This window comes from Passer montanus, unplaced genomic scaffold, assembly GCF_014805655.1.
Source record: "Passer montanus isolate IOZ18808 unplaced genomic scaffold, ASM1480565v1 scaffold46, whole genome shotgun sequence".
In the NCBI taxonomy this organism is placed as follows: Eukaryota; Metazoa; Chordata; class Aves; order Passeriformes; family Passeridae; genus Passer; species Passer montanus.
The window spans coordinates 6,996,599-7,067,648 of record NW_024369485.1 but is presented as its reverse complement, the minus strand read 5'-3'; the positions used below and the strand labels follow the sequence as shown (position 1 = coordinate 7,067,648).

At 49.4% G+C, this 71,050-nt stretch overlaps 1 protein-coding gene and 1 long non-coding RNA gene across 6 annotated transcripts; one reads left to right on the top strand and one right to left on the bottom strand.

The window, feature by feature from the left end:
- Positions 1-2,819: 2,819 nt before the first annotated feature.
- Positions 2,820-6,234, top strand: LOC120508243. The gene is made up of 2 exons (XR_005628957.1): positions 2,820-3,068; positions 6,082-6,234. It is a non-coding gene; the product is annotated as an uncharacterized LOC120508243 (long non-coding RNA).
- Positions 6,235-17,238: 11,004 nt separating this feature from the next.
- TNFRSF21 (TNF receptor superfamily member 21) lies at positions 17,239-53,101 on the bottom strand. Of its 5 annotated transcripts, none has more exons than XM_039721680.1 (8): positions 53,030-53,101; positions 46,764-47,418; positions 44,568-45,065; positions 29,953-30,041; positions 29,491-29,667; positions 22,315-22,368; positions 19,556-19,775; positions 17,239-18,684 (listed from the first exon to the last, which is right to left on the bottom strand). In XM_039721680.1, the coding sequence occupies exons 1-8, from the start codon at positions 53,081-53,083 to the stop codon at positions 18,455-18,457; spliced, it is 1,977 nt and encodes a 658-aa protein (XP_039577614.1). In that variant the 5' UTR covers positions 53,084-53,101; the 3' UTR covers positions 17,239-18,454. The 5 variants fall into 5 exon arrangements, with proteins under 5 accessions (XP_039577614.1, XP_039577615.1, XP_039577617.1 ...); XM_039721681.1 differs by having other exon boundaries at positions 29,491-29,682; positions 29,968-30,041; XM_039721683.1 differs by lacking the exon at positions 53,030-53,101 and adding an exon at positions 52,077-52,267.
- Between the last annotated feature and the right edge of the window lie 17,949 nt (positions 53,102-71,050).

Here is a 71,050-nt window from a genome sequence, read left to right as displayed (position 1 = left end):
GATTCTCTGTTATTGCTCCTGTCTTTCACAGCTTCTTTCTTATTTCTCCTTTCTCCACCATCACCCTTCCTGCCCTTGGTATGGCATTTTCCTCCTGTCCCTGTCCCTTCTCAAGTATTGGGATGTGCCATATGTGCCCCACTCATGGGGCAGGCAAACAGCACAGCTGTGATGTACAGAGATTCTGCAGGGTAAAATGTTCAAAAAAATCACATTTTCCCAGCTGTGTTGACTCTTGAAGCTCCCAGCCGTGGCAGCTGGGGTAGCTTTCCCTGCCCTTGGCAGGGGAGTTGGAAGTAGATGATCTTTAAGGTCCCTTGCAATTCAAACCATTCTGTGATTCCATGATCCCAGGAAAGCAGCAGTCTTCACTCAGCTTTCACAGTGGACACGTGGGGACAGCAGTAAAAGAGTGATAGGTCAGAGACAGCTTAGAAACGGGGGAAAATATTTTTTTGTCCTCCTGGTTTTGGGTTTAATTTCTCACGTAGGCCTGATTCCTCCTCTTCTTCCACAGGCAAAGAACTTCACAGCTGAGAACTTTCCACCTGTTTGATAACAGTTATCATCCACACTTACACACACGACTACCCAGCGGGTGATGACTCGACCAGGCACCACACAGTGCATGACCGTGCCAAAAGGCAGTTTCTGGGGCTAAGTGGAGGCACCAGCTGCTTCCTGAAATGTGCTGGACATCACGTGGCACATCTGTGTCTGGTGCAACCCGCAGATGTCACGCTGAGATGGTGCAATTCTGCCTCGTGAGTCACCACGGGCTGAGCAAGGCAGGGTTGTGCTGCTGAGCCTGAAGTGAGCTTCCCTTTCCTTCTCCTGTGAATGGGCCAGCTGGGAATTAGCCTGCAGGATCAGCTGTCTGTGTGTGCTGAGAGGAGCCAAAGGAGAGCTCGACGGCGATGATTTTTCCCCATTAGCGGCGGGCTGCAGACACAGTCTGGCAGAGTGGCACCCATTGAATTCTGCCTGGGTATTGAAGAGCCTCTTGGCAGCCCGGCTGGAGGATGACTTATGGGTTTGTTTACTTGCTGGGCCTCCAACTCATGTTCAGTGCAGGCCAGGCTGAGTCAAATGTTCACATTTTGCTAATATGGCATGTGCACATCAGGCATGAGGAGACATGCTAGAGCTGCAGAGACCCAGCCATGTGTGTGCACTCCGTGGGCTCCCTGCTCCTGCATACCAGTGCTGCTCGAGGCAGGAGGTAAGGCCACGGCAGACCCTGTTGTTGGCTCGAGCCTTGGCTGCTGACCTGCTTATCCAAGTGCAAAATGCTGTGTAAGATGATTAAATCATCTTCCAAAGAAGGCCTGGAATCCTGGCTTTTCCAGTAAACAACCAGGTAACTGTTTACTGGAACAATGTGAACCCTGGCCAAGAAACTGTGCAGAGCACTAAAAACATTGGAAATGACCCCATATGTCCTCATAGCAGCAAGTCCTTTAACAAGATGAAGAACAAGCACAAGGCAAATTTCCAGTTACTTTAACATGCATAAAAAATCAGGTTGTGCCTCGTCATGGCTCTGTGATCGTACAGTGGAATTGCTATTTGGTACTGACTTGCTCTTGCATCTTTATTGCTTATTTAAAATCTGCCACTGCTTGGACTGGAATTTCATAATAGCGGCACTTTAGGCTTCCACGTCTCCTGCCTCAGAAAACATCACATTAAAACTTGCTCAGCTGTACAAATCCCAGCCCTGCAGACAGAATACAAAACATCACTGGCGCCTTCCTGGGCTCCCTGCAAAGCACTGGCAGAGCTGAACCCAAATCTGCAGCAGTGATCACACCCCTGTGACTGTCCCCTCTCACCAAACTGTGACAGTGCCCTGCTGGCTCCTGCTGCAATGTGACAACCTCAGCACACACCAGATGTGCCCCAGCACTGGAATGCACCTCCACTCCTCCACCAAAGTGTGTTTACCTCTGTTCTAGAGCACAGCTTTAAATTATTAAGCAATTTCCTGCCTCCAGGAGCTGGGAATGGTGTTCCTGGCATGAGGAGATGTTGGGCTACACAGATAATACAACAAACTGATGTTGCCCTGCTCTTGATGATGTCTGTGGTACCCAGAACTGCTGGGGGGTTTGTGACAAGTGTCCCCTGTCCCAGCTTTGTCCCACTGCTGTGGGGTGACATGTCCTCCTCTTTTGCTAAAATCTAACTTGGTTCATGCACACAATATAATAGCCTTGAAAATAGGGGGGAATCTTCTCTCAGCTCTCTCCTACAACCAGTGGCACACCCAGGGAGCCAGCCTTGCAAAATTGCCCTCAAACCCCCTAAGATGGGAATCAGGACAGAACAACACCAGTAATGCACGGTAGGATACTGTCTTGCTTTTTTATTGAGACAGAGGGAGATGCAAGTGATTTTTTTTTCTCTTGTTTTGCCTTGTAGAATGTTTTTTTTCCCAAGCTCAGGCCTATCCAAACATAGGAAGAATCTCACTTGGACACTGAAGAAGATCTCCTCAAGTCCTGTAGGAAGACCCAGAGTGCTGAACTCTCAGCTGTGTGGGTTCAGGTGCTGAGGGGCCAAGAAAAAAATAAAGCCTGTTGAGCTGAGCCCTGCAGAGGCTCGCTGGTGCTGGCCCCAGGGAGCCGTGGTGGCTGGTGTGGCCCTGACAGTGATGAGCTCTTGGCCCTGAGCAGCCTGAGGGTGACTGAGTGACCTGTGGACCTTGTACTGGCAGCAGGGCAGAACCTCAGCCAGCTCAGAAATGGGAAGTCAAATTAATCTCATAGAGAAGTTAATTGCCAACCCAAGCCTGGTCTGTAGGACTGGACAGTTACCACTGGAGAAACCTTTGTGACTTCTGTGGATCAAGGACCAAGAATGTGGAAAATCCCATCTAGGTTTTCCTTATGATCCCCTCCCATCTGGACCTTGTTTTCCCACAATCTTTGGTTTTCCCTTTGGAAAAGACATGTGCCTTTCCCTTCAGCAACCTTGTGGGATGGAGCTGACCCCGTGCAGAAGTGTTGGATGTTGCTGAGGTGCAGGTGGGCACCTTGTCAAGACTGGGAATGAAGATGAGCAGGGTAAGAGGGTGCTGCTTCATGGTGTTGCACACCTTCTCTCCCAGCCATGGGTGGTGGTGTAGAACTGTGACATTTTGGTGGAATATGGGAACTTGATGTGTACAGATCACAGGTGGGCATTTCCTTCTGACAGGTAAATGGACAGAAGGTGTCGGGAGCAAAGGGCAAAGGCTTCTGAGGCTGTGGAATCCTTGGTACCCCTCACATCTGTTATGTGTTTTGTGGTTCAGAATTATGGAATGATTTAGGTTGGAAGGTTGGAAGAGACATTTAAAGGTCATTTTGTCCAAGGTCCCTGCAATCAGCAGGGACATTTTCACCTTAATCAGTTTCCTCAGAGCCCTGTCCAACCTGGCCTTGAACATTTCCAGGGATGGGGCATCCACAACTTTTTTGGGCAATCTGTGCCAGTATTCCACCATAATCATTGTAAAGCACTTCTATCTAATTTAAATCAATCCTCTTTCAGTTTAAAGCCACCACCCTGTGTGCTATTCCAACACACACAGCTAAAAAGTTTGTCCTCTAGACAAAAAGATCCTCTCCAAACATACATTTAGCAGAACCATTCCTATATAGGCTCCTAACATGTGCCAGTACCCATGGGAATTCCTGTCTCTGGTAGGAGCTAGGTGCTAGCTGTTGTTCACATATCTGGCTTCCAGCTGGTTTTTTGGCAGATGTGGAGGGACCTGGGCTGGCTGGAAGAAAGCAAACACAGAATACAGGGTGTCCTGCATGGGAACAGGGTTGGGAGGGGATGTTCTGTGTCTCTGCCCCCAGCTCACTGAATCACATCACCGTGCCTGGCCAGCAGCCTCTGCTGGGCAGGTTCCTGGCACTGTGCCTCCATGCACAGCCCTCTCCCTGTTCTCCTGGGACTTGTGAGGCTCAGCTGTGCACAGCTTGACAGAGGATACAAAGAGGCTGACAAGAAAACTCCATAAGAACACGAGCAGGCTGCCACAGGCTTCAGGGAACTGGGATGAAGTCATGGCAGAAATACACAGGGAAATAAAGTGAGATAAGTAAATATGGCTAAACCAAGCCTAGTGCAAAACAAGCCCGAGCTTACATTTTCAGTGTCACCTTTTTGTCCCTTCCAGTGCCTAAAGAGAGCTTGTGGAAAAGAAGAAGAGTGGCTTTTTACCGGGACTGAGCTTATCTTTTCAGTGTCACCTTTTTGTCCCTTCCAGTGCCTAGAGAGAGCTTATGGAAAAGGAGAGTGGCTTTTTACCGGGGCAGATAGTGATAGGGCAAGGAGAGATGGTTTTAAAATAAAAGAGCAGAAATTTATATTGATTATTAGGAGGAAATTCTTCCTTCACCCTCCTTCTGTGAGGGTTGTGAGGCCCTGGCACAGACTGGCCAGAGAAGCTGTGGCTGCCCCATCCCTGCAGTGTCCAAGGCCAGGTTGGATGGCATTTGGAGCATCCTGGGATAGTGGAAGATGTCCCTGCCCATGGCAGGGTGTTGGAACATGCTGATCTTTAAAGTCCCTTCCAACCAAACCATTCTGTGATTCTGTTATTGCCATGAGTCTGTGCCCAGCTTTTCAGTAAAAGCACTTTGGAGTTCACCAGCTCTTTGCATATTTATTCTCTTGGGGGCTGCATTCCTGCAAATGTAAGATCTGAGCCTTTTTTCTCTTTAAATTTCGCATTTTATTTACTAACATAAGCCTCCAGAGGGCGAAAACCCTTCGGAGAGACTCTGGGAATCACTGGAAGTGATCTGCTTGCAAAACCGCAGCAGAAAGAACCCTCATAAAGAATTCCCCTCCCCAAAATCGTGCATTTTCTGACTCATTTCTGTGACAACATCTCCACCTTCCAAGGCTGACTACTGCTGTGGACGGGGTGAGGGAAGGGGAACACGAACTTCTTCATCTCCACCTTCCAAGGCTGACTACTGCTGTGGATGGGGTGAGGGAAGGGGAACACAAATTTCTGAGCTGGGGTTTCCTGGAAAGCTTTAGGGATGATGCAACCGGCTGGTGCCTTCCATCATGTAGGAATTTTTTTGCTGGCTTGTCCCAAAAGGTGCTTCACAAGCCAGAAACCCCGAGTGATGCAGAAAAAGTCCTAATGCTGGACATACAGAAGTTATTTACTTCCAAATATCCTTGCAAAGTTCTGTGGGGAAAAAGGGGATCTGCCACTTGCCAGCTTCAGAGGGGTACAAAATCCTGACAGATCAGCACATCTTGGTGCTCTCACCCTGACCCAGAGCCCAAAGCCATGGAGAAATATGTCCCAGGACAGCCAGTTCTGGGACATATTAAAAGTTAGTTAAAGCAAGGGTGGGATGTTTTTAAAACAACACACACATTGCTGCTTGTTGAAGACACCCAGTTCCTGGAAGTGCTGAGTGCTTGCTCTGAAAAAAACCCAAAAACAACCCAGATCTTTTGTGTATGTCTACAGAGATACTGGGAAAATAGGAACTGGTGGGAATATTATAATCTTGGACAGTGATGTTACTGTTGAAAAAAAGTGTTCTAAGAGAGTATGGAGATAAGATGGAATGAGACAGGAGCAGTTTGGGAATGAGGAAAAGGCAAAGGGTGCTGAGGAAGAAGACTGAAGAAATGGGATTGCTGAGGCCCTCAATGTAAGGAATAATTCATTATATACATACACAGACATCAGCTATACCACTAATAAACCAGCTCTAAATAGTGTAATTTAATTGTGGAGTATATTTATGGTGAGATGGGAGGTCACAGGCTTGCCCCAGGCATGCTGCTGGGCTATGGGAGGATGCTGCTGTCAGCAGCAGGGACCCTGCACTGCTGCATCCATCCTGGCACCATCACTGAAACAGGCTGAGTAATTAAATCATTTACTGCTACATTTCTGTCAGATCTCATTACACAGCACCTGAGTTATTTTTCCAGTTGAGTGATTGCCTGGATCCTTCCGTGGTGATGCTAAATATCCCATCCCTGATGAAAACCCTGGCAATATCCTCAGAGGGAATATTTGGTCAGGGCTGGCATTTTCTTCTGCAGCAAGAATGCTGTCAGGATATAATCCTGGTGTGGAAGTGACCCTGCCTCATCCATCATCACAGCTCACCATGGGCAGAAGGGGAGAAGTTCAAAGAAGGGATGCAGGGAAGATAAAACATGAGTAGGTCAGGACTTCTTGTCCTTGGAAAGAGGTGAGTAGAAACATGGTGAGGCTTATGGAACTGGGAGAGGACAGGCTGTTCAGTGCTTCAGCCACTGACAAATAAAAATAAATAAATAGATGGATAAGGGCATCAGCTGGGGTTGCCAGGCTCAAAACAGACTAATCAGCCAGTGTTTGGTACAAGGGCTGACACAGAAGCTTTGGATGGGAAAGGCTTGTCCTGCTTTCTCCAGAGAACCCTGGGTGGTCACAGGAGAGGAACCCACAGAGGGTCACCCAGCACCCAGAGAGCCCAGGAGCTTGGCTCTCCCAAGCCACAAACAGTCTGAGACAGGAGGGTTTGCAGAGGAAACTACATCACCTGTCATTATGCATTTCCCAGAAATCTGCTTCTGGAGCCAGGGACAGGACATGGGATGTGGTGCAGCCTGGTACATGAGCCCTGTCCCATTCCTGCAGCCCTCAGGCTGAAGTAAAGTAACTGCAGCAGAGACAGCCCTGGCAGAGCCCCTGCAGCTCACCTCAGCTGCACTGCTTCTCACCTTGCTTTTGTGGCACAGGTGTGGGAGGCTTGTGCCAGCACAGATGCCAGTGCAGTTGCCACCTGGAAACAGATTCCCCATGTTCATCCTTCTGTGATTTGCCCAGCTAAGGGGTCTTCCCTCTGCCTCAGCTGTCTCTTGTATCCAACAAAACCTGAACCGTTTTTTGCACAGTCCAGCATTAACAGCACAGATGGAGCAGCTATACTGACATATGCATGGCTTTTAGTCAAAAGGAATAAATTATAATGGACACAGGGGCCATTTCTATGGCTAGGAGAGGCATAAATACCTCTTAACAACAACAAGTTTTAAAAAAGGAAAAAAAACCCAAAAACACCACAACCAAAAAAACCCCAAAGAACAACAACCTCTCCTTCTCCCTTTGTCTGCTTTCCCATCTGAAAGAATCACCCTGGCCAAAAGCTTGGGCTCACAACAGAGTTTTTAAAAGCTCCATCTTTTGGTTTTTAATTTGCATGTATCTGACACTGGAGGGGCTAAACATGAGCACAGCAAAGCTCATGTGTTTTTGGTTTTTTTTTTCATTGTCACTTTTCAGAGCATTACTGTGTTTTGAAGCGGTTTCTACTGAAGAAGTGTCAAATACAGGGAGCAGAACAAGGCTGTTGTCAGTGCAAACCCACCTTCACAGCTTTTCCCAAACATTTTGCCTATGTTCTGCATTTTGTGTCAATGTTCAACATGCTCCTTTCATTTCATTTTTCTTCTTCATTTTTTCTCAGGAAAAAAAATAAACCAGGCAAGATTTGAAGGCACAGAAGATGCCGAGTGCTTCAGAGAGCTTTTCTATCGAAGCTTGTCACATCCTTCTTCTGGAGCTGCTCGCCTTGACAGCCTGTGAACTCTCATTTCTTTAACCAAAGCCCTGAAAACACGATGTTCTGCTTAAACTACCCTAACCCTTTCAACTGCTCTAACCCTTTATAGCTGTTTAAGCTGCTTAAGGGTCAGCTACTGGTTCAGATCAATTCAGACGCTGAAGCGTGGCAGAGTAGCCGAATGCTGTAAACTCCCCTGGCTTTGAAATGATCTCAAAATTGAAAATTGTTCAACTGGTAGCATTTAAATATTCATTGCTCTAAATCTAAGAAAATTTGCTTTTAAATAGGATTGAATTATGAGCCTCAAAGAGATTTGCAGCACAAAGCCCCATTTGCAGAGAGCCTGAGTAGCAGTTTTAAAGTTATTAACTTGTGCAGTTAGGAAATTCCTCCTTAAGTGGCATCTTTAACAAATGCTTCACGAAATTGCCTTCAACCATCAAAAAATACAGACACAATTAATTTGTCTTGAGTTTTAAACCTCACTGGCATCAACAAAACGAGCTGTATTTTATCTCCCTGGCTCCCAAGCTGAGTGCAAATCTGGCAGTGACATAAAATCAGTACAGCTCAATGGTTTTGTGCTCGTTTCCTCAGATTCATTAAACCAGTTGTGGTGGGGATGTGCACACGTGGACAGGCACAAACCCACACCTGGGGTGAGATGAAGGGAGCCCAGTCCCAGGCACAGGGCAAGTTGTTTTGAAGTTCTGAGCACCATGAGGGCCACCCTTTGAAACTGCAGTTGTGTGCATCAATAACAGAGCCCATGGGCTGGTGACAGTTTTTGGCCCTTTCTTGTAGAGGTCAGGAGAGGTGACATCAGCCTGGGTGAGGAGCAGATGTCTCCATGTACAACATGATGTGATGTATTTGTGGCCAAGTGTTTTTCCAGCTAAAAGAACAGGATGTGATTTTCCCGGCTCAACCAGGGCAAGACCTTGTTGAGTCACCTCTGCAGCCTCTGCCTGACTGTGGAAGCGAGTTAAATATCAAACACTCCAGCAGAACCCATTAACCAGCTCCATCAGTGCCAAGGGCCACTGGGAAGCAGTGGGAAGGGATGTGAAGCAGTGGGAAGGGATGTGGTGATGTGCTGGGCATTGAGCTCCTTTGAAATGCCCAGCAAAACCCTGTGGGGACCCAGGTCTCAGGCTGGAGGATGCTGGGGAGCCTGCTCACTGCAGCAGTGGGGATGGATGTCCTCCAAAACACATGTCCCATGTGGGGCTTGATGGGACTCCCCCTGCACCATCACCCCAGCTGAGAGCAAGTGCAGCTCCTTGGCAAGGAACTTGAGCACCTACATCCCACAAGGAGATCCTGAGAGCCCCACTCAGCCCTTTCAGAGACCACTAAATCATAGAATGGTTTGGATTGGAAGGGACCTTACAAGGTCATCCAGTCCAATCCCCTGAGCAAGACATTCAACAAGACCAGGTTGCTCAAAGTTCTACCCAACGTGGCCTTGAATGTTTTCCAGGGATGGGGCATCCAGCACCTCTCTGGTCAACCTGTTCCAGTGTTTAACCACCTTCATTGTAAAATAAGGGTGGTCTAAATCTACCCTCTTTTAGTTTTAAAACATTGCTCTTGTTCTATGACAACAGGACCTTCTAAAAAGGACCATTTAACCCTCACAGACTCCAGTCTGGAACTGGTGCCCAGGTTGGTAGTGTTGGGAGTGTGTTGGGCACATGGCAGTGTTGGGCACATACTGGGACACAGGGACTCTGGCCTTGAATGAGGAATTTCAGATGCTTTAGTGTCCCTGGCTATCCAGGTTTTCTAGAGCCTGAATATGGGGAGTCTGTAAAGCAACTTTAATGTGGTAACATCAGCTTTGCCAGATGCTCAAAAAATCAAGAAGTGGAGGAAAATAACTGCTTTCTCTGGTCAAAATATGCATTTCTTTCTATTTTCAGGAAAAAAAAATGTCTCCTTTGGAAGGAAATGGCTGCACATTTAGAGATGGGAGGTGTAAGATGCCAGCATTTCAGTGCTGAAAATAACACCTTCTACTGTTTATTCAGGTCTCAGGAAAAAAAATTGAATAATGACACAGAGGATGGGTGCTGCAAACCTTAATGTCACACTGTCACCCCTTCCCTCCCTCCTGCTGGAGCTGCCAGAGGAGAGCATGTGGCCTTCTTCCAAAAATCAGCTGCAATTTATTGCTCCAGCATTAAAGGCTGGACTGTGAGCCCAAACATCATCCTTGGAGCAGCAGGGTGTAAATCCATGCACTGACCAAGAGACCACCACTGTGGTGGGGCAGCTCTTGATGGCATCCTGCCATCACCTCCAGCCTGGGGGAGGTCTGGGAGAGCCCAGCAGCTCACCTAAGAGATGTTAATTGTGCTGTGCTTGCTTGAGCCCCAGCTCTATAATTAACAGTGCTGCATCAGCAGGTGCTGACGCAGTGATGATCATGCAGCTCATTTTCCAGGAGCTGCTGGGACTCCAGACAAAGGAGGGGTTATTTCAGGTGACTCACCTGTCATGGAGTGTCCCTGGGTCTGTCCATCCCTTCTGAGTGCAGCTTGCCATGTAATGGCAGTGGTGGATTTTTTATGGCAACTGACCAAGTAGTCTGATTGGGATATGCTCCTGGAATTTGACACACAGCCCTGTGGGTTTTGTATGGAGACCCTGGTGGGTGACACTTGAGAATGGAGATGGGACCTGGCCTGGGGACACAACCCCTGGGCAGCACTGGGTGCAGAATCACAGAATTGTCAGAGTTGGAAGGGACCTCTGGGGATCACCCAGCCCAACCCCCCTGCCAGGGCAGGGTCACCTGGAGCAGGTGACACAGGAATGCATCCAGGTGGGTTTGGAATGTCTCCAGAGAGGGAAATGCCACAACCTCCCTGGGCAGCTCTGGGGCAGTGTTAGAAATGCTAACCCCAAAGGTAGGGCTTGCTGCCTTAGGGAAGATGTTTTTACATCTTCAAACACCCAAACCCCAAACTGGAGGGTTGAGTCCCCCACGGCTTTTTGTTGGGGCAAATGTGCCAAAAGAAGTGGAGAGCTCTTTTAGATGCACACCAGGTGCTGTATCACTTCTTCTTCCACTGGTACACATCTATTAATTTAAAATCTGGCAGGCCATCCTAGTTTGGTTCCTTCAGAAGGGTCTGGAATGGGACAGAACACTTGTGGGTCAGGGTGTCAAGCTCAGTCCAAGACCCACATGGCCATGAATGGCAGCAAAGCACTGCTGGCATCATTCCCCCATGGGGATTGTGTACAGGAGTGCATCACCTGGGGGTGAATGCAGGGAAAACAGCCCCTTCCAGCCCTGCCCACCCCTCTTCCTTCCCCTCTGAGGTCCCCAGGCATGCAGCTGTAGCACACAGAGTAGGGGAAAGCAGAGCAAGACAAAGGGAGGGGGAAACAAAAATAATGACTTGAGGGTCTTTCAGTACAGGTGCAGAAAGCCCAGGTTACTTTTAATTTTGCCATCAAAACAGCTTTTTTTAACCCCAGCATGGAATTGCTCAGGTGTCCTAGGGCACTCTAACTTCTTCCACAGCACGTGCCCACGCTCGTGAGTTCAAAGGTTGTGTCTGCCAGGGACCTGCAGAATTTGGTTGTTGCAGACCAGCTTTTATTTCCCTGCCAGATCCAGAAAACCTCGCTGATTCCACTCTTTGGCTCTTCATCCCTCACACTCATGGCACGACCGAGTAGCTGCATTTGCTGAGCAAGTGTCACCCCCAATTTGTGTCACTGCAGGAGGGAGAAGAGCCAGGGCTATTACGTGGTTTTTATAATAATGTCCCTATTTCTAGGCTAACAGCAAGACCAAGGGGTATTTTGCAGAAGTCTGTGCACTTTATACCAGGCAAAAAAATCCTGATTCAGCCTGTTACATAAATTATTTTTCACAATCACAGAAAGTTAGAGGAGGGGAAGGCTGGGTTAGTCCAGACAAGGCATTTGATGGAGGCACAGTGAAAGCAAACCCACAGTGGGGAAGGCTCCTGATTTCAAAAGGGCAAAGCTCACAGGCTCAGCATCACCAGAGCCTGGCTGCAAATGCCACCAGTGTGAGGACAATCATGGCCTTCTCAGCCTGGAGAAGAGAAGGCTCCAGGGAAACCTCACTGTGACCTTTTGTGTTTAAAGGGGGTTTATAAAAAAGAGGGAGAGTGACTTTTTACAGATGCAGACAATGATAGGACAAAGAGGGATGGTTTTAAACTAGAAGAGAAGAAATATAGATTAATTATTAAGATTCGTCTTAGTCATTAATCTAAATATTTTCTTTTCTATTTTAAAACCAGTTCTTCACTGTGAGGGTGGTGAGACCTGGCCCAGGTTGCCCAGAGAAGCTGTGGCTGCCCCTGGATCCCTGGAAGTGTTTAAGGTCAGGCTGGATGGGGCTTGGAGCAGCCTGGGATAGTGGAAGGTGTCCCTGCCCATGGCACAGGGTTGGGATGAGTTTTAATGTCCCTTCCAACCCAAACCATTCTGGATTTTTCTGATTCTGCAAGATCCAAGGTTAGTGCAGAGGTGGATGCTATTTCAGCTTTTATCAGTGTGCTGATGGAATGTGGCTGTGTCCATGCATGGGGTGTACCAAGGAGGACTGAGGTCCACAGCAGCAGCAGCAAAATGGGAATGTCTTAAATGCCCAGGCATGACACAAAGCCCTGAGAAAACCTGACCTGAGCCGAGAAAAATTAAAAACAAAAGCTAGGAAATGGGATCACAGTTTTCAAATACCTCCAGGAAGGAGCCAAGGGGCAGCCAAGGGAGGATAAATATCAAGCAGGGAAAATATTTAGTTTAGCTAAAGGACCATTGACACTTGAGCAAAACAGGATTATCTGTCCACAGACACATTTAATTAGAAGAAACTTCCCATGTATTCGAGCACAAGAAAGCAGAGGTGATAGGGGAAAAAAAAAAGAGAAAAAAAAAAAGAAAAACCATTTTCAAGTTTAAATGCAATTTTTAAAAGGAAGTTTTTTAAGATGGTAACAGCAGGAGCAGGGGTAGGGGAAAGGGTTCATGTCCCATTCTTGCACCTCCTTAGGGGGTGTGACTAATGTGAGTGGGTTCATTCATCTTTACTGTCCAGATTGTTGAATTTTTTGGGTGGTTCCCATGATTAAATTCAGCTCAAGACAACTCACAGGCTGCCTTGCTTGCAGGGCCCATCCAGGGAGCAGAGGGCAGGGGATGCTCCCTCCCCACAGGTCAATCTGGTGGTGACACCTGGAAGTTGGCAGAGCATCAGCGCATCCTCTTCCCATCACTGCCAGTCCCTGCTCCACCATCCTCCTGCCACAGAAATTATGTCCAGGTGCAGGGGAAGGTCCTTGGGAAAGGAAGAAAAGGAAGAAAACCCACAAATCTGGGTTTTCGCCACTTGTGGACAGCTGTGATTTTCTGCTGTGAGCTCCCTGGCCCTGTGGAGTTGTTTGGTTTTACAAAGCCAAATTCCTCCATGCCCCAGTTTTGTGTCTTTCTTCCATCAGTGTTGTGGGCACCACTGCCATGTCCCTTGCACAGGGCAGGGAGAAGAAGCTTCCCTGCTCTGGGGAGACAGGACAGGCTGGGGGAAAAGGCAGAGTGGTTTTCTCTGGGAGGGACAGGGACTGGAGGACAGGCTGTTGTCTCAGCTCTGGAGCTGGACCCTCCTCCCAGCTGCACTTGCTGAGATGGGGCAGGAGGAAGACAAAAAATCCAACCAGGGAGCCAGCATGGCCATAGATTTATTCCCAGCTCAAAAATCTCACTTAAAGGGCAAATTAATTAATGGAAAGCATGGTTTGGAAACGTTGGAACATTTGGGAACATTGCCTCCATCCCTCCCCTTTTCCTGGGGGTGCAGGAGCTGTTGGGGCAGGACTTCTCTCTGAATTTCACCCTGAATTTTTTCTGATCAGATTTTTTATGGGGAGTGTCATCTCTGTCCTTCAAGTTTCCCACTTGCAAAATGACAATAACACTGCCAGGCTCAGTAGAAAGGCACCTGGAGTTCTGCTCACTGGGGAGAGTGGCAAGACAGCTTATTATTCTTAAAATAAATTATCAGTAAGAGAAGAAGCCACAAAAAGCAATCATCAGCTATTGAAGGACCCTGGAAGATCAATGGTTTAGTTAGCATCATTCTTGCCAAGTATTAGCCTGGAAAAATCAGAGCTGCCAGAAACAAAGTCAAGCAGATTAACTGGGCAGCTCCAGTCCCAGTTTCCTGCTGAGCCTGACAGGTCCTGGCAAAAGCTCCTGTGCCCAAAAATGTATTTTGAGACCATGCTTATAGATTATTCCCTTCAAATTAAATCCAGGCAAAGTTAATCTCATCCATAGAGGGCAGAGAGCAGACAGGTGAAGCTGGTGCTGCATTCCCCTGAGGGGAATGGAGCAGAAATTGGGGAGCAGGAGCAGAGACACAAGTGTGCATTGGCTACAAGGGCTTGGGGCATGGTGCAACAACTGTGAGCTGCCAAAAGACCCATAGCTTCCACAACAGGCAGATCCTCCATTATCCACCCAGCTCCCTCCATCCCAGAAAGTGAGGAAAATTAAATTAGAGCATCCCAAAAGAAACCATAAAGCTCATGGATGCTCCCACAGAGAAGCAGCAGCTGCATCCTAAATGGTGTGATAAACACCTCAGGGGGTGCCATCAGGCAGGTACTTAATGAGTACACAAATGATAGTTCTTATTTCTCCTCCATCTTCCCATTTCCTACCAGTTGCCCTGGAAACTTTCCCCTCGAGGCACACAGGAGCAAAGTCCAAGAGGAGAAAAAACCAGCTGCAAACCCTTCATGGTGTAAAGTTTGCTGCCAAGTGATGTCAGGGGAGGATTTTGGGGTGAGCTGTGCCTGTACCAACCTGCCTCCCTCCCATGCACTGCACAGCTCGGCCCTGTGGCCCCAGTGATGGGCACAGACCCCCAAATATCCCCCAGATCCCACAATACCCCCAGATCCCACACCAAGCCCACAGGACATCCTCAGCATCACCTCTGGTCTCCCCACAAGTTGTTCACACAAAGGCTGCCCAGACCATCCCTCCTACAGACACTGCTGCAATCCACAGAGAATGGCTGATATCCAGGAGCCAGAGGGGTGAGTGATCTCCCAGAAAACCCCGGGGTGCTTTTCCAGCCGGGATGTAAGCAGCCACACCCAGAGGGCTGCAATTAATTCCCCATTAGGGTAAACTCCAATTTGGCTAAGGCAGGAGGAAAGTGCACAAGATGTCTTGTTCTTCTGCAGAGTGCACCTGCAATTCATGGGGTATAAAAAAGAAAGAAAAGACAATTGAGAAATATAATCCCAATGCTCATTTGCACTGGAGGAATTAAAAGGCCCTGATCATGAGGATGCCAGGCTGTGCTGGAGGCATCTCTGGAGGGCTTTGTCCCAGCAAACACTGTCACCCTAAGGGTAAATGTGATCTCCACAACTCATGGACCAGCCCCAGCAAGCAGGGCTGGGGCAGCAAATGTTTTGTGCAACCCACACCAGAAATTTCAGTCTCAGCTCTGAAGGTGCCCGCAGCAGGCAGAGGAGGCTGTGCCCTCATCACGCTTCCTTGTGCCCTCTGATTTCATAGGCACTGCCACCCAGGACTGCCACCCCAGCACCCCAATTCCACCCCTCAAACACTGATTGAGCAAGGGGCAAACCCCACCTCTCACCTACAATGCACTCTCAAGTCTATTTTCAATGCAGATTGTGTAAAAAATGCACTTTTATGCATATTGCATATATTTATAAAGATCTTTATATTCACACCTTTACCTTTTTAGCCAAAGGCTTCACCCATCTGAGCTGCACATCACAGTTTGTGCATTGCCCACGGTGCCTTGAATAAGACAAAGATGGGAACAAGGACAACCTCTGCTGCCACAGAGTTATGCCTCCAGGTCATGAACCCACTGATCCCACCTGCCAGGTTTATTTTCTTAAGGCTAAGAGAGCTGGCTCAGAGGAAGGGTGGGGGCACGGGGCTTGTGGCTCCTCACACCACCCACGCTGCCAGGAAATACCCTGCCTGTACGTGGGGCTCAGCTGCTCTCAGATATTTTTTCCCTACACGCCCCCAGAGACAGAAAATATTTATATACTACACACCTATAAAAATACATAGTAATAATATAGGAAAAATGTAAATATAGAAATAGCACCTTATAGTAAAATATTGATGTAGTTTATCTAAATATGTAAGGTATTGATAAATATATAATAAATATATTGTACACACATAAATATGCATGCAACAAAAAACTGGAAATCTGACAGAGCCAGGGAAAAGGTCAATATCCAGGTGCAATCAAAGAAAGGAACCATGCTGGAAGTGTGCACAGCACAGACAAAACCAAGGATTCCCAAGTCCTGGCCAGTTCCACAACCTGCCATCAAGATGAATTAAATGCATCCAAACAACCCAGGGAGCCAAACAGCTTCCTTGTGCTTCCTCAGCAGCTCCAGGCCAAGGCACCTCCACAACTTGCCTACTTTGTGGTGACTCTTCAGCTGGCTAAATCCTCTTCCTAGGCCTGGTTTGTTTTTTTTTTTTTTTCTTTACCTTCAAAGCCCATCAGAAAATGTGAGTAGCTGCCAGGACAGGAAGTGCAGCTGCAGGGTGGGGCTGGTGGCTCCCTGGGAGGGTGGCATGATGGCTGTAGTGCTTACACCCCATGCATTTACCTGGGAGAACCCAGAGCACCAGAAAAGGACAATTTTTAACTTCCTGGCTGGACTTGCTCCAAGAACATGCTAAGGATAATTTAAAGCCAACTATTGATTGAGCCCAGAATAGCATACCTTCCCTCCTGTGATCAATTCTTGCCCAGATGGATCAACCACCACTGGTCCCAACATCTCTTGCCAACAGGCTGATACTGGGTTCCACCTCAGAAAACTGCAGACACCGAGAGCTAAATGTTTCATTGCCACCAAAGGAAAACTCCACCCCAGAGCTCCCAATAAAGGCTCTTGCTATTTGACACTATATTTCATCTGTGCATGTGTTGAAAAGTTTTAATCGTGTACCTATGTATAGTCCTGCACCAGCAATTTCCAGTGCCAGCCAGAAGGAAAACACAGCACCCTAGGTAACAGAAATCACTCTGGAGCCAAGTAAACAAAATGACAGTCTTATAAACCAGAAGCGTTTGTCCCATTAAGGATTCAATTCGTAGACAGAATAACAAGGGATGAGTTATTTGGCAGGGTAGACTTTAAGGACGATGTAACAGCGACAGAAATGCTGTGACTGCAAGACCTTCACTCGGGAGTGACTCAGCACAGCAGCTGCTTCCTGGAAAATTCATACTTCAGGCTCCCCAAAATGCCCACAAAGCCTTTGAGAGTTTGCAAAAACCAACCCTGGAAGCCCCATCAGCCATCTGATCTGTCACTGCTATGGGGATTAGCACAGGTCCCCCACCCCAGCACAGGGCGGGGACCTGCTGGGAGTTCCAGCAGTGACTGTGGGGACTCAAGGCAGTGCTACCAACAGGAAGCAATCACGTTTTGGCCTCAAAACTACCTCCTCATGACTCCCAAACTCCAAAATCCCTTTCATCACCATGGGCACCCCAAGCAAGCCCCTGCCCCAACCCAGGTGTCCCCGAGCAGAGGCAGGTTAAGGAGGTTAACACAGAATCGTGTCAAGTAACAAACACCTAGTATTTATTAATAAATTAGTACACCGGAAGGCAATTTTTCAATTCATTCCCCTCTTCCCCCACTCCCACCCCTTCCCACGGGGCAGCTCATGCCACCCTCATACCATTATTTCTTCAAATTGAGCGTAGTACAGACTGTTCGTTACGGGAGCATAATAATTGCAAATATAATCAGACAGACTTCTTACGATGCAGCTTTTTGTCCCCCATACCCCCCACCCCCGACCTCTTTTAATAAAAAGTGAAGTGTGATTTGAAGAGACTATTGAGACCACATAAGGTCTTTGGAGAACTTATCGGCCACATCTGTATAAAAAACAAGAGACACGAGTGTGAAAGCATAGCTTGGTTTAAGTCTTACAGCACGAGGAGAGCAGGACCACCGGCGGCCTTCGCCTCCCCACTCCAGCACCAGCTCCCTTCGGAGCCCCACCATTCCCACTCGTGGCAAGGCAGGATAACTCCTTACATTCGACTGGAGGCAAAGGATCTTTCCACTGCCTTGAAGGTTGGTGGGGCTTGACCCTTTTCCTTGTGGTTTAAGCGCTTCTGCTGTAGCGTATTAGGAGCGCGATGCGTTGTCCGGGTGAAAACCATACAATAAATAACCGTGCTAGTAAAATCTCAGCAATGGATATGAGCCAAACAAGAGTACATCAAAAAAAAAAGAGTCAGCTCGGGTGGGAAGCTTAGCTGCGTTAAGAGACAGTAACCAGCAACAATTGGGGTGGGATTTTTGCGTGATTTTGCCATTTACTGCCCTGAGGCGAAGGAAGTGGTGGGAGATGGTCACTCCGAGCGACAGCTTTGACAGAGGAAGGGGATGACAGAGCAATCCCCAATTTGATGTGTTAGTTAACCAGATTCATGGTCTTTCAGTTCATTAACTGCGGTTTTGGATTTTTTGTTTGTTTGTTGTTTTTTTTTAAAGTGCATCGGCTGATCTGATTGGAATGAGAACAAGGACAAGAGAGGCTTGGGGAGGGGGCAGAGGGTGCAAAGACTTGGACTGAGCAATAGAGTTATGGTGGAGGGGTGCAACGCTGGCAAACTGCACCCCCTCCAAAAACCAAGAACACCTCAATGAAAATACTGGCCGTATATTCTACAAAAAATCCCGCCTGCGTATTGTTGGTCGTCTTAACGAGTGCCAAGCTAGCTCTAGCAGATATTCAGAGAGCGTGCGGTGACCCAGTGCCTACAGTAAATCAGGAAGGTGGCTATAGACAGAGTCCAGGAGGGTCTGGCTGGCTTCCTGGCTCTTGACTCCAGCGATCTCAAATAGCCTGTCCAGCTTGTCTTCGGCCTGCGGGATCTCCTCGATCACGTGGAGCTCCTCGGGGTTGAGGATGTGCAGCATGTCGTCAAAGATGGGCTGCAGGTCGCACGGGTCCAAGCGCACCTGGCGCAGGACGGTGTCCTTCTTTTCTGTAGGAGGAAAGGGATCGGTCAAGGAACTCCCCAAGCAACCTCTGCTAGCCAGGGTTTGTCCTCAGCCCATGCCAGCTCTGGAGAGGGACATGTCACAAGGAGAACTGAGGGAAAAGGTGGAGGGTGACAAGTGATGGGGATGAGGGAAAATGGGGAAGGCAGTGCTGCTGAGGCACCTCAGCCAGGATCCTGCAAGAGCAAACACAGCATTTGTAAATGCTGAATGGCCAATTCGGAAAAGTGAGGGCAGGAGAGGAGCCAAAAAAGCTGAATTCTGCTCTTTCAAGTTTTTTTTCGTTGGGTCAGCTTTATTTTCACACCCAAGTATAAATTTGGTAGTAGATTGACTGAGCTCAGTGTTTCACCTTCATCAGAAATTAAATGCATCAAGTTAAATGGAGTAAATTAAAGCCCCTAAAACAAAGCGGGGGTGACTAATGGTACTTTATGTCTGCAGCAAAGAGGACCAAGAGTAAAAAAAATTTTTAAAAGCCCAAAACAAGAATCAGTCTGGAAATTACATTCTCTGGTTTAATCTCATGCAGAAATGCACTGGCCAATGCAAGAGCCAAAAGTCAGGAGAAACACCCCCAAACACCCAGGGATGCTACAACTTCCCTGGTGGAACTTCAAAGAGTTAAAAGCCTTTCAAGATGTATTCCTGTCTCAAATCTTTATAATCTTCGCTAACAGGATATTCTGATTGTGAATGAGGAGGTGATAAGTGTATCCTGGAGAGCCAGTTTTCCCAGTTATTTACTTTAAAGATATCGTGTGTTGGGCAGCTCTACCACGTGTGCTGACCACATGGGACACACCGTGGTGTCCCTTCTGTCCTCCCACTGTGGCCCTGGGCTGGTTTTGGTACCTTTGGTAATAAAAGAGCCTGTCCGGCTGAGCGCGGAGGAGCCGCTGGAGGTGGAGTCGCAGCGCAGGAGGGGCTCGGCTTCGTCGACAAAGAAGCATTTCTTCTCGGAAGGAGAGGGCTCCACGGTGAGCACGGCTGCCTCGGGGGGCTTGGGGCTGGGCGTGGGCGCGGGGCTCGCCGGGCTGGGGCTCACTGGCAGCGCCAGCTTGTCACCTTCCAGCTGTGGGGGAAGAAAGAGAGGGAAAATTAATTGGGGGGGACGCTAGGCAACGGGTAACACCCAAACCCACCTGCACCCTGGCTTACAAAGCATTCCAGTGCACCCTCAGCAAGGGGTGACATGTTCTGCTGGCCCTCAACAGACACAGATGACCCAGGGTGGACATCAGCACTGGCATTTGGCACATCAGGCAAGAGCAGTAACAACCCACACCTTGGGACAGCTGGTAGGAGCAACCACTGAACCAGGATGGCACGTGCAACCTCAGCAGAGCATTTTAGATGGGTTTTCCTTCTCAGACTCAGTTTATTGAAACCTAAAGCACAACTCTTGGGGGCAAGAGGTGATGATGACCAAAACCTGCTCCACATCTGTTCCGTGCTAAAAGGTGGCTCTACAGCTCCAGCCAGTGCCAAGGCAGCAGGATGAGGGCTGTGAGACCCTTCAGGCATCTCCAGTGCAGCACATGGCTCTGACCAGCTCCACTGACCAGCTCAACTTCAAATTAATGATCTGTTTGCCCCATCTCACCCTTGCTCCCATGAGCTCCCATTAAAGCCTGATGGAAAAGTCCATCCCACCAGACTCCAAGTTCAGAGCAAGAAAGGACAGGCAGGAGCTGGCACTGACCACAGTGTCACTCAAGTGGCTTTGCTTTTTCCTGTCCTGGAGTTGAGCCAAGGGCAAATGTTCAGCTCCACAGTTCCAAAGACATCAGGAGCAGCAAGCACTGCTGGGAAGCGCTGCACTGGAAAGCAGCACTATCTGACAAGTGACAGGTGACAAGAGACAGGACAAGATGAAATGGCCTCAAGTTGTGCCAGGGGAGGTTTAGATTGAGTATTAGGAAAAATTTATTCACCAAAAGAGTGGTCAGGAATTGTAATAGGCTGTCCAGGGAAGTGGTGAAATCACCATCCCTGAAGGCTGTGGATGTGGCAGCTGGGGATATGGTTTAGTGATGGACTTGGCAGTGTTGGGTTAAGGATGGGACTTGATGATCTTAAATGTTATTTCCAACCTTAACAATTCTATGAGTCTATGAATTTGGGTGCTGGTGTGAACTTGCTTCCTAATTTGACTGTACTCTGCATGTTTCTTCTTGAAACTTCTTCCCACCTCCAAGACAGTAGCAAACATTCTTTACCCTCCTCCGCCTCTCAACATCCCCTCAGGGCACAAATCTCAAGCAGAGCATTTCTGGTTCCCACTCCCTGCCGGGATGAGATGCCTTGGCCAGCATCCACATATTCCTGGCTGGCAGATTGGACACTTCTGCAGGTCACCAGGTCCCTCTAAACAGGTTATTTTAAGGGCCATCCAATATTTAACCTTGTTTCCCAACCTCGTGTCCCTGCTTGACCTGCCAGGGAAAAGAATTGCAAACCCTATCCCCATGCAATTCCCTCTCCCAACAGCATTTCACAACCCTGTTTTCTCCTACAGAGGGAAGACCAGGCTACTCCTGCTAAAAGGCTTTTGCCTACAACCCAGGGATGAAATGCAAAATTGGGATTAAAGGCTGTGGGAAAGGGAGCTGCTGAGCCACCTCCGCGCCGGCATGGATGTCCCTGAACATTCCTCATCCGTGTCGAGGAATTTGCCACCCACAAATCACATGTCTGCTGGGACGCCCATTAGTTCACATTAAATTAACATTGAAGCCTGTTCCTGGTAGAATAAAAGGGTTTTTTTCTCCCCTCATTGAAAATAAACAGGGGAGGATTTGTTCTAGCACAGTGCATTACGCAATAGGCATGTTAAAAATAAAAGTCAGCTTTAATTTTTAATTAAAAGAATCTGCTTTCTCCTCTGAAATTCCCTTTCCAGTATAGCTCATCATGGAGAACCAGCTATGGCCATTAAGGGGGAATATCAAGGGAAGGACCAGGACAGCAGCTGGCCACTTTCCAAACTGTAATATGCTCTGATATCCCCTTTAAAAATAACACAGGCTTTAGGGGTTAGTTCTTCCTTGTGCAGCTCATCTACCTAACATTCAACCACAAACCCACCTACCAATTCCCAAAAAGGAGCCTGATGACCGAGCAACAATTGGCCAAGGGAGGGCAGGGAGCAGACAGCTGCCCCAGCTCTGTCTCTCCAGAACCAACTCATTTGGAGTTTAATTAAACAGCTGCTAAAACATGCTAGGAAAGACAAAATCACCCGAGGTTATTTGACTTTAGCTGTCCCGGGAGCCCAAATCTTTCCAAATAGCTGAACAGTTGCAAGCTTCAGGCAAAGCAAACAGGATGCTTGGATGTGTGTTAATGTTTAAACCACGGGAAGAAAGCGACTGGGAATGAGGGATTGGAAAGACCAGGGAATGCAAAAGGTTGCTGTGAGGTGAAGTCCGTGGAATAGGTGTAAAAACACACTATTCATAGCCTGTGACTCACGGCACTGAAAACACCTTGGCCATTCCTATTTTTATGAACGGTGGTGACTGGGTGAAACCAAGCTCTGACTGGGGGAAAAACCCCCCAAAAACCCTCTTGCAACCCTTCTGCCTTTCCAGAGCTATGGGATTTCTCACCTTTACATCCTCATTGCTGGGCTCCTGTGCTTGCCACTGGGGCTGCATCTGCACCTGCAAAGAGAGACACGTGGGACTCTGTTAGATGCACAGTCCAGCATGGAAACCAAAGGCACCGCAGTGGCTTTGTCACATCAGCAGTCTCCTACAACCCATCCGATGTGCTCTGCCAGGTTTTTTTTTTTAGGCTTTTTCTTTTTTTGAGCACTGCACCAAGAGATTTTCAAGCCTAAAAAATATTAATAAAAAAATCCTAAAAGCTCCTGTGTACATGCAGCACTTTAGACTGCAGTTCAAGCACCAGCATCCTCTTGGATCCCAATGTATCAGGGAGGGTGCTCTAAGCAGCTCAGGGTGTCTGAAGGCCCTTCCTAAAAGGAAGGAAAAAGGGGCAGAAGGGGATAGGGGCAGGAGGAAGAGAAGAGGACAGAAGGGGATGGGGCAGGAGAAGACACAGGCTTGGCTTTGTTTTCTTTCACAGCTGCTGTCACCAGCACTGTTTGAACGGGTTGGTCCCATTTGCTGCCTCCGTTTTACAGTACTGCAATAAAAGCTTAGCTCAGACAAACAGAAACTGCAGCTGCTGTGCTAATATTAGGAAGGAGCAGCAGCAGGCACTAAAAAACACCCTTCCCTCAGGCGATGCTTCCCAGCAATTCCTCCTGCCGCAAGCAGGCGGGAACAAAAGCGGGTGGCAGGCTGGCTGCTGCTGCTGCTGAGGGTGGCTGTGCACCCTCTGGGATGTGGGGGGGATAAATTTAGCACTGAGGCAGTCACTTCCCAGATTCCCTGCCAGAAGATGACACCCGACTGACACCAGCCCTTATTCCCAGGTCTGTTATGCCTCCGTAGGGAATGCGGCAGGAAAAACCCGGGCAAAGGAGCAGGGTGGGCTGGGCAGCAGCCCAGCTGGTGCTGCGGGCAGAGTGGTGCTGGTGTGGAATGCTGTTGCTGTGAGCCCCACGGGGGTAGGGAGGATCCCTGTGGATCAGCAGTTCCATGGTGTACAGGGTGTTTGGGGGCACACAGACCCTTGGCAGGGCCGTGGGGTCTCACCGAGGTGTCAGAGAAGGGCAGTGATGGTGTGTGGTCCCTGCCAGCATGAGAAGACCATGAGGGTGGTGGGCTGAGAAAGCCCAAATTTCCTCTCTGTGCCCTTCACCTCACCCGTGTGGTTTCAGGAGAATGCTCCATCCCTCTCTGGTGGAGCCTCTTCCCTTAACACAAGGCAGCCCTGGGGAGGAGGGCTCAAGCCAAGCCTGACATGACCCAGGATGGGCAATGCTGGGTCTGCACAGGGTTTAGATGCCACAACCAAAATTGCAGCCACCCATGGAGGAAACAGCTCTTCCCCATCAGCCCTGCCTGTGGCCCGAGTGCTTCTCAAGCAGATAATTTCTCCAGGAGTGCCTCTGATGGCTTCTCCATTCTGTGGATTTGCCCACTCACTTTTTCAACTCAAACCATAATGAACAGGTGATGAAACCCTGATGAAGAGGTTCCAAACCAAATTACAGGCTGAGTTAGTCAATACTGAGTTTGGCTAGCAGAAGAAACCATCTTCTAGCTTCCTCTTATGCTCCCAAACCCATTACACTGCAAACGCAGAGACCCCAGGAGATGTGGCCACCACAGCAGGGAAACCTCAATATCACCGCATATATAAAGTTTATATTTTTGTATGTATGCTCTCTTTCTTTGCATTACTTTATGAATTATTACATTTTGTTTATTGAACATTCTCCAGCATAGTTCAATGTCAGTCTGCTGAAAATCAAGTCATGGCATAGAGCAAACCTGGAGCGATGCCCACTCCAGCAAAACTCAGCCAGCCCTACACCTTCCCCAGGGCTCTGGCCACTTCACCTTACAGCTCTGCGCCTCAAATAAAACCTGATGCAACTCCAGAAGGCAATTTTGTTATTTTCCTGGCTCCTGGGCACTTCCCAGCCCTCAGACCACAGGCCCCTCTGGCTGGGAAATCCATCCAGCAGCTTTACTCTCACTCCAGTGCTGGCACGTGAACACAGCACAAACTTAATTCCTAATTACTGGGCCCAGCCCAGTCCTGCACTGCCAGAAGAGGAAGTGAAGGGGATGGGTGGGAGCTGACAGGGGCTGGGTTTGAGGAAGGCTGCTGACTACCCCCTCAGGGTTCTGACCTGTGAAAGAACAAGAGATGGAGCCACAAGGCCCTGCCACAGCCACGTGCCTGGACATGGGGTTGCTTTCACATCCTCTTCTCCTCTGAAATACCCCAAAACCCCACAGCTTAACCTCTCACCAGCCCTGGCCTTGACCCATCTCTGCTGACTCATGGGATTATGTGCAGCATGAAATTAGCCACAAAACTAAACTTTGCCTGGCTTGGGGCTGTAGCCTTCCCCTGTCCACTTTCAACATCTCCCTTATCCATGGTTTGGGTTTGTTTTTCAGCTTTGCTGAGGCTGTGCTGCTGAACGCCCTGAGCGAGGCTGTTTGCTTCCCTTCCATCCAGCTCCTGAAATATTTCAGCCAAGGCTAGCAGAGCCATAAATAAAACGATAAGAGCTTAAAGCATTGCTCACAGCAGGACACTCAGAGGAGCCAATGCAGCCCAGCTATGCCAGCTCCACCCCAGGCCAGCCCAGGTGAGCACAGAGCCCCTTGGTAGCTGCAAAATGCTGTTATGAACCACACACACAAAAAAATCTCATTACCCAGTGGATACTGGTAAAAATCAGTTTTTCTGATTTTAACCCCAAAAATGGAGAATTGCACTTTGCTGGGATAGCAGAAACCCCTCCCTTCTTCCCCCCCACTCTTTCCCCTGTTTTTGTTGTCAGCACCACTAATTTGGGATGTGCCTGTGCCTGACAAGCAGTGCCCAGGCTTGTCTCTGTCTGGCAAACCTGCCTCTTAGGGGACAGATTTTGCAAACCTTGAATCCAACAAACATTTGTGGCCAGGGCCAGCTTTAACAGGAGCCCCTGTGAGTTAAATGCACCCCTAAAAACCTTCCCACAGCTTCTGCATTCACTGTATTTTCTGGCTCAGCTGCAAAAAACCCCGAGCAAAATGATTCAGAGGGCTAATCTCGGTTTAACCTAAATTCATCCAGCGCCATGCAAAACCAACATAATCTCCCACAGCTAAAAAAGCAGGCAAGTCTGCAGTGGAGCTGTTCCTCACCTGAAGGAAAATGTTCCTGCCTCATGCTGTAACACTCCAGAGACTCCCATAATTCCGCTATTCCTATCAGGGGTTGTAAATATTGGGATTTCGGAACACAAAAGGCTGCTGAGGGAACAGGGCACTACAAGAGAGAGCAGCTTTGCCTCCATAGGTTTTACAAGTTGAAGGCAGACACCAGATAAAGGATTAAAGAGAAGGGGGCAATAGTGGGTGGGATGAAATGTGTTTAGGGTACTGATTTGCCACCAGAGAACTACAGCATTCAATAACAATTTTTACCCATGACTTGGGGGGTTCAGTGCTTTCTTATGACAAAAGGATCATGCAGAGAGATGGGGAAACTCTGTTTTGCACTCAGGGATGCTGGGCATTGCCAAAGGCATCCCAGACAGCACAGCCATCCATGCATCCATCCCTCCTGGGCACATGTAGGATACACCAGCATGTGTGGGAGACTCACTGCTGGCTCAGGTCACCCTAAAGGCATCATGCTGTTACTCGGACTCACAAAATGATTTGGTTTGGAAGGGATCTTAAAGCTCATCTTGTTCCAACATCTTGCCAGGGGCAGGGACACCTTCCTCTGGACCAGGCTGCTCAAAGCCCTGTCCAACCTGGCCTTGAACACTTACAGGGATAGGACATCTACAACCTCTTTGGGCAGCTTAGCCACAGGGAGGATGCATGCATTTGCATTGCTTATGAGAGTCCTCACTCCCACTGCAGCACCACAAACTCTTTTCATTCTTTTTTGCTGTTTTGGGGGGTTTTTTTTGCAAGACTCCTTCTGCAGGGCTGGAGACCACAGCACCCACTCTTGCCACCACACCAATAGGGTGACCTGTTCCTCCGGATCAAACCACTTTGGTGCAGAGAGAAACTGCCTCAATTTATCTGTGTTTGGACAGACAAATCACCTACAGCCAAACCTCAATTAGCTCTAATTAAAGGCTTTCCAACCAGCAGATTTGAAAACCCCCAAAGATCAACCTCCATGCCTGCTCCTGGCACCGAGCTCTTGGCTTCCTGGACTGCTGTGAGGATGATGAGCCACAATTCTCCAGGGATTTGGTCTCCCATGCACAAACTGCTTCCCTGCAGGGCTGCTGTATCACCACCCACACTGACAGCACAGGAGCCAGCTCAGGGAGAGGAGGCAGGCAGGTTCCAGCAGGCAGCACCTCACAGAAACACAATGTGCTGCCCTGCTGGATCTGCACCCCACGGTGCTGCCAGGCTGTGACATCCCACACACAGCTCCAGGATCTCCAGGGCAGGGCAGTGGCCAGCTCCTGAGGTTGACTGTGAGGAATGCTCATCTGAAAAAGCCCAATCAGATGATTAAGGAAAGAGGATGTGACAGCTTGGGTGAATTTGTTAAAAAAAACAACTCTTCTGCTGAAATTAGCCAAATTTCTCATGTAGACTTGAGACACCTGCTTGAAAGATCAACAACCTAATTTTACTCATTTCTAGAAAAACAAGTGAAACTGATAGGGAGACACCCCAGGGTCCAGGTGTGCTGGACACTGTAAAAAACAACACACTGTTTTAAAAAACAAGGAGACACAGGAAAGCTGTTTGGGAGGCCCGGGAGACTTGCACACAGTTATCCTTGAGATTTGGGTTTGCTCATTCTCTGGAACATCTGCTTGCTGTATTTTCAGAGTTATGGGCACAGCTTGTGGTTACTCCATCATTGGGAGTCCTCCATCCTGACAGGTCACCCCACAAACCCTGCTCCTGGAGCCACCACCTGCATTCTGTACTGTTTGATAAGCACAACCTGATGGTCTTGGCCAAAAGAGCCAGGGGCGTTCAGCACTGCACAGCCAAGTCTGTTAATTATGTGTCGTGCTGAGGAACAAGTCCTGTGTTTTATCCAACGTCCTTGCCCAGAGCTTTGTCACAGTATTCAAAGTCAAAGTAGTAAATACAAGGACACAGGTTACTACCTGCTCCAGGAGAGCAAGAGGACAACATGTCCTTCTGGGACAGCGCACATGCTGGAAAATTTAACTTATATGTGCAAAATGGCAATTTTCTCTGCCTCTCTTTTCTTCCTAAATATAGCTTTGTCTTGGGTATTTTGATTTATTTTTTTCAGCAATGAGAAGGCCACATGCTGCTTAGCTACCAGGAACTGAAAGGAAAAAAAACAGCAATTCAGCAGGAGAGTTCAGGCAGCTGGCAAAGCCAGCCTATCCAAGATCTGGGCAGGATGTTCAGCACACACCTGATTCGGGGTCCCTCTGAAACACAAGCCCAGGGCTCCTGCCAACACATCCCAACTTCTGATTTCATGTGAGGGAATAAGGTGTTTCATACACTAAACAAAATAATTGATATGACACAGTAAAGGGATCAAAATAAGTAACTTAAGATATGCAACCCAGTGAAGGGATCACAGTCCCTCATATAAGGAGAAGTTTGTGATGGTCAAAGCAGAATTTGGGAATCCCCTGCCCTGACAAACACTCTGTTTCATAAGCTCTATTGTGAGCAAAGCTCCATCCTGCCAAATTCCCACCAAGAGCCCAGAGAGGTCTGCAAGCACCCACCTGCTCTTCCTTGGGTCTGGGTCAGTGCTAAGGCAAAGGGAAATGTTTCACCAACCAGTTTAGGGGGAAGAGCCATGCCTCAACCACTGCCATCTCCATCTATATGTTGTCCCATTGGCTTCTATGTTCAGAAAAAGCCCCACTCATCACCTTCACAAACACTTCTGGCAGAACACTGAGTTATCAGAGCCAAAAGAATGAAACAAGTAAGGCAGCAGTGGCCAAAACAAATCTGCAAAGGTCACAGAAGCACCTCCTGATGACTTACACCCAGATGAGAACCTATTGCAGGATTTTCTCCAGCAATTTATTTATTCTCCCAAAATATGGAACAGTTTAAGGCCAGCGCTGCCAAAGAAGAGCAACAGCTCTGGAGGACTGCATGCACGGCCACGTCCATGCCACCAGTCACCATCTTGGAGGAATCAACACTTAGTGCTCAAGGGCACTTGGCCCTTCTCACAAATCCACAGCATTTGAGCAAGTTTAAAGCAGGATGCTTTTTCCTCCATGTCCCTGGCACAAGGGCTCAGGTACCAGACCCTCCTGGTGATCCAAAGATATATGCAAAGCACATGGAACTCTAGAGCCCATCAAAACTTTGACTGGGATTTGAGCAAACCCTGCCAAAGCCTTGCTCAAAAGCAATGCACAGCTTCAATGTAAACCCCCAAAGAGTTCCACAAAGACAGGAGCTACTTGGCCATGAGCTAAGCTCAAGGCCACGGCCATGTCCCATGCTACCATAAACCCCAAGGAACTCCATGGAGAGAAGGAGCTGCTTGGCCACCAGCTAAGCTCAAGGCCACAGCCATGTCCTATTCCACTGTAAACCCCCAAGGAGGTCCATTGGGAGAAGGAGCTGCTTGGCCACCAGCTGAGCTCAAGGCCACAGCCATGTCCCCATGCCACTGTAAACCCCCAAGAACTCCATGGAGAGAAGGAGCTGCTTGGCCACCAGCTAAGCTCAAGGCCACAGCCATGTCCTATTCCACTGTAAACCCCCAAGAACTCCATGGAGAGAAGGAGCTGCTTGGCCACGAGCTAAGCTCAAAGCCACAGCCATGTTACCATGCCACTATAAACCCCAAGGAACTCCATGGAGAGAAGGAGCTGCTTGGCCATCAGCTAAACTCAAGGCCACGGCCGTGTCCCATGCTACCATAAACCCCCAAGGAGCTCCATGAAGAGAGGGAGCTGCTTGGCCACCAGCCAAGCTCAAGGCCACGGCTGTGTCCCATGCTACCATAAACCCTCAAGAGCTCCATGAAGAGAAGGAGCTACTTGACCACAGCCATGTCCTATGCCACTGTAAACCCCCAAGGAGCTCCATGGAGAGAAGGAGCTACTTGGCCACCAGCTAAGCTCAAGGCCACGGCCATGTCCCACACCACCACATTTCGCGAGGCGAGAGCTGCAGCAAAGCCCGGCGCGGCGTTACCGGCGTGGTGTCCTCCATGAGGCCGCGGATCTTCTCCACCACGTCGTTGCGGCGGTGCTGGCGGAGCGCGCTGATGAGCTGGGCCAGGCTGGCCTCGGGCCCGCGGATGGTCCAGTGCTGCAGCGCGGCGTAGGCGCGCTCGTGGTCGGCCGCGTAGCCGTTGGAGAAAGCCGCCACCTCCCGCTCGCTGGCCTTGGCCACCAGCTAAGCTCAAGGCCACGGCCGTGTCCCACACCACCACATTTCACGAGGCGAGAGCTGCAGCAAAGCCCGGCGCGGCGTTACCGGCGTGGTGTCCTCCATGAGGCCGCGGATCTTCTCCACCACGTCGTTGCGGCGGTGCTGGCGGAGCGCGCTGATGAGCTGGGCCAGGCTGGCCTCGGGCCCGCGGATGGTCCAGTGCTGCAGCGCGGCGTAGGCGCGCTCGTGGTCGGCCGCGTAGCCGTTGGAGAAAGCCGCCACCTCCCGCTCGCTGGCGTTGCACAGGAACTGGTAGATGTCCTTCCACTGGCTCCCCACCTGGGCCGCCACCAGCTTGAGAATGTCGATGCCTGCAGGGTAGAGAAGCCACAGGTGAGGCAGGAGGGTCTGCAGACATCAGGTCTAGCAAAGCTTCTCTCATCTCCAAATGGCCAAGCTTTGCTTTTCTCGTGTACATCTTTAAGATTTTGTTGGGATTATTATTGTTTTAACACCTTTTTTGAGTTCAGGCTGCAGAGAAGCAGCATCAATAACATGTTCAACAGCTGCTATGCACGTAAAGGGTGATAAACCCATCAGTTAATCCAACAGACTCTAAAATCAATAATTTACTTGTAAAGTCTCCTGCACTCTTCAGCACAGGAAGACCCTGGGTACTCTGCCACCACACAGCTGCAGGAACAGGGCAGAAGAACACATGCTCACCCACACACCTGCACTGCAGCCACTGCCTTGAGAGGGAGCTGGATTAAGAGGTGAGTCACCAAATCACCTCTATAAAGATGAGTATTTCCACAACAAGTGCATGCTAGGATTGTGATTGCATTCAGAGCCATTTCCAGTGCAGACAGGCGGGATGACTCAGTCATGAGGTGGGAGACGCTGTGCCAGGTCAGCATGGGGTGAATGGAAGATCTGGTAGGAATCTAGAGAGCAAAAAAGGCAGAGTTTCCCCCAGAAAAGCACTTGAGACACTCTGGCTCAAGACCATAAGGGTTTTCTCCGTGTAGGTCAGGCAGCAATGCAAACAGCACACTTATCCTTGAGTCTACTACAGGTCAGGACTCAAAGATTCAAATAAAGCCATATCTCCTCCAAAATAACTAATTAACCCTGTTTTATCAAGCTGAGCAACACTTTGTTTCAAACAGCAACACGAAGGGTCAGCATCTGTGAGCTGCAAAGAGAAACTCACTTTTTCCAGAGAGATAACCACACCTCGGGTCTCCTCCTGAGCCAGTGTGCCCCCATGGCTACAGGGAGCACTTCTCTTTCCCTCTGCAGGCACAACAGCAAAAATAGCTGCTGACAGAAGAATATCATAGCCGGGGGTTTTCCAGATGGCCTAAAATGTAACACTTTCTAGTGCAGTTTAACCTGCACCAAAACCTCCTGCTGCACCTTCAGTTCACAGCTCTGATATAGCCAAATAGATACACACATACAAAAAAAAAAAAAAATCTATAGAAACTATACAGACTGGTATAGGTATCCTTTTTTATACACGGGCATGTGTATATACACACACAGATATATGGTACACATTTTTGTATCTCTCTGTGTATTACATAGATATTTTATAAAGATGAGTGATGAGTGTACATATATACATGTATGTGGCTTGGACACTAGATGCCCACCAAAGCTGTTCTACATGTGCCTTCCTCAGCTGAGAAAATATAACAAGATGTAACAAAAAGTGTGTGGGTTGAGATACAGGCAGGGAGAAATCCCTCACCAGTGACTGTCACTGGCAAACCAGACTCAGCGTGGGGAAATTAGTCTGACTTTTTGCTAATCAAAGCAGAAGAGGGTAATGGGAAATTAAAACTAAATCCCTTCTCACCCATCTCTGCCTTTCTCCCAAGTTTAACTTCACTCCTGAATTCTCTTACTCCTCCCCTCACCAGTAAGCAGAGAAGGGGATCTGTGGTCAGTCCATCACACGCTGTCCTGCTATCCTTTCTCCTCCTGGAATCCTCACACTCCTCCCTTGCTCCAGCACAGGTCTCTTCCACAGGTCCTGCCAGCAAACCTGCTCCAGCATGGCTCCTCTCTGCCCCTCCTTTTCCACTGACCCTGCTGTCTGCAGAGCTGTTGCTCACATGTTCTCACTCCTCTCTCTACTGGCTGAAGTTACCAGCTTTTTTCCCCCCCTCTTTTTAAATCTGTTGTCCCAGAGGCACTCCCACTATCCCTGATGGGCTCAGCCTTGGACAGTGGTGGGTCCATTCTAGAGCTGGCTGGCATTGGCTCCCTCGGACATGGGTGAAGCTTCTGGCAGCTCCTCACAGGACCCACCCCTGTAGCCCCCTGCTACCAAAACCTGACCATACAAACACAATACAATATACACAGACATCTCTAAAGTATCTATTCAGCCCAATGTATTTTTATATGTATTTGTGTATATCTGTGTATATATTATACATACTTTTATATATCTCTATATATAACATAGGTATTTTACATATATATGTACATATGCTTATATAAAAAGAAGTATGTAAAAAACTATAAAGTTTCACAAAGATATTTTTAACCAAACCTCTTCTCACTTAAGGAAAGCTTATCAAACCTGCTATATATAGATTAGTTTTCACTTCCAAACTAGATAACACAGCCATGAGCCCACAGTTCTTGGAGCATCCACAGACGGTGCTAAACCTGCTCTAAATCAGGAACACCAAAGTGCAGACCACATTTGGTACTTCCCCGCCCTCCTCCCACCACAACCACCACAGTTCCTTCCCCAGATATTACCAGACACGTGCTTGTACCATCTCACATGGAGTTCTGAGAGCCCTAACAGAAAAGCTTGGCCCACCAGCCCAGCATGGGGAATGCAGCCCACCCAAAAAACCCAAGCCAACCACAGGGCTTGGTTCTACCTGTGGAGAAAAGGCTGTGAACCTGCTGTTGGGATTTATTCTGGGGTGACTGATGTGACTCAGCTCATTAGATACTGGTGCACACTGCATCACAACAAAGCAGCAGGAATTAAGCCTGGTTTTGTTAATGCTTCCCATTACTCAGATGACGACCCAGTGGCCCTCAGCTCAAGGGACTGAGCTGTGTGCTTCCAGACAAATCCCAAATTCCTCTCCCTCCATGAGTTTGCATCCAGGCTGGCTGTGCAGAAGCACAGGCAGCCCTGACCACATTGGCAGCCAAGCCTATGTGCCTTCTGATATCACACACCCAGGTTGGTAAGAAGCCCACAAGACAACCCAGGTTTGGAGTCAGGTCCTTTAGAGCAGAAAACCCAGCTGCTTTTTGCGTAAAAGCAGCAAAATGCCTGATTCATACAGTGCTGCTTGATCTTATCTCAATCCAGAGGATAAAAAAAGTAAAAATCCATGAATACAAGGGTAAAAAAAGCTCTGCAAGGCTTGTACACCAAGGTAATAAGGGATAATAATGTGTGGTACTGCCTATTATATATCCACATATAGAAATATATAGATAATAAGTTATGCATTGAGATAGATATATATATATAGGTATATATAGAGTATTTAAGTCATTATCTCACTGTATAAATCTTGCAGAGCTTTTTTACTCTCATATTCAGCAACTATTTTTTGCTTTTATATATATATATATAGAGAGAGAGAGAGAGAGAGAGAATGAGAGAGATAATGCTGCCCATTTTTTAATGCACACACACACATCCAGTGAGCAGCATCAGGTCTCCCTGCCAGTGCTGTCCTGCAGTGAGACAGTGAGCAATGGCTGGGTGGGAGCTTTGCCCACACCCACTCCCATGCACGTCAAACACACAGAAGCATTAAAACATAATTTGCTGGTTTATGATCCCCATGTGGAACATCTAGTCAGCCCAGAAAAGGAAAAACCCATACACTACCTGCTCCCTTGTACGTATTTCATGCTGACAAATCCCAGTGCTTACGACTGCTGTACTGGTGAGAGAAGTTTTCAGCTGCTCAGAACTTGATTTGCACCGGTTTTATGCGGCAGCACGACATTTATGTCCAAGTGTTCTCACTCAGGATTTATGACAAAGCGCTCATGCTTCTACTGACATTTTCAAGTTTAGTATATTTAATCTCACCGTTCAATAAATTGGGCCCATAAACATGTTTATGTCCCTTGGCTATAACATCCCTGGGCACAAGAACACACCAGGCAGCTGAGGACTTAATGGTGCGTAATAATCTTTGGAGAACAAATGTTCCATTAAAAATGAATTTGGAAATGTCTACCTTAATACTATAAGAACCTTAAACTCATTTTCTTGCAACTATTAAATGAATTTAAGGCCCATATGTTTGCTACATCCACTACAATATTGTGCAAACAAAACCCAAATAGATATGAAGAGATGTGGACAAGAGTGCAGATTTGGCTCCAGTCAGTAAGAAAAACATTGCTCCCTCTGCTCTTAAAAAATAAGATTAAAACCATTACATGACAAGCTGCGGATGCACGCCACCAAGTATTACTGCTCACACCAAGATAAAATGCTTATAATGAGCTTATCATCCTACTACTTGCATACTTCCAGAAGTCCTAGGAACTGGAACAAAAATCCCAGCTCTGCCACAGGTGCTGGATCTTTTCTTTCTCCCTGAACTATGTGGATCTTCTCCCACCATGCCCATCTGCACACCAGATCTGGAGATGGTGCTCAAAGACCTCCAGACCACAGCAATCCCCAGTAAAATGGCCAAGCTCAGCAGAGATGATGCTTTAACCCACACATTTCATGCTTTCCATGTGAGGCTGGTCACAGCCACGTTGGTGTTATACTAAAGCTGCTCCAAGCTTTCCACAGCCTGAGTTGTCCTCCTTTTTTACCACAGGCCACAGGAACAGCCTGGGAGAGCTGTCACCATCCTGTTGCTGAAGTGGGAGACAGCTCCACCCCTCTCCATCACCATGTCAGGAACCATCACCACTGATCACCCAGCTCTGCTCATGCCTCAGACAATGGAATTAAAGAGGAACACCCATGGCTGCATCCAGCTGAATTGTGTTTTCCATGGTCAGCCCAGAACAGGCAAGGACAGATCTGAAGGAGCCAGGACATCCACATGTGTCTTAGGTAGCTGAGCAGGTGGCATTTCAATGTCATTATTTTAACACTGAAAGTCTCTAAATGCTGCGCTGGACTACACCATGTATCCCCTAATATTTTAAGGTGGTGATAACCACACCTTCAAACCAGGACAAGGCCAAGATGCTGTGCACAGGCCAGTGGGAAGCCCAAGGGAGCATGTACACACATGGGAACACAGGCACAACCAGGCACATCTACAGCCAATGCAAACTGGGACAAATGGAGACAAATCTGGAAATGGACAAATGCCTCCAGAGTGGCACAAACTAACACAAGTTGTGCCTCTCCAGAAAGATCCTCCCTTCAGCTCATCTACAAAGATACTGAGCTGAAGGGAGGACCTTCCTGGATAAGCAGGGCCTCCACTTCTCTATAGCCTCCTGTCAGGGAGTTGCAGAGAGTGATAAGGTCCCCCCTGAGCCTCCTTTTCTCCGGGCTAAACACCCCCATCTCCCTCAGCTGCTCCTCCTCAGACCTGTGCTCCAGCCCCCTCATACCTGCTCCATTGCCCTCCTCTGGACACTGCTCACCTCTGTCTCATCTTCCCCATAAACACAATTTCAGTTTATTCAGTGACTTCCACTTGTTTGTTTTGAATCTGGTTCAAGATTTTTCCCATCCACTTCCTGCTCCTTCAGATGTGCCCTGCCTTAGTGCGGAACAGTTTGATGTAGACAGAGCCCTCGGTCCTTCCACGTCACAAGGTGGTCATCAAACACGCACTTGGGACTTGGCTGAGCTCTAATGCCTTGCTCTGGACAAGCCTCACTGGTCTCCCAAGCCGTGCTATTTCCAGGTTGGACACGGACCCAGCTCCTCAGCATCATTCGGCCTCAAGCAGGGCAAGGAGCCAGTGTGCTGCAGGGCTGTGACCAGCACTGCTGGCACGCTCACCTACAGCACCTGCAAGGCACCATTTCTCTTCTCTGCCATTGTTTTTTCAAAACTTCAAGCAAACTTGAGAGCAGAGGAAGAGCTGCCCCACACCCAGCAGCAGATGCAGGGATGTCAAACCACAGCCACAGAGGTGCTAAGGCTCCTTCCTCTCCCCACCCTCTCACAATGCCATTGTTTTCATTCTCAGAGCCCAAGTCACACAACGCTTCTCACAAGAGTGCTCCTCAAGAAAATGCCACCTTTAAGGGGAAACCTCATGCTCAGAAGAGCCCCTCCAAGCCAAGTGTCCTTCAACCCACTACTAATGAAGGGACACAGTGCACAGAAAAGGATTAACACAACATCAAGTTTTGTAAGTGCCTTATACAGCTGGGAAGAAAAGTTTAGGAGATCTCCCAGGACCTATAGCACACAGTCTCATGGTGTGAGCAGCTCAGCAGCCCAGGGTTCCAGAGACAGCTTTGGGAAAGGCTGAGTTTCAGGAAACTCCATGCTCCAGCCCTTCATCACCCATGACACTTGGGGGAACTGACCCCCACCCTCCCAGTGCCAATCTGAGCTGGAGTACCTGGAGCTTCTACACCTACAAACAGAGGTATTCCAGAGATGGGCAATATTAATCTGTGCACCACATGCTGTGACAAATCCTGACTGTGACAGGCAGGCTGGATGAAGCGTCACAGACAGAGAGCACAGCCCAAGGGCACACGCAAGTCAGACAGAAAAACCACAGTGATGCAGCCCAACCCTCCCCTACACCCAGATAAAAGCTCCAAATCACTGCAAAGCCAGCTCTTCTCCTGAGCTCAGCCCACCTCCCTCCTCCAAATATCCTCCTGACTCATGTGGAACACAGCCACAGCAGCCTATTTTTATGTCTGAGCACACACTGAGAGCCAGGATGCAGCATATCCACACTGCAGCTGACAAGATACCACAGCTCAACCAAACCACGACTTGGAAATCCCAAGTGCACAACACAAATACCTTTCCAAAATGCAAAAATTGCACAAACCACTGCCAAAAAGGGGAAGTTATGGGAAACTCAATTCCTCCCCCTGCCACTCAAAATATACTTTTGGTCCTAAATGAGTAAGTTTGAAGATGTGCCAGGTCCTCCTTGTGGGTCAGGACAATCACCATTATTGGCACAAGGATGAAGGGGCTGAGATCACCTCTGCTAAGGACTTGGAGGTGCTGGAGAGCTGTGTCCAGCTCTGGGATCCCCAGCACAAAAAGGATGTGAAACTGTTAAATCAGGTCCAGAGAAGGCTACAAGAATGGACAAGTGGCTGAAGCAACTTCCTAAGAAGACAGTTTGTTCAGTCCAGAGAAGAAAAGGCTCTGGGGTGACTTTACTGCAGCCTGTCAGTACCTACAGGGGCCACAAGAGATCTGGAGAGGGACCTTGAACATGGGCATGCAGTGACAGGACAAGGGGGAAAGAAGAAATGGCCTAAAACTGAAAGAAAGCAGGGTTAGATTGGACATAAGGAAGGAATTCTTCCCTGTGAGGATGGTGAAGCCCTGGAACAGGCAGCTCAGAGAGGCTGTGGCTGCCCCATCCCTGAAGTGTTCAAGGCCAGGTTGGACAGCAACCTGAGCAATCTGGTCTAGTGGGTGGCATCCCTACACAAAGTAGAAACTAGATGATCTCTGTTTTTTTTTGTCAGACAGTTGGAAACGATACTCATGAAGATTTGTTAGTGACAAAATAGTTTTCCCAACCACAGAGGACAGTGTTGGTATCAGACCCTCCCAGGACCCAGTGATTCATATCCTTAGCAAGAGCTGTTTGGGCAACAAACCACAAAATGGTATGTTTGGAGTTTGTTGGGGTTTTTTTAAAGACAAAACTGAAAATCTTGCAAGGCAGAAAGGGACTTCTAACAACCACTTCCGACAAGCTTTCTGGAAAATAACCAAACCAGACAGTGGAGAGAGGTCTGTGATCAGCCACATGCAGTTATGAACATGTTTATGACCTGGGAACTTTAAAATCATCATAAGACAAGACCTCTTTTCCCAGTACACTGTGTGCAAGTCACCTCTGTAACAGCCCCTTGGTCCAACCCTCCTGGGACCCATCTGAACTCCTGCCCACCACCACAGGATGCTACACCAGGGACCTGCTGGGTGAACTTGTTCTTGCTTTAGTTTGCATGAGAATGGCCAGCATAAGTATTTTATGTAATTATTAAATTTTAAACGGCTTTTGCAGAGTTAATCTTCATTATAACCCTCTGGGACAGCTGGTAACCCTGAGCACACACACACTGCCACAGCCAGAGCCATATAAATATCCAGACACCCACTGATGCCAACCCAAGGATTAAATTCACCTCCTGCATTTTTTTTTTCTCCCAGTCTTGGAGAGCGAGGAAAAAACAAAAAAAAAACCCAACCTTGTTATTCGAGGAGTGATGTGTGAGAGCCTCACTGATGTGAGAAATCACAGCCCTCCCAGCACTGAAACCAGTGTCGGGTTTTTGGCAAAAACACCCTGGACTCAGAGTGGTTTTCTACAAGGACAATCCCCTCCTGCAGAGCTGCCCTGCCTCCCACACTCGGCCCTACACCTTAATGGGCAGGCATAAATCCCAATCCCTCATTAAATTAATACAAGGGCCACCCAGGCATTCTGACCATTGGATAATTTGGGTTTTATTTTCTGAAGCAGATTTGGTAGCAAATGTTCCAGCTTCCAAGAGGAGCTCCTCATAGCCCTGTACATGCTGCAGATAAATGCTCACGTAGCAACACACATTAAAAGTGATCAAGCACCAGTCTTTGGTGCTAATGCAATAAGGCTGAGGAACAGGAGATGATAAAACCTGCACATGATTAGGTTTCTTCCTCTCTAAGCAGAACAGCAGCCTCCCACGTTTGCACTTTCCAAGGCTCCCTTTCATCATGAAGCCCTGGTCAGCTCTTGCATAGGCCCTTTGGAAATCACATAGCTTGCCAAAAGGACAAAATGATTTTTGGGTAAATCTAAGCAATGTTTTACACTGGGTGGTTTGAGGAGAATGGTGTTCTGAACTTGTCAGATGCCACCCCAACCCTCCCATGGCAGAGGTTTGTGCTGCAGATGAAGAGTTGCTCCATCCCACCCAAAGCAGAGCACTGTGCCCATGCAGGAGCAAACACAGCACAAAATGCAGCAGAACAAGCTGCAGTGAGGGAGCATCCATACTCCTTGTGGTGCCCAGCACATTCCTGCCTCTTCCAATTTAACCAGCTCCCCTTCTGCCTGGGTCTCTCCCTGCGGAGGTGGACAGGCTGTCATCAGAGGACCAGCAATCATCTGCACATCATCAAGCTGCAGATGCCAGAGGAGAGGCTGCTCTGGAAAACAAAAACAAACACAACACCTTCTGCCTCTCCATTTTGGCAGGTGGACAGACATCAATCCCTCATCTCATGCTCTGCCTGCCAGAGCTATATTGAGCTTTGCACACAAGCCCAGGGCTGCTCCTCTCCAGGCGTAGCCGTGGTTACCGAATTATGTCAGCAGCAATGGGCACACCTGAGATGCTCTGGGCATCTCTGCCCTACCTGTGGCCTGGGCACAAGACCTCGAGAACACCACAGTTTGAGGCTGGTGAAGCTTTTGTAGTGCCTTTAATGCCTGATTGTTTGTTTGCCCACTGTTTCCACAGCAGCTCCTCCATCCTTACCCAGCCTTGCAGTGTGATCCTCTTGCCACCTGCTGGGACCTGTTCAGGAGCTGATCACAGGAAAAACTACCTCTACCAAACAAAAACTCTGCACTAAGTGGCTTTCATCTCATTTACCCACAAAGCACTAAGGAGAGGTCCTAAAGTAGCACTCAGTGTCACCCCATAGACCTGCGAGTGCCAAGTCTGCAGCAGTTTCCTTATTCAGAGCAGCAGTTAAAGAGGCCTGAGGAATGACATCCTCAGCTGGACTGTTTCCATGCACTTATTTCCCTTCATTAGGTGATGGATCTCTAGAAAAGACTGACTTAAAAAGCCCACGCATAACCTTAATGCGCTGTCTCTTGCAAAGAATCACGCAATTTTACTTCGATAAGCATCTTGCAACTAACCATAAATGAGTACCTGATTCCATTTGAGAACCAGTCTGCAATGACCCTGCCATCCCCACACCCCCACTGGTTATATTCACGTGGGAATGCTTCGGAGCTGCAGCACAGCATCAGGCTCTCCGAGGCACAAGATGTGATCCCTGTTCAACACCCTCAGGGATTTCCTTGGGAGCAAACCAAGCCCAGCCCTGGTCCCTCAGCAGCCAGCATGCAAGCCAAGGACTACTCCTTGCACATCACCAACCAACAAGATCCTGGCCCTCAATGTGCTGACAACTGACAAACCAGGACCCCCAAATCCCAACACTCCCCATCTCTCCAGCATCACATCTCAACTCCCCACTTTGATTTTGAGCCATTTTAAGCACATGCTCTTCTACATGCAGTCAAGCCTCAGCGCCACCCCAGCTGCAAACAGCTTTTGCAGAACAGTTAATTTCTCTGATTATTTAACCAGAGGCTTCCTGGCTTTGCTCTCACCACCCACTGCAATAATGGGCAATTACAAGACTTGAAGAAAAATAAAAGGGAAGTGGCATCTCGTGCCAAGCCAGCACTGCCAAGATCTATTCTTCAGTCTTTCAACTCCAAAATACAAAAAAACACCAAACTCCTTTCTTGCCTCCTGGCAGATCATTTCAGACAGCTGCTTCTACACACAGGTTTTACCCTAACATTTTGCAGTCTTTGTCTTTTATGCTCTGCTACTAAATGGACAAAAGCCAAAGGCAACAGTATCAGCAATTTCTGCAAAAAGAATTCAAGCCCATCTTCATGTTTGGCAAATGGCATGTTTGGCATGATGGCAAATCTGGCATTTCTAAGGCATTTGAGAGACAAGTTCCAATTCTCAGTGTTTATTGAAAGGCTCCTGCAAGCCCATTTTCTCATCTCTGGAAATGTCTGAAGAAAGGAAATGGGTATTTGGTAAAATAAAGGCATGAGCCTAGTGTGTAGGCTGTTCTTGATCTTCTAAAAGAAAGAAGTCATACATACAAGGTTAAACCACAGAGCCCTATCAGCCCTGTACCCACGTCACTCAGGCACCACGTGGATAATTTCTCAGGAAAACTTCGACAAACTGTCAACTGTTGGATTCCTACTTGCAGGGCTGCAAAGTAAGAGCCAGCTGAGGCAGCAAGAGGTCCAGCTTCTCCAACCACAGCTACACCTTCTCAATCTCTCTCTGGACAGCCCCTATTGTGAGGATGGACACAAGGACACACGTGGAGGTAGGCTGGCTACTAACTCAGGCCATTAGTCACTGCAGGCTCTTCCCAGACCTCTGAATCATTTAATCCAGTGAGAAGCACTGGTATTTGCTGCCCTGGCTGGAACATATCCATGCTCAGACACGGGTGTAGTTCTAACACCAGCCTCCCAAGCTACTTCTATTTTTATGTTTGAGCTGTTATTTAAGGCATGTATTACAACCAGAGAGAGGACAGGGCACAGATACCAGCTCATGGGGAGATGAGGACAAGTGAACCTCCTCCTGACAACTGCTGATCAGGATTACACACCTATCTCAATTATTTAAACAATTCAGAAATTCGGTCTCTTCAGGAACTGGGGAAGAGTTTTAGCCCCTGCTTCCACCCTAAATCCCTCCTCTTTTGGAAAGGAGCCCAACCACAGTGCCAGGTCTTTGCTCCAGCACTGAGCAAAGTGGGCACCCTGACCACACTTCAGCAGCACCCACGGCCTTGGAGAAATCAATAATAAAATCCCACAAACAGGCAAAGCCTTGGATGCCCACCTGGTGCCATGGGAGGCTCAGGGGGTTCCCAGTGAGGGCAGGAGCCCCAGCACAGCTCCTCTGAGGAGAGGCTCCAGTGCCTACGTCAGACGCGGACTTTCCTTTCAAAGGTTAAAGCTGTTTACTGAAAGGATTAGGAGGGAGGAGATGGTAAACTAGGAACAAAGGGGGGCAGACTGTTTGTGAGACCTACATAAACAGGCAATAAACACACCCCAGACCCTTGCTGGTGTGCCAGCCAACCTCTGGCTGTAGGTCATACAGATGTGGGTGCACTGCCAGCACCCAGCCCAGGGCTTCACCCCCAGCCACAAAGACAGTTACACTCTGATTCCCTCTACACACCTTGTGCAACCACAAACCAGGCTGCCACCTGAACCTGGGGAGCAGCCATGGGCCTCATATCTCAGGGAGCTTTGCTCTGGTAGCCTGCCATGGAAGGATCCACACAGCAGCACAGCAGAGGAAAGATTTCGCCTCTGCAACAGCCTGAAGTTTGTTCCTGGCTAAATTCATCCCTGTCTGAAATGCTGCTTCAGGATGAAGCATGATTTGGAAACAAACACTGCTGGAGCAGCAGAAAGCTTAGCCGTGACGTGGCAGCTCTGCAGAACATCTCAGCTGTACAGCCAGTTATTAAATAAAAGGTCAATTCCTTTACAGCACTACACCTCTCCTTTCAAGTAAACAGTCTTAAGAGCCAGACATTTCAACAGGAAAGGCGGAGAGGGATTTGTGCTCCACCGCAGAGGAGAATAATTTCCATATCTGACATGACAGAGAAGCACCACCAAGTAAGAGCTAATGAGCAAGAACCTTCCAGCTACTGCGACACGATTTGGTTTGCACTAAAAGCAAGACAAAGCATTAATTGGTTTGTGCCTGTTTGCCTGCCTTTATTGCGCAAAGTTCATCTGAGGACATTTGGTGGCAGGAGGAAGTCACAAAGCCAGCCGTGCCAAGAGGGAACCTGCGTGACTGTTGCAGGAATGACTGGGAGTAACGGCGCCATTCACCTCCAGACTGGAGAGGTTCAATCACACCAAGCTGGTTTATCACCTAAGTGTGGTTTTGCTGTTACACCCAGCTTATTTCCCAAGACAAAGAGAAAACTTAGCAAAGGTCTTGCGAAATTTAGGCAGCTGTTAAGGTGACAGAGAAGGCTGGAACAACTCACCCTGGGAAGCACAGGATGACCCGTGAATGATGTCGTCCCCCAAAGGATGACAAGATATGGGAGGTGAGGTTTTATCTAAATGGGTAAAACAGATCATCGTCCTCCACATGCACCTTCTCTTACCTGCATGGTTTCTTTAAATTGAATCATGATCAGTGACCCAACACACAGCAGTGCCCACAAAGGCAGCTCTAAGCTGGCTTTCAGAAGGATCAGCTGTAGCACAGGCACTTAGGCATGGTCTGAAACACCAGGATAGAATTCAGAGCTGCGCCTACTCAAAGCAGCATGGTCTGGTCCCTGCACCTGAGCATTCCCTGTCCAGTACAAACTGCCCTGCCCTGAGGTGCTTCAAGAAACAGGAAAGCATCAGAAATTCAACCAACTGGTATTTAAAGTCTTGAGGAAAATGGTTACTGCAAATTAGCAACAGCCACTCATTTTTGACCTACGAATCATGGCCAAACCCATGTATTCCTGGTAGTGCCCACAAACAAGGATGTCTAATAAGGTTCTGGAACTCTGTTGCAGATCACTCATTGCAGTCTCACAGACCATGCTTTGGGTGCCACCGATTTTAGGGACAATGGAGTGCAGGGGTTACGGGTAAAGTTATCAGAAAAAAGTTTGAGAAACTGCAGCCCAAGAACACAAAAGAGTTAAAAGGAAACTGATAAGCAACTCAAACAAAAGAGAAGGCAGAAAACCAATTCCAACAAGATCTTACTGGTTGTATAAATGAATTAATGAAGGCAAACAAAGTGTAGGTCTGTTAACCAGCAGGAAGGTGAAGAAAGTACACAACAGAAGACGCCCTATTTCAAAACCTTCTTTGCTTTGTACTTGAGCACTCAAGGATGACTTTCATCAAGGACTGATCTCTCTTAAACCTTCCAATCTTTGTTCAATCCATTCTTTGTTTGCTGCCCCCCCCACCTTGTTAAATGTGCTTTTCTAAAGGTTAACTGAGAACGGATGTTTAAGGTTGAGCAACGTCAACCCAAAGTAAGTAAGGACTCACTCGTCAGTCTGCACAAGATAAGGGAAGGTCAAAATTGCCATGGGAGCATTGCAGAGGAAGAACTGTGCATCCCACTATGGAGATCATGGCTGCTTGGTGCTCACAGTCATGCCACCATTAGTTTATCACTGATTTTTACAAATTTCAACTTGAAGATCACAACATGTCATCTTTAAAGTCTCATCAGAAAGCTGACAGCAAATCATCCACTAAAGGAACAGAAAACACTACCAAAAAGAGAGTCCAAGTAGACCTGATGACACTTGTGGAGCTCTACACATCCACACACAGCCTTCAAGGATAACCTTTCTGGCTCCAGTGTGGGCAGAGGGCTTGGGACACAAGCCAGCACTTGGGATTTAGGGCTAAGAACTGAAACTGAGGTAGTGCCAAGAGGTGGGGGATGACTCAGCCTTCCAGAAACAGACAGGGATGAGGGGATAAAGGATGACACGAAAGACAACCCAATCCATGCCTGAGTCACGGAGAAAATAAGGACCATATGAAACAGAAGAAAAGCAGGAAAGGAAGAAAATGGGCAGGGGGAAGGTGCCTTCATTCAAAATCATTCTACCAACAGAAGAAGGGTAGAAGCTGGAGAAGCTGGGTAAGAAGAAGAGAAGCTGGAGCAAGCAGGTGACACTCCCTCCATTAACCCTTCCTTCAGGAGCAGGGATACACCATGGGAAGTGGAAGGAGGAGAAGCCAAGGATGAAGAAACATCTGAGGAACCACGCTTTGTGAGGGCTTTGTTCTCACTACAAGACCCACCAAATGAGGAAAGCCACAGGTCACTGGCTGTGGGGTTGGCCCCTCCACAGCCCTGGGCTGCAGTGGGGAGGACCCCACACGGTCACTACTGCTCACCGTGCCCGTTGCAGTAATAGATCCACTTCTCCCTGTTCTGTGTGGGGGTGGTGGACTTTTTCATAATAGCCTTTTCCACAATGGCACTGGGATCTTGCCGGGGTCCCTTCTTCAGAGTCCGTGAGCTCTTTCTGACGCTGCAGACCACGATGACCACCAGGACCAGCAGCAGGAACAGGACGATCATCCACGGCAAGTGCTCGTTGATGTCGAAGTGCTGGTGGACGTTCTGCGAGCCTCGCCGGGGGGGCCTGTATGGGCCGCTGGGCTTCTCGCCCCCCATCATCTCCAGGGATGGCTGCTTCTCCAGCGCCTGGCTGGTCTGCTTGTGCCGGTAGCTCTGGGCCTGGCTGGTGGTGCCAGAGCCCATGAGGGTCCCGCCAACGCCGTCCGTCTCGTTGGCTGAGGTTTCGTTGTAGTACCGTGCCCGCTCCACCATGCTGCTGGACGCGCGCGGCGCTGGAGAGGGGACAAAATCGGGAACTGAAGAGTTCAGACCTGCGGGAGGAGAGGAGAGTTGAGTGTCACGGCCCTGGAGATGCGATATGGCATCACATCACGGGCTAAGACCTGCCTGAGCATCGGCTTGGCCAGCAGACAGAAACCCAACGCCAGGCAGGAGAAAGAGTAGAGGTGAAGTTGAGGTTTGCCTCTGGGAACAGATGGGTACGGTTACAGAGGGAGCTTCAAGGTAAAACTGACCCTCGCTGGTTAAGGCTAGAGGCAGCTTATTACAAAAAATTAGTTACTAAAGGCATGTTGTCTGTCCTGTGTTTGTCCCACATTCAGCACTTCTCAGAAAACCAACAACTTCGAGTGAGATGGTTTTTCTTTTTAGGTTTATGAACACTAATTCCACAAATTTGTGGAATTTCGTATTTGGACTAAAAGCACAAAAAAACATGACAATTTTTGGGCTAAGTGCCTCTCCACTGGGTTTGTTAAGGAAGCAAAATCTCTTTTTTATCAGCCCTGCAAGGAGCTGCATATGAATCAACTAAAAAATAGGTCTCTGAAGCAACCAAACTTCCCCCTAAGAGCTACCATCCACCTTTATTGAGTCTCTTTATCAACCAACACCTCTCAGGTCCCAGCCAGATGCGAAATGTGAGCCAAAGCCTGGCAAGAAGAGGAAGAAAGGCTGTTGTGGCAAAACCTACAGATTACTTTGGAAAGTCATCTTTTGCAGATTGTGTCTCATCCCAGCTGAGACAGAGAGTGGGTGTATTTGTCTGTACCTGGTTTTGCCCCAGTTTGGTTACCCAAAACACCCTAATCAGGACACAAACACGGAAAATGCTTCAACTTTTACGTAATTGTCGACAGTTGATTTCAAAGTTCAGGAAACACCCTCCTGTACACTCCCAATGATACACCAACGTCAGGGCAAGCTTTGAGACCCAACAAAGGTGAAGCACTGGAAGCCACCACTGTCAACTCTTCCCTGCTATTATATTTACTAATTCAGCTGTTGACGTCATCAAAAGTTGCATTTTTTAATTAAAATGCCTCATTTGAGACACAATATGGAACCTGCTTTTCAGGGAGTGCAGAATATCACCTTAGGTGGAGTCCTACAGCACCCCTGAAACCAGCCTGGCAGCCCTGAAACAGCTAAGGCATCACCATAAAGGCTGTATGAGCCACTTCCAACTAAGTGAGAGAAAAAGGAATTCCACAGAGTAATCATATGAGATTGTACGAAAAAAAGTTACAGGACAGCCCAGACTCCTGCAGGGCTGTTTCAGCAATGGCTCCCACTCAACCAATACTGTGACACAGTACAGAGTGAAATGCAGCAAGGAAAGCACAAAAGCAGTGAATCCATCAGAGGAGGGATCTCCCTGCTGCAGGGAGACTGCAGGGATTTTCCTGCTGCATCCCAACCCAGGTTCACCACAACTGCACAGACTTGTGCCAGCACATCAGAGAGACAGGAAAAGAGGCTGGGGAAAGCCATGTCCTTTCAGCCTAAAGAGGAGGACACCCAAAAGTCCACTGAGGACTGCAGTCTCAGTGAAAATTTTATTAAACGTGGTTTAATACAAATGAGGGCAATCTGGTGCTATGAAGCAGAAGCACCACGCAGGCTCTAAAAACCAGGCTGCTTGTTAACAGCCCAACACCAACCCTGACCAAAGCAGGAACACAATCCCTCAGTCAAAAGCACACCTGTGTTGCAGGGCTGGACGTTACCTTTGGGAAGATCAGCGGTTGGTGGGACTTCATAGGGCTGCTCACCCGCTTCGGTGCTTGACGAAGTCAAAGCCGTGTTCGGAAGGGACGCCGGAGAACCACAGACGTTGTCGCTCTCCTTCGTCCCCGGCTTGATGACCACCATGTTTTTCCCAAAGCAGTCAGTGTAGGGTTTGCACTTCATCACACTAGAAGGCACATCTGAAAAGGTACCACGAGGGCACGGCTTGCACCTGACGTCTTCGGTCTCGGTTCCTTTCTTGCGGACGCCCCAGCCGACCGGGCACACCGTGTAAGGGACGCAGGTATCGTTTGTCTGAAACGTACCAGACAGGCAAGTGCACTCGCGGTCAGTCAAGGCAGTACAATGAGTTTTCTCAATCATTGGCAGTTCACAGGGTTTCCTACAGGGGTGGCACCGCTCTATGCCGTTCTCATGCTTGGTAAAGGTCCCATCTGGACAAGGGCTGCACTCTCTTAAGGTACTCTTCGTACAGTGCTTAGACACGTAGGTTCCTGCAGGACATTTGTCACAGGTCAGCTCTTCGTTGGTGGCACGGTCAAGGTGGCGGTACTTGCCAGGGGAGAGGCTGATGGCATTCTGCTCAGAGGTCAGCTTTGACTGACCATCGGCGGTGCCAAGGAGCATGAGCAGCTGGAAAACAAACAGGAGGTATCAGCCAACAACTGCGTGCAAACGGAGCCCTCTCTGTCAACAACCCCCTGTGGGATCACATGGGATGTCCCAGAGCTGTGGGACCATGGACAAGTTACTACGGCCACAGGAGGGACCTCAGCAAGGCTGGAGTGGAATGGAACCGGTGCAGGCGGCAGCACACTCTCCTTACACATCCCCAACTACGATTATAATTGCTTAAACTTGACACCACACTTCTCGGTGAAACTAAGCATCATTTACACTGCAACCCTGCCAGGGTGGTAAATACTGCTAATTGTGTTTCAGCAGTACGTGCTACCTGGCCACCCCAGGAGAATTCAGACCAGCTTTGCATTTCAAGGCTGAGAGGCTGCAGCACGAGGCAGGCGCTCACTGACAAGACAAAAAACACATGCAGATGGCAGCTCTGACCTGCAAAACTTTCCTTCCCTATTTGTTAATCTGCACTTGTTGAAATAGTTACCTTTCTGAGTAACACAAACCAGGATGAAATCCAGGCTAGCGGCTGTTTCTGGGCTATTTCTCAGATCCTCTACCTTTCCACGATTTTTTATGACCCGGTGCAAGTGTTGGGTTTGGCGAGACCGCAAGGGATGTTCTGCTTTGAGCCTCCAACCACATCTGAACCCACTCTAAACCAGCTGCATTAGCAACAGGAGAAAAAACCTGGTGCTATTTTTACACTCTTCAAGGAACTCTGCTGTAACTCAGCTTCTCATTGCATCAGACACAGGTAAAAGGACACCAGCCTTTAGACACTGAACTGGAAGCAACTGGGCTTTGCTATAAATCCATGTCTGTCTACTAACCTCCAATCCCAAAACTTTTTTCCCTTAATTCCTTTGCAACGATGCTTCTCCATCCCCAAGAGAAGCTCCATCTACCAAGAAGTATCTCTGCTTCCTCCAGAAGACCTCTGGTCCAGGGATTTAATGTCAGTTGTAGCAGCAGAGATAAGCAACAACAGCAACAACAAAAGGCATATCAAAATAAAGGCAGACACAACTTTACACAGTGTGCAAAGCAATAGGAAACACGTTTCCAAACAGCCATAGGCTAAGTTTGGAGGGACAGAGGGAACAAGTCACTGTTATCTTGAATTTTCAAACATTTTCTACACTGAAGGTAAAAAGACCAGAGATCCTAATGCTGCTCAGCTGCAGAACCAAGCACATAAATCACTTGGCTGTGTTATACAATCCATCGCCTCTTGCTCTGCTACCTATTCTGGGCTATCAGCCAACAAGAATATATTCAGAAGGAAAAAAAAATAAAAAAGGTTCCCAACAACATGACTCTGCAGAAGGCACATAGCGGCAGAGCCGCAAGCTGCGCCGCATCATTTTTGGTGCAGTCTCTCACTTCCTGGAAACACACAGCACGTTTCTGTTTCACCTGCTAAATAATTTACAGCTTGGGATTTGTACAAAACACTTCATATTTTTATTTTTTTTAATTTAGTTTTCTGCCCCTGAAGCAGCAATTACAGAGCAGGCAGAAGCAGGCAAGCCCGCAGGAGCTGACGAGGATCCTGCAGCGGCTAGACTAATTACAGCACGTCAAATTAAAAAGCGGGGCTGTCCTGGCAGGCAGCAAAGGCTTACAGGATGCATTTTACTTTTCTCCTCCCCTAAGACATGATTTAACAAAGCGCTTAGCTGGCTCTAAGGAAACCTGCCACCCTCCCCTGTAATCTCCATGACGCATCCCTGAATTAGCAAACTGGCCTCTTAAGGAGGCAGGAGGGGTCACCTGTGTTACTCACCCTGCTCCGGGGCCAGCGCCGAGCAGGACAGGGTGACAGGAGAGGCACGACACGCAGTGGCTCTCCTGCCTTGCCAGGAGTGAGCTGTGTGCTGCTGCCTCGGATCCTGATTTCTCACTCTGCATCAAGCTAGATTTTGGGAAACCCATGGACAGCCCCGCTACAAGCATGTGCCATGGGTTCCCTCCTTCCATTCCAGCATCCTCCTATCCCTCACCCGGGTAACCAAAGCCTGTAATAGCACTAGGTTTCAGTTGGCTTTTTTGAGGTGTTTTTTTAAAACCCTATCTCAAGAAAAGCAGTGCTGGTATTTTTGAACATCTCAAGATCTTCTGCTGCATATGCACTTCCAAGGGAGAACAGCAAGTTCCAGTGGGGGATGGCTAAGCAGCATTGAGCATCTGCTATTTATTCAGACTGGCATTTCTGCTCCCTAAAATAATCCATCTGCTCAGGTTCTGCAGCACCCAAATCTCTGAGAGTAAAGGCCAGGAGCAGGAGGACATCCTCAGCAAAAAGGAGTGTCTGCTGGTTTGGTCTCACCCTCAGGACTGCCCAGCAGCACACAGACCTGGACCTTTCCGGCTGACACTCTCAGTTCCAGTGGAAAAAGCAACCAAGTAATGAAGTGATCTCTGCTGAGCCACTGCACTCCATTTCATTACTCTGGTAGCAAAGGAAGTGTACAGGGTAACAAAAAAACACTGAAAAAACCATAAGGGTGCAAGGCAACACTAAAGAGTAGACTTGGTTTCAGCAGCTCCAGCAATGCTCTCTGTGCCCAATGCAGGAACAAAGAAGGGCTTTTAATGGGACGGGGTCCCTTTCCAAAAGAGTGGCCACAAGCCCAAAGGACATCCCCAACTCAGAACCAACACCCTGCACCACACAGGCAAAGGCACCTCCTAGCCACCCTCACCTATTTCAACACATGAAGGCTTCATGGTGTGAGGAAATCAGATCAGGCTGGGGCACACCATCATTCTGACCTCCCCACAACAGGAAACACTCCAACAAGGGCACCTCCACATCCAGCTGTAAATAAACCCTCGAGGCAGCAGCACCCCAGGGTTGGTGTGGGCACGACCCACCTCAGCACCACCCAACCCGATGACTCCACCTCAGGAGTGCCTCTGTGCTCTGCTCCTGTCACCCTTTCTCAAGAACTGTGCTGCAGGGAGATCTGACGGCAATCTGCACAGGAAACATCTCTTAGGGGCCACAAGCTGCCTTGTGTGCACAGAGGATGCAGCTGCAAACACCTCAGAAACCTGCTCCAGTGGTTGGCATACCTGCCCAAGGCAGGGGTGTTGGAACAACATGATCTTTAAGGTCCCTTCCAACCCAAAGCCATTCTATGATTCCATGAATACAGCATCTCCTTCAGGGATCCAAACCTGCACAGTGAGTCAAAACACCAGCAGAAAGTTGGTGAATCAACTTACTGTCCTGGAATTTGTGTCCTAAAATGCTGTGACACTGAGACTGTCATAATCTCACGTTGTGGACAGTGCTGCCCTGCTGCCAAACTTGTGGGGACATAGAAATAAACCTAAAACTAAAGTAAAAAAAATTTTTTCAATTACAATAAAAAAAACCCGAAACCTGAACTGCAGCTAAACACAGGGCACTTGACCCTGGTAGAGAAGAGCAGGAGCAGAGACCTGCAAGTGAGCAGGGACCAACAGTGCTAAACTGATACTCTGGCAATGGTTTCCATGCAAAACCAGCAGAATTTGGTAGAAATGGCAGCTGGCTCTGTGGCATTGCCTTGGCACAGGTTGGGCATGAGCTGCACTGGCTGCCGCCCTTCCCAGAGGTCAGCTGCACCCTTCGCCAATACTACTGGGAAAGTGCTTGCAACACTAAAGTAAAAGAAATAAACACATAAAAACACCAGAAGGACAAATAAACTGGTCTGGAAGTTTTACGGTAACTTGGCAGACAGAAGGAGCAAACGTCCTGCCCTGATCACTGCAAAAAGGATCAAATTACTCAGTCCCAAAAAAGTTTCCTGTGAGGAGAGTACTGAAGAGTAAGGCAAATTTCTGCTTCTTGCAACACGACCAGCTATTTCAGCTGGTTTGGGGTTTGTGAAATGAGAGTCCGGGACTCACTGCTCAGCAGTTCCTTTACCCATCTCAAGAGCAAAACACAGGGAGTGGAGCGAGCCAGAACAGCAGCACCACAACATCTGGTCCCCATGAAGGAAAACCCAGCAGCCAACCCTGCAGCCAGCACAGAGCAGAGCTCGGGAGCATCCCTGCCAGCCACAGTTCTGCTCCAAACAGATGAAATCCCCCAGCTTTCCAAAAGCCCCAAGCTGAAGTAAGGTGATGTCGTTCTGGTTCCAGGCAAGGGCAGTGGGGGAGATGGTGGAAACTACCTTGCAGCAGTCAGTGGGGTCCCAAAAAATCCACCAAGCAAATGAAATCACAGCCAACACCAGCCCCACACAACTGCTGCCAAGCTGCTACTGCTCCAAAACCCAGCAGCCAGGCAAATTTGGGATTGCTTTATTGGTAAAAGACCCACAAGCTATCGATTTGAACACAGCTCCCTTGAGCATACTTCCTTCAGGCTGGAAACATATGAACTCCTTGTGTGACCAAAGGGAGATGCCCAAAATGTTGAAGGTATCCGAAAATCCAAGGAAGATCCTGCCAGCTCAGAAGAAAATGGGAATTTTTCCTTGCTTGCTTGTATAATCACACACACAGGAGTGAGAACACACTCACACACACAAATAACACACGTGTATTTGCTCAGAGTCTCGCTTCATGCCCCAAAATTGCTGCTGTATTTCCCCACACCTTTATATCACTCTTTTTCCCACCTCTTCCCTCTACACCCACCATTCCCAACTAACCTCCAGGATCCCAGCTGGAGCTGCATATCTCAAACTCCCCATCAGCATCTCATCTTCCCGACGTGCAGCAGCACTGGCTTCTCCCGGCTCGCTTCTCCCAGCGGGAATCCAGCACTGGGGAGCGCCCGGCCAGCACCCAGCACGGAGCCCGACTGCTCCGCCACTGCGCCAAGGTTCGCCTCCAGGGGCTGTTTCCCGGCTAATGCCCTCACAGCTTCAGATTATTTGTTGTTTACTCGGATTCCTGTCGAGCCAGCGCCAGCTTGCTCAGATCCACCTTGAGTTCAAGAGCAAGTGCTCTCCTCGGTTACACAACCCCGCCGCAGCAGCTGCGGCGTCCGCCTGACACACCGAATTACTGCCTCTCCCCAAAGGGACGGGATGTGTCCCTAAAGAGCTGGCTGGGAAGTGCCCTGCCCGGGAAGGTAAAAGGGGAGATAAAGCTGCCGGAAAACATTTCCGCGATAAGTCAGGGCAGCCGCCTGCCATTCGCAGCGGGGAGTTTTACTGCCTGTCCAAAGGGTGGCAAGAAAAGCGGCTGCGGAGGGGAGGGACGGACGGACGGACGGATGGATGAATGGATGGATCCCTCTCCAGGGCCGAGCTCCCACAGCAGCGCAGAGAGCGGAGCAAGGATCCGCTCAGCCCTGCCTGGGGGATGCCGCCGCCTGCGCCAACGCAGGGATGGGGAGGATGGATACCGCCGGGAATATCGCACCCAGCCGGCGTCCCCTGCCGGGATCGGGGGCTGGGACAGGCGGCAGCCCCGGGGAGGGCGCAGCGCAGCCCCGCACAGCCCCCGGCAGGCGGAGCGGGGCCGGCAGGACACCCGAGCACCCTCCCCTGCCGCGGGGCTGCCCCGCACTGCAGCGCATCCCCACCCACGCCGCGCACACGCGGATGCTGCGCGGGCGGCGCAGGCACGGCCGGGTCCCCGCGCTCCGCACACTCACCGCGAGGATGCCGGCGAACCCGGCGGAGCTCCGGCTCGCCGCGGCGGCCCCCATGGTGGCGGCGGGGACAGTGTGGGGATAGAGTGGGGATGGCTCGGGGACAGCGGGGGGACAGCGCGGGGACAGAGCGGGGATGGCTCGGGGAGAGCGGGGACAGAGCGGGGATAGAGCGGGGATGGCTAGGGGACAGCGTGGGGACAGCGCGGGGACAGCGCGGGGATAGAACGGGGACAGTGTGGGGATAGAGCGTGGATAGAGCGGGGAGGGACAGAGCGGGGATAGAGCGGGGATGGCTAGGGGACAGCGTGGGGACAGCGCGGGGACAGTGTGGGGATAGAGCGGGGGACAGTGTGGGGACAGTGTGGGGATAGAGCGGGAATAGAGTGGGGGACAGAGCGGGGATGGAGTGGGGACAGCGCGGGGACAGCTCGGGAATGACTCGGGGACAACTCGGCGGGGACAGCTCGGGAATGACTCGGGGACAGCGTGGGGAACAGTTCGGGGACAGCGCGGGGACAGTGCGGGACAGCCCTGGCACAGCGCGGGGACAGCGGAGCCGCCTGCCGGGTCCCCATCGCCCGCCCCGGCTCCGCTTCCCCGCGTGCTTTGGGTCCGCTGGGGATCGGGAGTGCCGGGGATCGCAGCGGGTGTGGGTGTTTGGCACCCCGGAATCTCCCGGGGGACACTTTTGTTTGTTTCACTTTTCGTGTTCTCCAGTGTCACACACTCACAGGAGGGTGGTGGGCGCTGGCACAGCTTGTCCGGAGAAGCTGTGGAGCCCCATCCCTGCCTCATCCCAAGGCTGGCTTGGACAGGTCTCTGAGCTGCCTGGTCCAGCACGTGGCATCCCTGCCGTTGGAATGGGGGTTTGAACTAGACAGCCTTTAAATGTCCATTCCAACCTAAACCATTCCATGACTCTAGGAACACGTAGCACATTCCCCATGGTGGAGGAATTTATCGGGGAACAGACACATCCCTCCAAGGAGGAGGATTAGCTGGATGCTGAGGGTGGCCCCAGCACAGACAGTGCCCTCACTGCCCACCTTGCAGCATCTGAGCAGGGTCACGGTCACAGTGTCCATCAACAGCTGTGGCAGGTGATGGAAACAAGTCCAGGTTTGTCCAAGGAGTCAGGGGAAACAGGAGATGGGGCCAGAGTCAGGACTGGAAAGGATGCATCCTGCATCCAAGGTCCTTACAGGAAATGGGAACTGAGGTGAGACTTCAGCATTGTTCCAAAGTGTGACCAGGAGACCAGGGCACCCCCAGGTATGGCTGACCGGGGCCTTCAAGGTTTATGAGTGCTGCAAATCAAGGTTTTTTATGACTCTCCACATTGCTGGTTATCTATTGAGAAAAAAACTCAAACACCTGACTTCCAGAGCCTGCAGAAATCCTGGTGACCAGCAGTCACCTTCTGGAGATGCCCTGAAGGCAGATGAACCGAGGGAAGGTTTCAGTGCCATGCCAAAGGAAACAGCACAGAACTTTAAAAATCCCATCTAAAAAAGGGGAGGATTGGGGGGAATGTGGTGCTCTTGCTCTAAAGAAGCGTGGATCCCATCCCTTCTGATTCCCAAGCCCTTCTGAAGCTCACAAGAAGCCTCATTCTGATTCCAGGGAGTTTGGAGTCCAGCTAGAAGGCTTCTCTCCCAGACAAAGTGGAGTTTTTCTCCCCACACTTTCTCCATCTCTAATGCTGGAAGGGAACTGGAGAGGAGTAAATGACCCTTGGGAGCCTGGGAATGAGCCTGGAGAGCTTCCCTCCCCGAGCTGGGGTGGCGGTGGCAGGACTGCTGCTCCCAGGGGGGAATAAGAGCCAGTGTGTCACGTGTGCAGGGAGAAGATGTTCCTCCACAGCTGGCTGTGCTGCAGAGCCCTGTTTTGGGCTTTGCCTTCCCTCGGGGCCCCCAAACCCAGGAACAACGTGCTCTTCCCAACAGGTCAACAAAGGGGAGCCACATCCCAAAGGGAGATCAAAATGCAAACCGAGACACAGTTCTTCAAAAGTTCTTAAAAAAAAAGTTCTTCAAAAGCAATGGCATACCCACTGCTGCTTTTAATTCAAAATAAATTGGACAAATAATAGGCAATAACACAACTGGGTTAACACCAGGCTTGTGGATGGTGCAGTGAATTTTAATTTTAAGAATGGGTAGGTCTCTGATGAAATACATGGCAGATCTTGGTGCAGGACTAAGTGGCCTGGTTTTGTCTGGGCTGGAAGAGGGTTTGAAATGCCCCAACAGCACCAACCCATGCTGGGTCCATCAGCACTGTAAAGGGCAGCGTTCAGATTGTATTAGGGAGAAGCAGAGAAATAATCATCTGGAGGACAGGGTGACTCAGGGGATTGGCAATAAGATGGATCATGTTACTGCTTTGGAGTGGCTTCCAATTAGTTACATCCGCTTTTAATTATTATTATTTATACAGAACCTAAAGGCAGTCCAGAGATTATCCAAAAATGCATGGGCTGATCTGCAAATCCCCCATCCCTCCTCCCCTCAGAGCCCTTGCAATGACAAACCCCAGTCACGCTGCCTGGACTGGTTCATACTGGCTGAGATGTAAATTACTTACTAGTGACCAGCTTGCTGCTTCTCCACTTTTGTCACTCTTCGAGAGGAAAATAGGGAACGGGTGGCTGAGACTGGAGTTTCGTGTTAAGTGTTTTTGTTGGACGCAGCAGCAGCTCAAGAAGTTCCTCCTCGCCTCCCTGCATTCGGTTCCTTTTTCCCCCTTGTGCCACCCCGTGAGTCATGCAAATACAACCAGGTCAGTGAACTGGTAACTTTGAAAAACAAGGAGGGTTTTTTTAAATCAGAGTAGGTGAAACTCGCTGCTCATGTTGACCAAAGACTGCTGGGTCTTTGCTGAGCTGGTGGTAGGAATCGAGTAGGCATCCACTGACCTCGTTCGCCACCAGAAATTATCATCTCTCCAACAGCAAGGTCTCCTGTCTTGTGAGGAAAGCCAGTGCTCCTGCTTACTCACCTGAGGCTTGTTCAAGCCTGTTCATGGAATGGGAGGAATTGTCTTACCAAGAGAAGCTATTTGGGAAATTTGGAAGAATATGCCACGAAACCATGGAATCAGAGAATGGTTTGTGTTGGAAAGGACCATAAAAATCATCTCTTTCCAACCCCCTGCCATGATCAGGAACAGCTTCCACTAGACCATATTGCCCAGGACCCTATCCAGCCAGGCCTGGAACCCTTCTGAGGATGGGGCACCATCACTTGTTTCACCCTGTAGAAACCAGAAACATTCCAGGAAATGATTTCTCATCCCTGACTTGTGCTAGAAGACGCCAGGCTAATGGGGCAGACATAATTTCCTTTCAGTGTCTCATTCTCTGTACATGGACCATTGCTTCCACATCTCCCATAGAAACAGAACATTTCTGTGTTGGTGTTGTTGTTATGGGAAAGTAGCTGCTGCATGGGAAAATTTGTGACTCCAGTTCATATAGAAACCACAATTACAATTTGCATTAACATGAATTGGGAAGTTAAATCAACAAAGCCCATAGACTTCCCTGGGTGAGGGAAAGGAGAGTTTGGGTGGGCGTTCTCACCCTTTTGACCCTCCCTGTGATCTCCAGGAAACTGGGAAGGGAAATGTCTACCAAGAGCAGATGTTCCCAGCAGGAATATATAGATACACACACACATATACACACAAAACCACAGTCATTTCTATATATATACAAAACCACAGTCATTTTGAGCCAGGTGTGTTATCACTGATGGATTTCCCACCTCAAGAACCCCGTGGGATTTCAGGGCCAGGCACCAGGGAGCCAGGGGTGGCAGATGGGGAGGGAAGTGTGGCACTGTTGGATGGAGGTTTGGTTGCCATCACGCTGAGCTGATCTCTCCTCTGGAAACAGTGGATGCACAGATGGAGAGCCTGTTTTCCCAGAGGACTTTAAGAAAGGAGAAGGAGCATCTGATGGCCAGGCTGAGTGCATGAACACCACCTTAGCCCTGTGCCCAGGGCTGTGAGATGACCAGCAGGTGGGATGGGGAGGTGAGGCTGCAGGTGAAGCTCAGGTGACCCTGCATCTTCTCCCCTGGTGAGGTCAGGGGGTGAGGCTCATGAGGCTGGCATCTCATATCCTTCCCAGGTCAGTGACTTGCTGTGAAGAAGTTTCCTTCCTGACCCCCAAGTCATGCAAGTGCTGTCAAGCAGGACAACTTTTACCTGACTGAAAGCCACAGCTGCCTGCACGCCTGGTTTGGTGCATGTGGAACAAGCCCAGCAGTCACATCTGCACCTCTCCAAGTTAAAATAATAGATGCATTTAAAGGTTCTTGTTATGGGGTTTTATCCCTTTGGAGTCTTGTTTTGCAGGAGGTCCTTTGGCTCAGCTGCAGAGTGAGGTCTGGATGCAGAAGCCTGAATGCTCTTATTAACCTCGGCAGAAGCACTGGGACTCTGGGAGCTCATTCCAGTGCCCCCATTCACCTCCCTTCTCCCTTCCTCATCCCTTTCCTTCTCCTTGGTGCAACTGCTCTGGGGCTGAGGCTTGAACAGTGCCTAACAAGCCAAGCCTTGCTCTCAGCTGGGGTATCTTGACAGTCGTGAAGCTGAAATGAAAAATGATGAAGCTGAAATGAAAAATGATGCAGAGCATTTTCATGGATGAACCCAAAAGCCTTGCAGTGTCCCTGGGTTTACCCTGGAGGAAGTGAAGCAGTGGATTAAGTGGTGTAAGCCATGAGCAGAGCCCTGGCAGCAGAGCTGAGCTTCATGCTGAGCAGAGGATCACGTGTTGTCTTGCTCCTCTGTGGGCAGCATGAGGGACAGGGAGGTGACAAGAGGACGGGATGGTTTGCAGAGCTTTTGCTAAGCCATGAGCAGAGCCCTGGCAGCAGAGCTGAGCTTCATGCTGAGCAGAGGATCACGTGTTGTCTTGCTCCTCTGTGGGACAGGGAGGTGACAAGGGGACGGGATGGTTTGCAGAGCTTTTGGAGAGCACTGCAAAGCTCAGTAGGAGTTTCCCAAAGCCAATGGCTTTCCTGGAAGGACTGTGCACTCTTGCAGGTTCAACATCAAATACAGACAGCGAACAACCCCCCCTGCAAATCTGTTATCCATGTCAGCTGTGGATCCCCTCTGTGTCAGATTACCCAGCACACGGGATCCTGCCAGCTTTGTGCCTTGTGTCGCCTGCAGGGCCAGTGGAGTGGCACCGGCAGCCACTGCCTAATCCAGCCTACACCCCCTGCTACAGAGGGGAACCAGCAAATAACTCTGACGTCCTCTAACCCAACAGGCTTCATTGCACTCTGCACAGCACGCTGCTTTCTCTGCTCAAGGCTGCCTCTGCAGCCTTGGGGTCTCGTTTGGAGCCCCAGGAGAATGTCACTTCCCAAGTGACCATGCTCAGCAGCCCAGCTGCCCCCAGCAGGGCAGATCTCATTGCTGAGTGGTCACAGATAATCTTAATCACAGTTTAATCAGGCAGTGGTGTTCAGGGGGTGGAGGATGGTCGGGGTGAGAGGTAGCTCACATGGGGCTCGACTGTCCCTGCACACGTATTTGATTATATTGGGTCCAGAGTTATTCAGGGCAGTTAAGAGTGACAGCAAAGAGATGCAAAGAGCTTAAAATAGTGCCTGACCAGGTGATAATAGCGCACATTAAACTCAAGTGTCCTTGAAAAGGGGCAAGGGCTGCCTCCGTGTGGGTTAGTGCCTCCCAAAAGCCAGACCCAGAGCCTTCCAGCGGCTCCCCCGGGTATCAGGTGACAGCACAGCGAGGAAAGCAAAGCCCTCCTGCATCCGTGAGGATGATGAGAGGGGGGGATGGAGGAGACCCTGGATGGGCATAGCTCAGGAGGCAAGCAGCAGGGAGAAATATGAGGCTAAAGTCCCGGACGGCACAAAGGGAACCATCGGGGAACTCAGTGACGGGTCAGCCTCAGCGTAGGTGGGTGACGGAGCCTGGGAGCATGCCGGCTCTCTGAATCACCGGGATTTGTGCAACCTCAGTCCTGGCAGCGCTGGGTGGGTGTGTGCCCGGGCAGCCTTTCCTGCGGAGCGGCAGCGCTGGGAATCGCGCCCGGAGCAGCCTGCAGGGACTGCCGGGGCTCCAGGCAGTGCCGGGGTGTCCTCAGCTCCGCCGGGAGCAGGGCAAGGTGACCCGGAGGTAGCGAGGTGTTCTCGTCTCCCCTGGGCTCCCGCATCCAGCACAACTCTTTAAAAGCCTCGCCCAAGCTTGGCAGATTTAAATCACTTCAGGCCATTTAATCATCGCGTAAGCAGACCGAGCTTAAGGGCTGATTTATAGACTTTGCACTGGTTAGAGTAACCCAGCGGGTTGTACAAGGAGCTGGTTGTGCCATGATAAGCTTTCAGTGGAGATGAAGACCCCGGGAGCAAGGCTTCCAGCAGGAGAGCTCCAGCCTTGCATTACACACCAGTTTGGGAGGCAAGAGGAGCCTGTAGGAAGCTCCCTGCAGTCTGGCACTCTCCTGCCTTCACACATTTTAACTGCCTGCAAATCCTCCTCCAGGAAACTGAGAATTAGCCCCGGTGCTAAATGACTTTGGACGAATGGATCCTTAGTGGGGACTCTTGCTGGAAAGAATAACACGGCTGGATGTGTAAATCAGTGAGGAGTTCACAGGGCAGCTGCTGGGAAGGACACATCCCTCCCGTCTCACCAGCCTCCAGGTCCTGCCTGTAAACCGGGCAGATTTTCTGTTCCCTTAGCATCTTGTCAGACCCTCTCTGTGATTGCTTCTGCTCTGTTTGCCACCAGTTAAACTGCAGCTGGATGTGAGGGAGAAGGAGGGATGGGTTCCACACTGAGCTCAAATCCCTTTCAGCCGTGGTTTGAACAGATCATCTTGAACCAGCCTAGGAGCTTGCCAACACAGAGGTCTCACTCCCGTCCTTTCTCCTGCAGCTCCAGGCTACCATCCTCCCCTTTATCTTAGCTCTTGTGCTGGGTAACTTGGCCCTGACTTAGCAGAAGCCTGTTCCCTTTTTCCACTCAGTTATTTTTGTGCCAGATTAGTAGTCTGGGTGTGTGGAGGCTGCGCAACACCAAAGCTGATGCAAGGGTGATAGGGTGGGTGGGAGGGATGGTTCCAGGCATGGAATGAAAGATAATCAGTATGGATTCAAATGCTTCAGGAGAGCTGGCTGCAAGGTCACCTCGGGTCAAAGGAGAGCAGAAATGCCATTTGGGGTTACAGTGACAACTGGGGTTAAAGGCCTGAGACTGAGGGAACTGGGCAAGGCTGCTGAGAGATCCCTGGGACAACCCCAAGAGCAGTTTGGGAATGACTGCTGTGACATGGTGATGGCTGGGAAGGGCCTTGGGAGCACTGTGGCTGCACCAGGCCTTGCTTGCAGCTCATTTCACCCTGAGCCCTGCCCCATCACTGCGGGGCACTTGCTGGCTGGGTGGCCCTGGGATGGTGGGACCCCAGTGCCATGGGATAAGCTGGTTAGAAGTAGCAGAGGGCTGGACATGTAGCTACCACATTCCTGCTCTTAGCACATTTTCCATTTCACCTTTGGAAACCTTCTCTTCAAGTCCTGAAATGTCTGTGGAGCAAATTGTCCTTGAAAATGAGCCAGGACACATGCCTCAAAGTTCTGGATGCTGCAGCTGAGGTAATTCTGTAATAAATGTAACCTTTCTGGCAGCACAAGAGAGCAATTAAGGAACCCTTAATTTTTAAGGGTCCTCAAAAACACGTCACTAATTTTTTAGCCAGAAACATTGGAAAATTTAGTCAAACCAGCATGGATACTCAAGGCACTCTCCTCCCCTACAAGCTTTCCACTTCTGCCTCTGCCCTCCTTCCCTCACACCATGCCTCTGCCATCCTTCCCCTGCTTCCCTCCCCAGCTATCCTTCCCCACTTGTGAACAAAGAAACTTAACAAAACAAAACACTGGAGGGAAGGGAGGCAAGGGAAACAGGAAAGCAGATAATGTAACAACAAACAACAACCCCATCCAAAGTACACAGAGGCATGTTCATCTTTCCCTTTCTCTTTGCTTTTCCATGGCCCCTAGGAAAACTGGCTACTGCCTCCATCCTGCAGCCTTCCACTGTGCCAGTTCACTGGTCCCAAGCTGCAGACTGTGCATTTCTGCCAGGCATCAGCTATTCTTCCTTCCTTCCATCCATCCATCCATCCATCCATCCATCCATCCATCCATCCATCCATCCATTCCTGCTAGCCACTACCCATCAGTGATGCCCTTAGCAGGAGCCCCATATTGTCCTCTCTCAGAATAAGACTCACTAAATAGAGTCAAAACCCAAGGACAGCCATTTTTTTATGCACAATTTCTGATACTGGTCATGCTGAGCCCAGGTCTAAAGGTCACAGATTGAGAGGAGTTTGACCCGGGAACTTGCAGACCTTCGGTTTCCATCACCAGGCTCACCTTGTGCACAAGCAGGAGTGGAAGAGGAGTGACTCAGACTCACAGAATCAGTGGGGCTGGAAAAGAGCTCTGAGATCATCCAGTCCGACCCATGACCAAACACCACCTTGGCAACCAGACCATGGCACTCAGTCCCATGTCCCATTTTCCATAAACACCTCCAGGGACAGTGACTCCACTGCCTCCCTGGGCAATCCATTCCAGTGTTTAACAACCCTTTCCATGAAGAATTTCCTCCTGATGAACCTCCCCTGGCGCAGCTTGAGGCTAATCCTCATTACTTACCTGGGAGAAGAGGCTGACCCCACCTTGCTGCAGCCTCTCAGGGAGCTGCAGAGAGCATGGGTGAGGATCAGGGGCGTGGGGAGGTGTGCTCTGGCTGCATGGCCTGGTCAGTGGTGCGGTGCCAGGCGAGGACAAGCTGTTCCCTGGCTCCTTATTGTTACCAGATGAGTGGGGGACGTTTACGATCGCTGGGTTTGGATAATCAAATTCTGACTGGGACAGAGGAAGGAGAGCTGCCCTCCTCTCCCTCCTGCAGCCCAGGCCAGGCACTCAGCCCCCTGCCCTCCCGCAAGGCTTTGTTCCTGGGGGTGACACACAGCAGCCCGGACGTGACTGTGGGTCCCACACCCCCATGACGCCCTGCTCTGTCTGGGGTTATTGTGTGATGCCCAGAACAATGTGCTGTGGTTAGGGATGCCTGGGAGAGCGCCGGGAGGCTCCCTGCTCCCCTCTCCCTGCCTGTGCTGGGGGAGGCAGCTTTTGGCCATCTGGTAGCTGTGGGTTTGGTGGAGGTCCCCCAGCAGGGGAGGAGATGCAGTCACCAGGGCTGTTCCTAGAGAGGAAAGGCAGCATTTGGCACTGCTGAGCCGCAGATGCACTGTGTGTCCTGGGCATGGGATGGCCTTGGGCACTGTAGGATGGCAGGATAGCTCATGTGGGAAGGGACTGCAGGGGGTCTCCAGCCCAACCTCTTCATCCTGCCTGCTCTGGGGTCAGACCAGGTTGCTTGGGGCTTTAGTGAGTTGTGTTTTAGAATCTCCAAGGCTGGAGGCAGCACAGCCTTTCTGGGCGCCCTGTATCAGTGCTGAACTGCCCTCCTCATAGTGGGAACATTTTTTTCTCATATCCAGTCTGAACCTCCCTGGCTTCAGCTTATGTCCAGTGTCTGTTGAGCTCCCCTTGTGCACCTCTGTGCACAGCTTGACTTCATCATCTCCATATCCTCCTTGCAGGTACACCAGAGCTTCTCTTCTCCAGCCCTGCAGGCTCAGCCTCCCCTCCCAGGCTGTGTGATCCCACAGGGCTGTGTGAGCTCCGACTGCCTTGATGGCCTTTCCCTGGACTCTTCCCCATGTGTCTCCATCTCTCTTGTACTGGAGGCTGTTGCAATCTCCAGTCACGGTGTCAGCAGGGCTGAGCAGAGGGGAGGAGTTGCCTTTCCTCTACCTGCTGGCAATGCTCTGCCTAATGCAGCCCTAGGGCCTGTTTGCCTTCTTTGCTGTGATGATGCATTGATGTGACTCAATGCCCTTTCTGCACGGCTGCTCCTCCACCAGTCACCTCCAGCCTGCATTGTAGCCTGGAGGTTATGCCTTCCCAAACACTGGACTTGGCATTTGCCCTGGATGAAGTCCATGAATATCCTTGCAGTCTCAAGCTGAAGAGAGTGTGGAGGCAGCAAGTGTCTTGGGGACTTTCCTGAGTCACAGGGACTTTCACTTTGTAATGGTTTGGAAAGTCCCTTCTAGCAGACCATACCCACACCTCTTCGGGGAAAATCTGCTTATTTGGGATGTTGTGATGGCTGGAAGCTGAGGCAGGAATATGGGTCAGTGATATAACCAGGAACAGCAGAACTGCTCTCACAAGAAAAACATCCTGCACCCCCCAGTGCTGAGGTGGGGACTTGGGGAACACTGGGGGACACAGGACTTTTCACACCAGGGGTTAGGGGTGTCTGTGTCCTCCAGTGGCATGGTACTGACAGGAGGGAAGGGGGAATGTGTCCTTTCTGGCTTTGGGAGTCCCTTTGGCTGCCTGGGTGAGATGTCCCTCCACACACGTTCTGTTTACACAGCTGTTCCAAGGTGGACACTGGTGCATCACAGGAGCTGAGCTTTGTGTCATTTGGACTTCTTGTTGGTTGTCTCCCCTTGTGCCCATGTCTCCCTGGAGCCAACTCTCAAACAGTTTGGTGTGGGGCATGTTTGGTCTGGGATTTGTTAATCACCTTCCTTTGCCGTGTGTGTCCTTTGGCCCGTGAGCGTTGCAGGAGATGGGCATTGCCTTTGGTGGAGACATGGCAGAATAATGCTCTTCCCTGACGAATACCCAGGGAGAGCAGGATCCTCACAGGCCCTCGTGAGACCCCATCTGGAGTGCTGTGTCCAGATCTGGGGTCCTCAGAACAAGAAAGACATAGACTTGTTGGAGCAGGTCCAGAGGAGACCACAAAGAAGCTCAAAGGGCTGGAGCTCCTCTCCTTTGCAGACAGACTGGGAGAGCTGGGTTGGATCAGTCTAGAGAAGAGAAGGCTCTGGGAAGACCTTAGAGAGCTTCCCAGGAATTGAAGAGAGCTTATAAAAAAGTGTGAGAGCAAGTTCTTACATGAATAGATACTAATAGGACAGAGGGGAATGTTTTTAAACTAAGAGACAAGAGTTTTAGTCTAGCTGTTAGGAAGAAATTCTTTACTCAGAGATTGTCCAGAGTAAATTCTTTATCACAGATTGTCCAGAAAAGCTGTAGATCCTGGAAGTGTTCAGGGCCAGGTTGTTTGGGGCTTGGAGCAACCTGGTCCAGTGGGTGGCATGAGAGGTTGGAATGAGATGATCCTTAGAGTTTCTTCCAACCCAAACCATTCCATCTTTCATGTGAAGTGAGACGTGTAGGAACACGTCATTGCTTTTCTTGGGATGAAGACAAAGACCCCCTCGGCTCCCATTCTTCTCCAGCTCACCACAGCAGCAGTGCAGGGTCTCACCCCCACCATAGAAAGGTTCCTTCCCCAGAGCAGAGTATTTATTCCCAGGACTTCCCCGCCCCAGGGCTGCTCATTCATCTCCTGCAGACAGAATGGAGCCTGTCACAAGAGCAGATGCAGAGCAGGCAGAGCTCCCCATGAGACCCTTCACCACCAGAGATGATAAACAGATGGGGAAATCTGCTGGGAAATGCATTGACGTAAGGAGGTGAGAGGCTGGAGCAGTGTCCCCAAGGAGGTGGAAGCACGCTGAGAAAGCTGCAGGCTGAGCCCGGTGCACAATGGCTCTTTGATTCCCCCAGACGCTGCTAATGGGCCGTTTCCTCTCCCAGCCCTCCCTGTGGATCCGAGATGTCTTGCTGGATGTCTTGCTCTCCCCTTATCTCTCTCCCTGACTTCTCTCTGGGATTTCCTCTGATCAGGCTGCTGGGTCATCCCAGGCTAGTGTCCCTGGTAGGATCCCTCTGTCCCCAGAGCTGCTGTGGCCAGAAGCATTTCTCTTCAGAGGATAACTACAGCATATGTGTGGGGAGCGTGGAGAAGACTCAGCCTTCCCATCTGGAGGGAGAATTGGGCTCAGGTACTTCACGACCTCAGTCTGACCCAACAGCCATCCTTTGGGGGGTTTTACACCAGGACTGCACCTTGATGCATCAATCCTTCTTGGAAGGATGAGGCCATCCATGCAATTATTTGTATAATCTATGTGATATACCTCTCCCTTTCCCTCCAAAAATTAAATGTGGGAGCCCCTGGCAGCCCACTCTCCCAGCCAGGCATCCAGCTACCAGGAGAGCAATGCTGGGACCACCACACTGGGCACAGGAGGGACAGGCACATGCCTGAGAAATTCACCCCTACAGGTTCGAGGTGCTGAGCAGGTCTTTATTATCAAATTTTAATTACCGTGGCTGAATTTTAATAGAGCAATTGTGCAATTCCACTTTAGATCCCATCCCCTAGGCCAGGTTGCTCGCGTCACACTCCCTGATGTTGAGGCTATGAGTTTTTTTGGCTAATGCAGCAAAAATTCTTATTGGATTTGGAAATAGAAGAAATTAGTTGCCCTGGGGGAAGGGGAGGCAGAGGACTGCCTGGCATGCAGAGCTGCCAGGAGGCTCTGACAGCCAGACATATATTGCTGTTTATAATACTTAATAGCGAGCAGCTCTACAAAGTCCTTTCTTTATTCATTTCTCTCCCTAGCGCTTCACAGCATGCAATAACTTGGATTTATAAATTAAACATGTTCCTTGTTTTAATACATCATCTACTTCTTATTCTGTAGTCCCATAATGGGATTTTTAATTGCCTGTCATAGAATCGTGCATCCTCCTGGCAGCCTGGGAGTGCGAGTGTAGCCATGAGTTCATTGGCCCACGTTGGCATTAAATGGTGCATTTAAATCTTCACATTAACAAAGGCGAGGAACACGAGCGGGAATGTGGAACAGTCATCATTAAGAAGAATTGTTTTCTGTGGCAGAAAATGAGGAAAACCAGGCCAAAAATACAAACAGATTTCCCCCCTCCCTCCCCCCGGCTCCCCAAAGGGAAAAGCGCTGCACAGTGTTTTAATTATTGCTGGGTTTATTTTCAACTGATGCGTGTCCAACAGCTTGAGCCCACATTAGAGTCCAAGGGGCTGAGGCAGGGGCTGGAGGACCCACTCCAAGGGTGGCCACACACACACATTTTCTGGTGCCTAAACTGGACCATCCAGCTCCAGACCCCTGTCCTGCTGCGTTTGCTGCAGAACCATGGTTCCCTTTTACCTGCTTCTGTGCTCAGATCTGTGTGGCTGGGTGAGGCAGCCCAGCCAAGATGTCCCTGCCAGAGCCCAGGAACCCTGGGCAGGAGGGAACACAGGGGAAGGAGGTGGAGAATGGGGCACCAGGTACCTCCTGCTGCTGTGCTCAGCCGTGGTGTGGCCAGTGAGCCCCATGTGCTGCTCAGGTCCTTGAACACAAAGAGGGTGTGCTGGGGAACAAGGGACAGAAAAAGGCAGATGAGAGGTTAACAGGGATGCAGCTCCTGCCCTGATGCAATTTAATGTGATTTGCTCTTGCAACACTTGAATATCTGCTCTTTGTAAGAATTGGCTGTGTCCAAGAGCTTTTTATCGCAGCTTCCCCTTCCTGGCAAAACAAAGTTAAATCCTCTAACCTTTCTACTTTTTTTGTATCTTAATCTTTTTTAATTAATTAACATCTTGGCCCAAGTGTGCCCTAAATAGGAGACTTGGTCCAGCTGAGACCTTATCAGCATGGAGGCAAGCTGAGCAATTACCTCCTCTGGCTTACACACAGCAGTCCAGTACTGCATCCAGAAAGGAGATTTGCTTCTGCTGGTCTTTTCCCAGATGCAGATTTCTCACCCCCATCCTTTGTGAATTGCCATTCCCCTTCCATTTCTGCTGTACTGTCACTGGGTAAGAGCTCCCCGGTGGGTACTGTGCATTTGATATGCTCCTGTCAGAGCCATAGTTTGTGTTGTTATTTATTGGATTTCCAACTTATTCAGGACAGGTTTTTTCTCCAATTTTTCCAGGTAATTTTGAATTCTCATCCAGTCCTCCCAGGTGCTTGCCATCCAGCACAACCTTCATATTTTAGAAAAGCATTCCCTGGGCCATCACTGGAGTCAGTAAATGAAAATGCTGAATAGGATCACCTTTATGCCTGATCCAGGAAGACCTGGCTCAAAATCTCCTCCTTGGGTGACTGAAATGTATATCTGCAGTGACTCCAGCTGTATTTTATTAAATTGTCCTTAAATTCACTTTCTCATATTTCCTTAATTTGAGAGAATTGGTAAAATGTCAAATGAGACTATCTCAAAAGCTCGGCCTAAATCATGGCACATTTCAGCTGCCCAAGAGGGAACCCGAGTTGAACATTACTCTGGTTTGGGCAATTTATTTTTGACAAATTCATCTTCTCTTCTTATCCCTATGTTCTCCTCTGGCTCTGTATCATCTGTTTGTTTAATAATTTATTCTGGGTCTTTTCCAAGACTCAGGGTTAGGCTCCTGATGTATAAATCCTGCTTTTTAACGGGAGATATTGTGTCTGCTGGTTTCTGCTCCATAGGGTGACTGGGAAGAACAACCCAACTCTTTCCACTGCTCACCTCCCACTGGATCATCCCCTGCTTATCCTGACTCCATCTCACCTGTCCCACCTAAACCACCTCTGGATGGTTTCTTTCTGCTCCACCCCTTGATTTGATTAACTGCTAATTACAATCAGTCAGCTGCTGACAAGGAACATTTTTGTGAAGCACTGGCCTTTCCCAAGTCATCCCTTGGTTCCTCTCCTTCCTCTTTCTTTTCCTGATGTGTTTACAGATCCTGTGTTGGTTTCCCACCCGAGCTAGCTGAAACTCTTTCAGGCCTTCCTGTGTGGTTTCACCATGGGGCAGTTTTTGATGTAAATACACAAGGAGCTCCCACAGTTCCCACCTCCCCACCCGAGCTAGCTGAAACTCTTTCAGGCCTTCCTGTGTGGTTTCACCATGGGGCAGTTTTTGATGTAAACAAGGAGCTCCCACAGTTCCCACCTCTCTCTGCCCTGGGCTTGCAGCAGGGCCACTGGTGTTGGGCTCAGTGTTCATGTTTTCTGCCTTCCTCCTGGCAGGATAAACCACCCAGTGTCTTTAGGGCTTTTCCCTGCTGTGCTGGCTCTCCTTCTGCCTCAGGAGGCACCCACAGCTTCCCCATGTGTGCCAAAATCACCTGGTTTGGGTCCAGCCTCCCTCTGCCCCTGCTCTTGCATCTCCCTCTTTGTGAGGAAGATTAATTCTGCCACTTTGTGATTGCTCTCCCCAAAATCACTGTTCCTTCAGTTCCCAGCTGGCTCCTCATGGTCAGAGCCTGATGAATCTACTGTTTGTCCATCTGAGCTGAAATGCTGTCCCCCGCATCCTAGGGATTCACTGGACTGGGATTCTGTCTCGTTTCCAGTGGTGGGTAATTAAAATAACATCCCTCACTTTCACTGTTGTTGATAACTGGAAAATCCTCTCCTACCTTCTCCTCCTCAGCTCTCCTGCCATGGCCACATCCCAGGCCCTACTGTGTGCCCTTCTGGGACTGCCTTTCTTTTCTCTGCTCTTCCCAGATTTTCTCCATAAGGACAGAAATAGGTTTCTGTGCTGTGCATTCCTTTCCTCTGTTCCTTCCAGATTTTCTCCATAAGGACAGAAATAGGTTTCTGTGCTGTGCATTCTCTGTGCATTATGTCATCATTGTGATTGTGTCTAAGAATTCACGGTGTATTTATTTATCTTCTAGACTCCTGGGGGAAGTTGATAATCACTGCATTGTCCTTTCCCTTTCCTTGGGTTACCCTTAGACCAACACCGCAATTTCTCCAAGAAAACTGGATCCTCCCCCTTCTCCTGTAGTTATGGATCTCTGCCCAAGGTGGGGGGGTTCTCAGCTGTGAAAATTCAGCCACCAAAATCTTCATTCCCAGCCAGAACTGGCTGCCTTTTCTCTCACTGCTCATCCCAGTGACCACACAGTTTGAAGAATGAGGTGTTTGGGGACCTCCCAGCTTTGGTGTCCCACAGGCATCCAAGCCTAAGCACTGAGCCCTCTTCTTTTCCATTGCCACCCAGGGAACCCCAAGCCCCTCCAAACCCTGCAGGCACCAGGGGCTGGGGCTCACAGGTCCCCACCCAAACCAGCAGGTTAAACCAACATTTTGCATTGCAAACAGGAGACCCAGCACGTAGCAGAGGAGTATTTAACATGAAAATTGGATTCTGAGAGTGGCCTCAGACTGTTCAGGCAAGTATCATAATTAACTGTGAGATGTCTCTGCAAATGTGGCTGGCTGGAGTAAGAGACTCAAGCATCCTTTCTCTGGTCTTATTCTGCAATGCAAGAGTTTATTTACTGTACATTTCAAAATAGAGCCCTTCCCCCCTCCCCATTTTGTGTGGAACAAACAATGCTATGTCTCTCCTGCCACTGCAGTATTAGAAAAAAACTGGGTCATGCATATAATTCTGCAGAGGGAAACAAAAGGCCATTCTGCCCCTCTTGGATCTCGTATTTATGGATGCTGTGCCACATTATGGTAATTCTCTCTTGAATCCAGCATATAATTAATAGCTAATAATTAAGCTGTGGCATTTCTACATGCAGATACAGGCAGAGATTCATGACACACTGGACAAGACAGTAAAATATGACTGACACATAAAACTCCTTGCACACTTTCCAAGGCACCAGATTCCCATCTCCGCTTTGCCTTCTGGCTTTTCACAGGCTGGTGTGTGAAAAAAACACTCTCCCTTTTTGGTTATTGATAACAAATTCTTTCTTCTGTTTGTATTCTGTCCAATTTAAACCAAAAAAAAAAATTACACCATGTCTGCATGCAAGGCTTGACGGTTTGTGGATTTATTATAAGTATGAAGGTGACATCTGTTCTGGACTCACAGAGGGGTAATTCCAGGGAGGCAGTAAATTGTGGGGACACAAGAATATGCCCACATACACTTGCTTGTATGCTGTACATGCTTGTGTATTTTTATAAATGCTTGTGTAAAAAGCAGAAAAAACAGCTTTGGCTTGATGAACAGCTTAAACCACCAGAAGTGAAATCTAGTGTAAATATATTGATTTCTGGTAGATTTTAGTGTTTCTTTGTGCTCCCCCATGCATTTAGCCAAGTATTGTCTCTTGTATATGCACCCGGTGACTTGTTGCAGTAAGAGCATTCCCAGGCTGAAGAGATGAAAATAAAATAATTTAAAAAACCCTAGAAAACTGTTTCCATGGCTGTGCCTGGGAACAGAAGTGTTCCTGCTTTGCTGAGGTCAGGATGTGACATAACCACTCCCCTGCCAGCAAGGCTGGAGCAAAGAAGGTGATGAAGCAAAAATCGCTCCCATTATCACTCTGGGATTATCCAACATAATACTGCAGGGTGAGATGAGGTCTCAGGGAATAAACATTGTCCTCTAAGTGTGTCCATCTCTGCACACTGCTGCTCTTCCCTGGGAAATCTGGGGTAACATATGGTCCAGGAAATCAAGGCTGCAGACCCCCCTCTAACTTCCCCAGGCACACACACAGCTCTGCATCATTATACATCACATAAACACTAAATATCTGCTGCACATTTTGTTTGTGGGTTTGATTTTCAAAAAACCAGCCAGCTAAGGTTGTGGGTGTAGTGGGCTGGTGCTGGCTGGACGCCAGGCACTCATCAAAGCCTCTCTATCTTTCCCCTCTGCAGATGGACAGGGGAGAGAAAATGTAACAAAGGGTTCATGGGTGGGGATAAGGACAGAGAGAGATCACTCACCAGACACCATCACAGGCAAAACAGTCTTGAGTTAGAGACACCAATTGAATTTATTAATAACAAAACCAGAGCAGGATGAGAAGTAAAATCAGACCTTAAAAATACCTTCTCCCCACCTCTCCCTCATTCCCAGCTCTTCCTCCTTCCCCAGCATCTCAGGGAGACAGGGAGGGGAGGTTGTGGTCGGTTCATCACCCAGGGCTTCTCCCACTGCTCAGGGACAGGAGTTGCTCCCCTGCTGCACCCTGGGTCCCTCCCATGGGAGACAGTGCTCCAGAATCTTC

What these genes read in the sequence shown, in the direction of transcription:
- TNFRSF21 (XM_039721682.1), bottom strand. Translation starts at nt 53,083, where the DNA reads ATGGGGGCCGCCGCGGCGAGCCGGAGCTCCGCCGGGTTCGCCGGCATC. An exon ending in GGTTCGCCGGCATCCTCGCG is followed by an intron (nt 47,419 to 53,029) that starts GTGAGTGTGCGG and finishes TTTGTTTTCCAG; the next exon opens with CTGCTCATGCTCCTTGGCAC. An exon ending in CTATTACTGCAACGGGCACG is followed by an intron (nt 30,042 to 44,567) that starts GTGAGCAGTAGT and finishes TCTACCCTGCAG; the next exon opens with GCATCGACATTCTCAAGCTG.